The sequence below is a fragment of the Lolium rigidum genome, chromosome 7 (genome assembly GCF_022539505.1).
Source record: "Lolium rigidum isolate FL_2022 chromosome 7, APGP_CSIRO_Lrig_0.1, whole genome shotgun sequence".
NCBI lineage: Eukaryota > Viridiplantae > Streptophyta > Magnoliopsida > Poales > Poaceae > Lolium > Lolium rigidum.
Genome location: NC_061514.1, coordinates 286,412,919 through 286,485,007, shown reverse-complemented (window position 1 = coordinate 286,485,007; position 72,089 = coordinate 286,412,919). Strand labels below are relative to the sequence as shown.

Below are 72,089 nucleotides of genomic sequence, written 5' to 3'. Positions count from 1 at the left end.
AGTCTGTTCACAAAAAAAAAACTGAAAATAGCTTTATATCGCCACTCCAGCACTGGTGGACCCCCACGAAATTTCACGCCTCCCGCTCTCCATTTCGAAATACTCCCCGCTCTCCTTCCCCTTCCCAGCCCGAATCCAAACACTCCGCCTCCCTCTCCCTCGTCGGCGTCCGCGGCGCGATGGCTCCCCTTTCGTCTTCCCCGCGAGCCTGCGGGATCTCGAGCGCGACGCCGACGGAGACGACGACGGCGAGCCCTCGCTCCGGCCGGAGGCCCCCATCGCCGTCACGGCCCTCCGCGCCGCCGACCTCGAGGAGTTCGTCAAAGGTACGCGCCCGGGCCCGCTCCACCTTCCCCTCCCCCAACCCTCCTCAGAATCCAGAGCTTCCGTTGGAGCGTGCCGCCATCGAGCGCTCGATGGGGGCGATTGTTGCAGCTGCGCTGCCCGATTTCCCCCGAACTCGAGGCAGCAAACCCTAGATCCCGCGCATTCGGCGTCCAGCGCCCCACCACTTTCTGCCTTCGCGAACGGTCGCAACGGGATTTCGCGAATTTCGTTGGCTGCGCAGTTAGAATCTCGAAATCTAAATCCGCAGTTAAGTAAACGCCCTAGTTGTCATAAATAAGGGTGTTCCGGACTGTTGTGTGCCATTTTCCGGTGTACAATTTCACTCGAAACGATTTGGTTTGGTCGTCCCTAGGAGTTGGAACGTCTGTTTTGGATATAGCTTGCCTTAGTCGTTTTTAGCTAACTTGTGTTGCTTCTCCTGATTCCTGAGCATTTCGAGTTTGCTCGAAATTGTTTTCTGGAAGCTGATGGTCTTGCTGCTGTTAGAATATGGAAAGAAGTCCACATACCCCCCCTAAGTTTCAGGTTCCGGGCGCTAACCCCCCCTAACTTTGATCTGGGTCATTTAACCCCCCCAACTATCCAAAACCAGGCAAATTACCCCCTACTGCTAGTTGGCTGTTTTGGGAGGCGGATTTGTTCCACGTGACGGTGGTTTTGGTCCACGTGGGCACGGTCGAGTCGCACCTGTTCGGCAGCTGGGCGAGCCGCACCAGGTCGAGCTGCACAAGGTCGCTTCATCCTCCATTCGTTGACTGCCCAGACCACATTCCCCATCCTCGTTCCCGTCCTCCGGCCGAGCCAAATCCGGCGGCCTCCTCCTACCACCCCAACCTAATCCGGCAGCCTCCTCTTACCACACCACCCCACCGTTGGTTGACCCACCGCACCGACGGAGATTGAGCGGAGGTGGCACCTGCAGCCGGCGACGAAATAAAAGCAGGAGATTGAGGAAGCGGCGACGGCGTTGATGAATTTGGCGGGGGTGGGGCAGCAGGAGATGTATCCGCCTCGGTCAATGATCGATCTACACCGGCTGGGGGTGGAGTGCAGGCACGGAGGAAGCGAACTCGTTATTCAGTGTGACTTTGATTTCAGAGTGCAGGAGTTGCTGGAGTTGCAGAATTCCACCATGGCGTACTACAGGGCTCGCGCAGCAGCGGCCGGGTCCTCCTCAGAGCATATAGGTTAAGCTCTGCCGCCGTCCAGGATGTGGAGGCACCGCTCTGCCATGGAAAGCTCACAGCGTCGCGACGCGGCAAAGCTGGAGAACGGAGTGTTGAAGTAAAGCTGTTGATGTTGGAGTTTAGACTGACACGATTGTACAGATCCTATGTAACCAACCTACTGAGTCTTCAGTTTAGACTAGTTCTAGCACTAGAATAGCATCGTCGGCTTGCTCACTAATGGCATGATCTGTGTGCCTCACCTGTATATGTATGTAACCTGTTGAGATGAATGAAGTGTGTTGAGTGATAATATTCAGTTCGGAGACTAGGCTGCGATGGAGAGCTCGTCTCTTGGTCGTCGTCAGGAACGAGGAAGAGAGCAGCCGACGGCGCGGCGTGATGCCTCTCCTCACGCGCGGTAGGTGGCGATGCGTAATGAACAGGGCTGCCCAGGTTCGGCTCGACCAGCCAGTCCAAAACAAGAGTCTGACGTGGAACAAATCCGCCTCCAAAACAGCCAACTAGCAGCAGGGGTGTAATTTGCCCGGTTTTGGATAGTTGGGGGGGTTAAATGACCCAGATCAAAGTTAGGGGGGGTTAGCACCCGGAACCTGAAACTTAGGGGGGGTATGTGGACTTCTTTCTTAGAATATGCAACACAGCGACAATATTTGAGAGAGTTGTGCTAGTTCATGAACAGTAGTAGACCAAAGTACTATAGTTTTTGTTCTATCAAAAGGGATCTCTAGATTCTGATGGGTTGATGCATATTAGATTGACTTCTTTCTACTCCGTATCAAAATTATGCACTATAATGAAAGGTAGCGTTGGTTTCTGCAACTACAAATTCTGCAAATGTCAGACAGTGAACTAGTTTCATATACTCAAATTCCTGATACATTTTGGAAGTTCTGTCTACATCATTCTCCATGGTTTATTTTGGGCGTCCAGGTTGGGAAGCCCTGTGGGAGTTGATGCGTTTTCGTTGTTTTTTGAAGAATGTAATCACACATTTAAGTTCCCTATATCATCTTATGATTTATATTTGCTTACCTGGTGAAAACCGACTCTGCACTTGAAAATTCGAAGACTAGTGTCCTGGACATCGGAGAAAAGTCACTTCCGTACCTTTTTGTCCATCCAAGGACTTGAGCTAACATATATGTAATTTCACATATAGTCTGGTGTAAGCCACACTGGGTTTATTTTGCAAAATACTGGGTTCCTTGTGTGTTGAAAGTATCGTGCCTTCTTTTTGATGGAAATGTTTATGGGAGAGCTGTACTAGAAAATATATTTAAGAGGTGAAACTAGACAAGAAAAAGAAGATAAAAATGATAATGACCCAGCTTTCATGTTCTATGGCCTAAACTGCAACAAGAGTCTCTAATCTTGGAGTAAATTTACCCTATAAGCAAGATCATCTAGAGTTCTGGTACTGCCAGTTGGCTTTCTTTCCCTTCGACATGTTTTTAGATTGTGTCCATCATATTAAGTTATTAACAACCAGATGAGCCTGTCAACTAATTAACAAATGCTTGCACCAAACTTTTAGGCCCTTGAGACTATTTTTACTTGTTGAACATGAAAGTAGCAATTTATTCTGTCAACGTCTGTGTATCCTGTCAATATGACTAACTCTTTCTTTTGCTTTGATATAAATTAAAGGCACTTCATTTGATCTGTCTGACAAAGAACTCTTCTGCATCGAGGAGCAAGATGTGTTTAATAGCGTATACTCTCTCGTGCGTGACTTCACTTGCTTGCCCCCAGCCCTTAAGTTCAACCTTGTTGAGGCCTTGCGCTCCAACCTCAGTGTCCTTCTACCGAACATTGACTCCCTTTCACGAGCTTCCATGTCCCCTTCTGACGGGATCCCTATCACTGACCGCATTGCTTCTCACCGCAACACCCTCAAGATATACTCCTTTTTCCTCCTTTCCATTGTCCTCACTCAGGAATCTTCAGCTGATAGTGGCACTGGGGCAAAGGTAATATTTGTGCTCAGGATATGATTATTTTGCTTCTTATATGGTTATACCTTTGTATTAAAAGTGAGCCTGTTCTGCCATTTGGGTTTAGGTGACAACACATGGTCGGAAGAAGAATCCTGTTTATGCTTGGAATTGGGAAGCGCAAAGAGGGCGGATCATGAATCTTGTTGCCACTTCTCTTGAAGTTGACCTTACGCTACTTTTTGGTCCAGGCGGCGCTGATGAAAGATATCTCTCTTTTGTTTCAAAGTAAATTCTGGAAACTTGGTATAGTAAACTTTTCAGTTAACTTTTGTTTTACAGCGATCTTACTTTCTTGTTCATAGGTGTACTTTTGTTCTATTTGAGAATCAAAGTGTGTTGAAAGACGATGAAACAAGAAATGGCCTATGCCGGATAATTGGTGCAATAGCTACAAAGCATCAAAGGACTTCTCAAACCAGTGCATCTGTCTTGCATTTGATCCATAAATATGATTTCACTGTCGCCTATCTTGCGGAAGCAGCTGCTGCTGCAGAGAAAAAGTTTGGTGATGGAAGCTTGGCAATTTCCCTGATCAGGGAAATTGGTCGCACTGATCCAAAAGATTATGTGAGAGATGGTGCTGGTGCTGACAATGTTGGGCGATTCCTAGTAGAACTCGCAGATCGGTTGCCAAAACTTATGTCTACCAATCTTGGTGTTCTGATACCACATTTTGGTGGGGAATCATACAAGATTAGAAATTCTCTTGTTGGGGTCTTGGGCAAGTTGGCTGCAAAGGCATTTAAAGATGTTGATGGAAATAACAGTGCTCATTCCATGAGGCTCCGAAGTAAGCAGGCTATGCTTGAAATTTTGATTGAGCGTTGTAGGGATGTGTCAGCATACACAAGGAGTCGAGTGCTTCAGGTATGGGCAGAGTTGTGCGAAGAAAATGCTATTTCAATTGGCCTGTGGAATGAAGTGGCATCAGTTGCTTCAGGGAGATTGGAGGACAAAAGTGCAATTGTGAGGAAATCGGCATTACAGCTTCTCATCACAATGCTGCAACACAACCCTTTTGGGCCTCAACTAAGGACTGCAACCTTTGAGGCAACTTTAGAGAAGTACAAGGAGAAATTGCAAGGAATGGAGTCTCAGTCTCCTGAGGAAGATGAACCTGTGAATGATCATCAACTGGGAGAAATGATTGTGGGTCAGGATGAGAGTGTAAGTGATAGCTGCCTACCTTCTAGTCAAGACCAGAGGGATCAAGATCCAATGATTGCAGATATAACAAACTTGGAACAGATCCGAGCTTTGGTTGCATCCCTTGAGGCTGGTCTGCGATTCTCAACATGTATAACGTCATTAATGCCAATCCTTATCCAGTTGTTGGCATCATCTTCAGCTACAGATGTTGAGAACACTATTCTTCTATTAATGAGATGCAGACAGTTTCAGGTTGAAGGTTCAGAAGCAGCACTCAGGAAAATGCTGCCTCTGGTAATGTCCCAGAAAGTCTAGCTGGTATATGAGCTCATGTATCTGTTAAAACTCAACATTTTCCTGACTCTTTTAGCCTTTTGCAGGTATTTTCTCAGGACAAGTCAATATATGAAGCAGTGGAGAGCGCATTCATCGCCATATACACAAAGAGAATCCCAACAGAAACAGCTAAAAGCTTGATAAACCTCAACATTGACTGTAGCATTGGTGACCTTGCTGCACTGGAGAACTTAGTTAGTTCATTGGTATTGAAAGGAGAGATTTCGTCCAGCACGGTGCACTCTTCTTTCCTTTTAATGTTTGCTATGTGCAACCTTATTAATGGGAATATGTGCTTGTTTATACTCGTAGCTACAGTAATGCTAATTACTCTTTTATTCTTGCATATGGAGTTCCATGTTTAGGGATGTGAAGCTTCTTAGATTATTCTATCTTTTGCCTTGTAGTTTAGAAGTGCAAGATGAGGCAATTAACTAGATTGTATGTGACCGAGCTAATTTTGGAACACCCATCAATTAAGAATTTAAGATGCATGTTGAGAACTTTGCTCCTAGCTATTCGACATGTCAATGTGACAGTTTTTTCCGACTATTCTAACAATAGAAGTTCTATTGATTTGCTGTGTACATTGAAGTTGTGCTTTGAGCCTTTGACAACTGTATCATACAAATGACTTCTGAGGCCTAAGTATATCCATTTTGTTGAATGTTATTGTACCCTTGCAGTTATGCATGCTATCTTATGTTACTCGTGAGGAACACACTTGCTAATTCCCATGATTTCTTTCAGATATCAGCTTTGTGGGATTATTTTTGCTTTAACATCAACGGCGTGAGGCCAGTGCAATGCCGTGGAGCTTTATCAATTCTTTGCATGGCAGCAAAGTCATCTCCCAGCATTCTGGGTTCCCATTTACAAGATATTGTTGACATTGGGTTTGGACGCTGGGCTAAGGAAGAACCTCTGCTTGCTAGAACTGCATGCCTTGCCCTGCATAGATTATCAGAAGAAGACAAGGTCAAGTTACTAAGTACCAGTACCAGAGTATTTGCTGCATTGCAAAGCTTGATAACTAGCTTCTCGCTTCCTGAGAAAATATGGTATGCAGCAACAGAGAAAGCTATAAGTGCCATCTATACCTTACACCCTGCACCTGAAATTTTTGCTACCGAGATTGCAAAGAAATCCCTCAATTCTGTATTCAGTTCCTCAGCAATGGATGGCATGTCAAATGGAGTCGAACTCGAAACTCAGAATGGTCCATTTGTTTCAGCGGTATCAGCCACAAAGTTGGGTAGATTTCTTTTTGTTATTAGTCATATAGCACTTAATCATTTGGTTTACATTGAGACTTCCGTTAAGAAGATTCAGAAACAAAACCAAAGAATGACAAATCACATCACACTAATGAGGACAGTGAGGTAGATGCCTCCAAGAATTCAGAGGTAATTTTTACTTGGTTGCACATCTTTAACCATTTGAACATTTTGGATTTGACTTATTATTCTTTCATGTGACTTGAGCTTTTTATTGTCTATTTTGTGATGCTGGCAGGCACAAGGCATAAATGCTGAACTGGGACTTGGCGCAACAGTAGATATTGCAATAGAGTCTCTTGCTGAACAAGCTGAAAGGGAGATTGTTTCCTGTTCCTGTGAAAAGAACCTTATTGGACACTGCGGACCATTTATTTCAAAACTCTGTAGGAACCCGACTTTGCTGCAAAAGGTTTGGATTGTATTGCACTTCTGATATTTCCAAATATTTCGTTCCGTTGCCCCTTGTAATTTTCTCCTGACGAAATATTTTTGTTTGATGCAGTTCCCAGTGTTACATGCTTCTGCAAAGCTTGCTCTTTGTATACTAATGATTATTGATGCAGAATTCTGGTATGCAATTGTATTTGACATGACTGCATTTGTTTAATATTATTATGGATACCTTAGTTGTATACAATTAGTGACAACATTGGATCTCATGATATACTCAATTTTCAGCGAAGCAAATCTTCAAATCCTATTTACTGTTGCTGAAAGTGCAACCTCTGAAATCGTCCGATCTAACTGCACTATAGCCCTTGGCGATTTAGCAGTTCGCTTTCCAAACCTCTTAGAACCATGGACAGAACACATATATGCCCGATTGGGCGATCCATCAGCATCTGTGAGGAAGAATGCTGTGCTGGTCATTTCTCATCTTATATTGAATGATATGATGAAGGTCTCTCTCTCCCACGATTGAAACACATTTCACTCTCTCCCACTGTTGAGACACTTCTCACATTTGCAAATCCTATACAGGTTAAAGGTTATATCAATGAAATGGCTGTGAGGGTAGAAGATGAAGACGAGAGGATCTCAAGCCTTGCAAAACTCTTCTTTCATGAGCTATCAAAGAAAGGTACATGCATTAACTGTACAAATTAAATTGATATATATAAATACTGCTGTTTGACTATAGCTAATATTGCCTCTCTTTTGTTTGGCGACTATGAAGGAAGCAATCCAATTTATAATCTTCTTCCGGATATTCTGAGCAGACTGTGCAATCAGCACCTCAAGGAAGAAACATTTCGCAGCATCATGCAATTTTTAATTGGTTCTATTAAAAAGGTCTAACACGCTGCTTTCTTTGCCTGCCATTTGTGTACTTTTGCCTCTATCCGTCATTAACTATATTCATAACTGTAATCTCAGGACAAACAAATGGAAGCTCTTGTTGATAAGCTCTGCAATAGGTTTGCTGGTGGAAATGGTATATGGCTTTACTTCTAGGATCGAATTATACTGAACATTTATGTTGTCTCGTGTGTGTTTCCATGAATGGCTAATCAACTGTCCACCTTTATGTCTATGAAACCATGAGACAAGTGAACTTTGATGGCTGGAAAATAGAAATTTATGAAGAAATAACAAGCAGTAACCACTTAACCAGAGATGCAATCATGTGTGAATGAGCAGTTCATGTTATTTGTGACGAATTTGGTGGAATTCTCTAGAGCTACTCTATTCAGTAGATACAAGTATATGCATAGACACTGTTTTGGTCCTATGGCCATGGGCACAGACGCACATAAGAGAAAGGCTCAGCCCAAAAAATGTTGTCTTAACTTTTCCCTCCGTTTCTCAAAATAAGGTGTATAAATGTAGTCAAAAGTCAACGGATTTTAAGGTTGACCAATCATGTAGATAAAAATCTGAACATCTAGAATGCCGAATAGATATCAATATATCTACCGTAGAATATATTTTCATAATCTATTAATTAAATCTTGTAGATGTTCTTATTTTTGTTTATAAGATATGTCAAACCTACACTGCATTGGCTTTTGACTAAACATATATGCCTTGTTTTGAGAAAAGCAGGTAGTAAGTTCATTTATAGAGACAGCTGACTTTGACTCTTTCATTTCAATCCTTTCTCCTTGAAACAGCTCTTCTTTGCTGCATTTCTTGTTTTGACCCTTTTCATGAACTGCATAACTTTAGGCTTACCCCTTTCTCAGATGTTTGATTCTTTCTTTGCCTGAGTTTCAGATGTTAGGCAGTGGGAGTACATCTCTTACTGCCTCTCTCAGCTAACCTACACTGAGAAAGGCTTGAAAAAGCTCATTGATAATTTCAAGATGTTTGAGCATGCATTATCCGAAGATTCTGTGATGAACCACTTCAGAAGCGTGATAGCAAAGGTTGGTTGCATAGCATGGATGGCTGCACATGCTTCACATTTTTTGAATACATAATGCTGAATTTGTGAATTCTATGCTTTCACTGATCTATGGCAATTCATCAAAACAGTGTAAGAAGTTTGCAAAACCAGAGCTTAAAGTTTGCATTGAAGAATTCGAGGAAAAAGTTAGCAAGGTTCACGAGGAAAAGAAAGAACAGGAGGCCACGACAAGAAATGCTGAGGCACATAAACAGAGAATGAGTTCTATTGATAGAGTTACTAAAGAAGTTGGACAGAACGATGGAAAGTCTGCTGAAGGTAAGCTAGAGTTACTTTTTTTCTTTTCCAGAATCTCCTTATCTTCTTTGTTGTGTAAGATATATTCCGTGCGAGTATCTTATCTATCCACCATATGATGACTAAAACTGAAGTGGACCATTATTCTATGAACTACAACCCAAATGGGGTATTTATGACATGTGCACTAGAGAGTAGAGTTTTTACTAGAGAGCTCACTTATTTATGTGCTTTTCTTTGACAGAGGAAGCTAGTGGTGAGGTTATCGATCCATCAGTGGATAACAATGCTGAAGATAAAGAGACAGAGGAAGCTAGTGAGGTTGTTGATCCTTCAGTGGATGATGCAAATGCTGAAGATAAGGATACAGGGGAAACTAGCGAGGTTGCTGATCCTTCAGTGGTAGATAGAAATGCTGAAGACAAGGAAACAGAGGAAGGTAGCGAGGTTACTGGTCCTTCAGTGGATGATATCAATGCGGAAGATCAGGAGACAGGGGAATCTACCGAGGTTACTGGTCCTTCCGTGAATGATGGAAATGCTGAAGACGAGGAGACAGAGGAAGCTGCCGATCCTTCAGCGGATGATGGAAATGCTGAAGACAAGGAGAACATGCGAGAAGGCAGCGAGAACATTAGTTCGGAGAAAAGCCAGATGTCATCCACATGCACAGAACTAGAAGACGGCAGCGCAGAGGTTCAATCCGCGCGAAAACCTCGCAGAGGTGAGTCATATTTCTTTCTAGCCCCGATATCCATGTTACGCGTCCAGTTTCTGAATGCACTTGTGTTGTGTACTGTGCAGGTTCGTCCAGATCAACTGTAAAGAAAATCAGGGAACCTGTCTTGGAAGGCGCGGCAGACAGCGCTGCTCCAGTAGTCAGGCGTTCGACCCGCTCAAGCAGAAGGTGCTTCCACTCGCCAGTCTATTCATGCTAGTCTTTGAACTTGTGTCACACCGTGTGTTTAAAACCTATACATGTCATCATTGCTTTCATCTCCACTGAAAACCATGGTTTACTAATTCGTAATACATCGCTGACAAAACTGTGCAGGCTGTGAAGGGCGATGCTGGGATATTCTCTGACTTGGAACAGCAGCAGTGCTCCTAACGCCTGTCCAACGTAGTGTTTATTTGTCTAGTTTGTGCTGGGTAGATCCGTGCCAGCCCCAGAGTAGTTACTGTGTCGGCCGCTTGTATTCCTTGGAACAAGAACTAGCTGTATTTTGCTGTAACAGTCTATATTAGTACCTTCTAACTGAATAATTTACAATTTGTCTCACATGATTCTGCTGCTGCATGAACAATTGTCCACGGTTGATATGCATATCCTTTCTGCATTTCTGTGGATATGCCTGCTCACTGAATTATATTCTCCACCCCGCAAAGCGAAGAAAATGACCGTGCAACTTTCCCAGCCGAGGACTTATCCTGTTTGCAGATAGCCAGAACATGGGACCAGGTCTCGTCGCAGCGACACGTCTGCTGCCATCGTACGAGGCCAAGCCATCATGGTAGAAGTGATTGCAAGCAAGGTAGAAGATTAGCAGTAACAGCCACAGGCACTGGTATTAGCGGCAGTCCAATAATGCAGGAGGAAGCAGCGAGTCGCCACCTCGCCCCCGGTGATGGCAGCGACGGAGCGATCGTTGTCGCTTATCCGCTGCCTCCGATCCCGGGGCCGCTCCCAGCCACGGACGCCGTCGAGATATAAATTCATCCGCGACGTCGACCACTCGATCGGGCCGCCGGACTCGCGCTCCTCCTCACGTTCCATGGACCTGCTCCAGCCACCGGATTGCGTGGCTGCTGGTTCCTGTGAAGCTCCACGAATGTCGCGGCAAGGTGTTGAACTGGTGATGGAGCGGTCCGTCGACGCAGGTTTCGCTTGAAGTCCGGAACATGTGTTCTCTGTCAGCGATGTACTACTTCACACGACCGCCACTATTCAGGAGTCGCACTTTTTTGTTTGTTCATCTTCTTCACTGAGAGACGTGCAGCCGAACAGGTTTACGCAGTAGACACAGGAGTGACATGTTTTTAGTCTGCGGCACGTTTTTTTTTTCTTTAAATAAAGCAAAAGATTTACCTTTTGTTATTGATGAGTAAGGATAACTTTTTAGAGTTCTTACAAACCAACAATTTGTTTGCAACAAAAGCCTACTCTCGCGGTATTATGTTACAAAACTCTTTCACACACCTCCTCTTTCATCTTCATGACAAGTATGTTGACGGTGGTCGATAGATTCCTAAAGAATTAAGCGTTCCGCTCCTTCCAAATCTCTCGTGAAACAAGCATCACTAGCTAGGGAGGGGAGCTCCTTCCTTTGTTCTCCTCTTTTTTCGAACCACATCCCACCACCATTCCTTCACGGGGTGAAAAGTGGTTCGATCTTGAGGTTAAATGTCGACAGGCCCAAGCCAAGACTTCAAGCTATCCTAACTGCTTTGTGTGAACCGGCAATGAAGGAGGGGATTCACGGACAATTATTGCGCTTGGTTGCAAAGCTTACAATTGCCACAATTTGCCGCACACTTCGTTGTCGAACAAATCGAAAACAAGTGATTCACCTTTGTCTAAGTACTCGACGTACGTACACATTGAAATACAACGGTATCTAAACAAACCGACTCACTTATTCCAGAACGAAGGTTGTATATGTGTGCGCCTTCGTCACGACTAATCCTTGGCGTGTCCGTATGCTGGTTAGATACTAGACAAGGTAAGGCCCTGGCTACAAACTCTTGCGTTTTTCCCGTCCACGCTACCGTGTTGATGTCAATGCACGAGGCCCACGCACGCACGCACACACCGAGTATCTCTGCCGTCTCGCACAAGCAGGGCGGCCGGTCGATTGCTTGCTTTGCCGGTCCGCTGGCGCGCCATGGCCACATGATTTTTCCCTGGTCCGCATCCAACGTCCACGGGCGCGATTCGTGGAGCGCAGGAGCCCGCGGCGTCGCGGCCACACGATAGGCGGGCGGGTCGTCGTCTCCAAATCAGTGATCAACGTCCCGGTCCGTATGAAACGGAGGAGCACTTGCACACGCCTCTTGGCCCTGGACCTCCGGAGCTCTGCGTGTGGTGCGCAGTCCCCGGCCGGAGCGCGCGAGCCGGCCGGCCCTATCCGACGACGACTCGCCACGCGGCAACGCCGATGGATCGAGCCGCCGCACCGCGCGCGCCACCGGTTCGCCGCCACGCGCTGTCGGGCGCGTGAAGCCCGCCAATCCTATCAATAGCCTTTTTTTTGCGAATAATCCTATCAATAGCCTGGAACTTGCGCCCGCCTGGCCATAGATGATATGAGACGATGGAAGCATCTCATCTTATGGACATATTTTTCTCTCGGAGCACCCACGGATTTTACGGATAGAAAATCAAGTTATTATTCAAATAATATTAGGAAAAGTTGTCCTAAAAACTTTTCACATATAACCCTAAGAACAAACAAAATGTGAAACCATCCATATAGTTGCATGCACTCGTCAAAGCCCGCAACCGCCACTAGACTCCAACGCCGTCTAGACACACGTTGGAGAGAAATAGTTCCTCCACAACTGCTAGATCCAAAGCATAATCATCGACGAGGCTTTGCCGAGTCAATAAATAGGTCTGCTGCAGGCAACGAGGCATATTGTCGTGCTGGCACATCGACTAGAGAACATCCCTTTACTGTTTTGGACCAAGATCCAGGGAATCCCATCGACGAAGTCGGGGAATTACGACACATGCACCACCTCCGGACCGAACATCCTTGCTCCAGAGCATCCACCTCGCCCATGCCCCAACATAGAACGCTAGCGACACACCGAGAAACCGATCTCGCCATATCTGAAAACGGCGAGAAAATCAAGCCGTTGATCTAAAGGACTGACAAGCACACATTGATATCAACTCCGAGGAGCTACAGTAAAGGTAGCCACTAGTATCATTTATACTTGTTTCTTCTATTCGAAAACTGAATTAGCCGTTAAGTTCTATAATTTAAGTTTTTTTTGAAAGATTTAAATTATAGAATGAAGGTAATAATATATATTCTCTTTATTCCTAAGAAATTATAATGAAAAAAATTCACCGAGCAAGCATCGTCTGGTGTCGTTTACGTGCCGCGTTGTTTTGCTGGTGCCTCGCCCTCACGCGTGTAACGCCGACGGCATGCTGCACGAAGGTTGGGTGCGTATGAATCAACGAAGCAGCCAATGAGAGACCAACGGACAGACTAGTACTGTAAAATGTAAAAGGAAAAGGATTGACCAAAAATTAAGGTGCGCAATTTCGTCGTTTACGAAGAAGCGCTATAGCCCATACACGTGCTTACAGAACACGGAGAAAACCACCGGCGCTATGTTTCCTGGCGACGGAAAACCATCTGCTCTGTGGTGGCGACTGATTTAGGCGTTTGCTTGATGGAAAACTAAAAATAGGTTTGTGTCTACGTCTGCATTTTATTGGAACCTACGTAACGTAAAATAATAATGGCCTGTTAAAAATAACATGGGTTGTTCAGCTAGTCACTCGGCTCCAACCTTACTCCCACTTCACTTTCGCAAGCAGAAGCAAACAAACAAACGAACGAACGCAGGCACTCGTCAAAAGCCAGTGCGATTGAGTAAGCATATCACCGTGGAATCCACTACTGATGCCGCGAGTTTCCTCTTTCCAACGACCTCTCTCCTGCACTGCACCGAGTCGCCGATTCTTCGTCCTGTTAATCTAGTTAGTATATATTAAATCATGACTGACCCCAACGGCCCAACCGTAATGGAAGCCTCGTCGGCGAGCGCCACTGTGCCACCAGCAGCCCGGAACCGATGCTCGGCATGTGATGTGCGATAGCTGATCAGGTAGCGGTTCGACGGGAAGGGCAAGAAATCGCAGCCGAAATGACGGCTGATCTGTCTGCCGAGCCTGAAACGTGTCTCCTGGTGGCAATGTTCGGATTCGCTGTCAGGAGTTTCATGTTCCCAAGTCTTGTCCAGAGATATATGCGCCGGCACCCTATACATTGTTATTGTTTTTTAGCCAACATGTGCGGAAAGTATCTTTGACACATGAGCACCAATGCTCTTTTCAGTTTTTAATTTTTGAAAATTTTAAAATCTCACGTTTTTAAGTCTCAAAAAATTATGACGTTAAATATATAGATAGATATATACGGGAAGAGGTGTATGCAAAAAAATCCCGTTAAAAAATACTTTGTATTTTGAATAATATGAAAAATACAATTTTTTGATAGTGGATTGTAGTAAAATAGTATTACAATAGTGTATCCTTTTGTCAGAAATTTATCATTTTTGTATTTCCCAAAATTTAAAGTATTTTTTACCAGGATTTTTTTTGCACACAATTTTCATGTACATATCTATCTACATATTTAATACCATAATTTTTTAACATATAAAAGCGCGAGGTTTTAGAATGTTCAAAAGACAGAAAGTGAAGGGAGCACTGGTGCTCATGTGCATAAATCCCTATCCCAAACAGTAGCGCTATTGATTACTCCCTCTCTCTGTCTTAGGTTATTTGTCGCTTCGACAATTAATATGAAACAGAAGAAGTAACAATAAGCAGAGCATATTGCATCTTAACAAATGGATGTAATTTTTGTTTGTTAACAAATTGATGCTTAGCTACTATGCACAACAAATTGCATATTAACTAATATGGAACCGAAGAAGGAACAGAGATACGGTGCACATGGGTATCAGTGATCTCGTTTTTCTTTAAAAATAAAAAATCATAGTTTTGAGTTTAAAAAAATTCTGAAAATAAATCCGCATATAGTCAATGATGTATATTCCACAAATGTGTAAAATATTAATTTCAAATATTTATATTTTAATCTACACAAAAATGAAAAAGTATAGATCTCAGTAGTTAATTTCAAATCTCCAAAACATATCAGATTTTGTCATTTTTTCTAGCACAAAATAAAAAGAATTTCGTATTGAGATTTTGCATGATTGTGAGATGTATATCTGACAATCTCCAAAATTATTTTTCATATTTTTTGATCACTTGTAAAAATATCTTTTATTTTTTTAAATAGGGAGAGCACTAGAGCTCGGGTGCCAAAAACACTTTCCGCCGAAGAAGTAGCTACTAAGCATAACATATTGCATCCAAAAAATTATGAACAACAAGAGAACACATAGATCCAAAAATTGAAGTGAGGCTATTGGACGCTGGGAGTTGCCATTTTTGTTTCTTTGCAGAAATTGAAATGGGAAAAATCCAAATAATACCTAAAACTTATTTATATTCATTGTATGCCAATTCAACACGGCAGGATACAAAGTGGAACAAGTGGAAGTTGCCACATGGCAACTTCAAATGCTCGCAGTTGACATCCACCGTCGCTTGGAAGATCCGGCGTCAGGCAATTCGTTCGCTCCCTATGACTGGAGTTCTCACATCCGATCAATGCAAACTTTTCCTATTTACTAGAACCATCACAAATGTGTAAACTATCAATTTCAAATACTTTATATTTTAAGCTACACAAAAATGACAAACGTGTACATCTGTGTAGATCTGAGTAGTCATGTTCAAAAATCGAAAACATATTAGATTGTGTCGTTTTTGTCTAGCACAAAATAAAAAGAATTTCGGATTGAGATTTTGCATGACTGAGAATCTTGAAACCTATTTTCAGTTTTTTTGATCACTTGTAAAAATATCTTTTTTAAATGGCGAGAGCACTAGAGCTCGGGTGCCAAAAACACTTTCCGCAGAAGAAGTAGCTACTAAGCATAACACACTGCATCTAACAAATTATGAACAACAAGAGAATGCATAGATCCATAAGTCGGAGCGAGGAGCTGGAAGTTACCATTTTTGTTTGTTTGCGGAAATTGAAAGGGAAAAATCCAAATAATACCTAATTCTACTTATATATATTTACTGTATGCGAATACAACACGGTAGGATAAAAAGCGGACAAAGTGTAAGTGACCACATGGCAACTTGAAATGCTCACAATTGACATCCACCGTCGCTTGGAAGATCCGGCGTCCTATGACTGGGTTTCTCACATCCGATCAATGCAAACTTTTCCTATTTTTTCGTTGGCTTAATGCATTCACCTTTATTTCGTAAAATTATTGTTCGCTCTCTTCATCTAGATGGTACATACACCGAAATTTATTATAAACACAATGCACGAGGTAAGAAGTAAAGGAAAAACTGAAAGGATCGTATGCCACACGTAGAGGGGGAGGGGTGAATAGGTGCTACCTAATTTTTAGTTCTTTTTTAATTTAGGCTTGACACAAAGGTAAATTCTCTAGATATGCAACTATGTGAATTTACCTAGATGACAAGGTATAAAACTAAGCAAGATATAGCTAGACAAGATATAAAGACGCAATCAAGGATAGAGGTAACCGAGAGTGGAGCACGCGGAGACACCGAGATGATTCCCGTAGTTCCTTTTTTTAAGGGGAAGTACGTCTACGTTTGGAGGGGTGTGGTCGCCATAAAGGCCTAACTAACGCCACGAAGACCTCACCCAGGTCTCCTGTGAGCAACGCCACAAAGGCCTAGCCCACTTCCACTAAGAGATTTCCTCAATGCGGAAATCAGACTTTTACAAGGTTCTTGGGGCACACATTCACAGCTGAATCGGAGGCTCCCAATAGCTGTAACAACACAACAACAACAAGAAAAAATCAATCACAAACAACTAGAGATTCCAAATGGAACACTAGCAAAGGGGCCCTCAAGGAAATGAGGGGGAAATGCAAATCGCTTTCGTGAAGATGTAGATCGGGGTCTTCTCCTTCGATTCTCCAAAACTCAAGAGATTTGGGTGGTTGAGGGAGGAGATATGATGATTTTCGTGTTCTTGGTGGCTCAGCAATGGTGGAAGAAGTATTGAGGGTTTGAGCAACCTCTTCCATTGGGGAAGAAGGCTATTTATATGAGTAGATGCTTCAGATCTGACCGTTATGGATTTTTTTGTTATGAATTTTTGTGTGTGTAAAACCGAAAGTACTGGCCGCAAGAGCCGCAACCGTTTTGCCCCTGCTCTCTCTCCCAGGCGGCGGGCAGCCAGATCCCAACTCCACCGGCGTGAGATCTGGGCCCCTCTCCCTCTGCTTGCCGCTCCGGCGGCAGGAGGGGGAGGGGACCTCGTTCCTCCTCTGTTTTGTAGTTAGGGCTTGTCTGCTGTGGTGCGTCGTTGGGTGGTGGGAGCGGCGCCCGGGCAAATAAATCTGCCACAACTCCACTCCCACACCGGCGGCGACCTTCACGGCGGCGTCTCGGAGTTGTTGGCAAAGTGTGCTTGTCGATCTTTCAGGTCGGCAGCTTGGTCTTCTCGCCGTTCTTCAGATCTGGCGAGATCTGTTTCTCGACGTGTCACTGGCGTTTGTCTTTGTCCACGACGACGCTGGGGGCCGGGGCGACGTGGTTCTTCTGGAGCGAAGATGTTGGTCCGGAGGTGGTGGATATGCCGTTCTTCTCCGACTTCGTCGATGGGAGGCGACGTATCTTGGTCCAAGACAGCACGGGGACGTCCCCCGGTCGACGTGCCACAACGACATGTGCCTCGCTGCTTGCGGCGAGGCCCGTTCATCGACTCACAAAGCCTCTTTGGCGATGGTGCTTTTTTGGATCTTGCAATTGTGGAGGCTCGGCGTCTCTTCTTGCGTTCGTCTTGGCGGCGGTGGATTTAGACGGCGGCCGCTAGCTATGGTGGTTGCAGGAAACTCTAAGGATCGTTTTGTATTTCTCGATCTTTTAGAATTTTATCTGCAAATTCAGGATAATCATTTTATCCCGGTTTGTCTTTTAGTTTCCACATATGTTGTTTTATGTAACTTGGTTTTCGATTAATGAAATATGTGGTTGCTCTCAAAAAAAAAAAAAAAAAAAAAAGTTCCGACTGGATTCCTTTTCCTGCTGTCCTGATGTTGTTGCTGACGCAGGCGGAACAAGGGCGGTAGTACCGGCGGACGATACTACCGGCCAAGTTCCAGCCTACTTCCGGAATCACGTAAAACTTCCCTGCTGCATCTAAATGAAGCACCTCCAGAAAGGGATTGCCGCTAGAGGGATACAATCACGAGATCTAACCATTCAAGCTCGGATCAAGGGTTTTCAGTCTCGAGAAGAAAATCCAAGCAAACTCCAAGCAATTGCTTTAAGAAGAGAACGACATAGGTTTTTTTTCTACCAAATCATGGCCAGACATAGGGGTTTTCACTTTTCACCCAGCTGTTTGGGACCTAGTACTCCAATAGCATCATCAAACTCAAAGAAGCCTATGTGGACTAGTGTAAGAACAAGCCAAGTTGACTAGTCTCTGTTGGATGGATGGAAGTCGAGCCGAAATCAAGTTAACTATAATTTTCTTGTTTAATTTCGTGTGATACTTCTTATTTAAAAACTAGCTGGGAACAATTGCATACCAGTTGATACCAAGCACATTGCATGCAAAGGCGACCATTAATAAAATTTAATGTTTATAAATGTAATAGTATTTAGGTATTTTTTTATTCACCAATGTTTATTATTCACTACAAGTGAATTCATTGTAACAAGACATATTTTACCACAAAAATATTTTATATAATCATGCCAATGGGTTAGTTTACACTACAAAGTTGTATAAATATGCTTACCTAATAGTAGTAGTGCACTAGAAACCACTGTTAAGGTATTTGTTAAATCATATGCCTTAGAGATATATTCATAAATACATATGCACTAAAATATAAAATTGGAAAATATGATTAAATAAGGAAACTTTGTTATTAAATGCATTTTAAACTTAGGACAACCCAACAATATTTTTCAATGTTGCATTGCAAATGGTATACCAATAACACTACAATTACTATTTAGTAAAATTTTAAGTTCTTCCGTGAAGTACCCCAAATAGGTAGCAGATAACTATACTCCTTAAGATTGTACAATGATATGTTTTACTAATATAAAAGTACAAAAGTTCAGTATAAATTTTGAGTCCAATTTTTGACTGGGCCTGAATTGTTAGAAAAACATGAATATAATATAATTGTTCAATGACAATGTTTTTTCAATGAAAATTAACCTGAATTACAAGGGAACGGTGAATTTTGAATGTGGGTAGTTCCTAGATCTCGATAAGTACCGGACGCTCATGTCTCTAGCTGTTCCTACATTTTCTGGCCCTACAAGCCGAACAGACCCTTACTTTAGTGATCTGCATGTGTATGTTAAAGTTTTTCGCAACACGATAGCTAGAGTATCTAGGTATTTCTTTTCATTTATCTTATTTAGGATTGTGGACGAAAGAAGTATGAATAGAATTAAACCTTTTATTCATAAGTGACTGAACAATAAAATTCTCGCCGTCCAGTTTCTTGACACCAAATGTTTCAGTTAAGGTCAGAGATCTGTGCGTTGTGCTTTTCTTACATCTGCATTCATTTTCTTGAAATAAACCACTGAAATAAACTTGATTATCTTGTCATTATTATTAATACTTTTGTTCTGATGACTAAGATGTATAAATTCAGAGTTTGATCAGATATATACCTAGTACAGAGTGAAGTTAAGGACACCTCGCATCGAAAACGGATACAACCCATGGTTAAACATAATTCCATGTCGCCAACTAGACCTTCTATAAATGGGCCGCCGTTGTTGAGACAACATCGGCCATGATGATTTTTTATTTGTCTGTGATCGAAAAATTCAAACGGGCATTTCCAAATCTCCATTTGCCAATAGGTGTCTCTATAGAAACGGTGCTCTATAGTTCTTTATATACTACCCCTTAACTGTCCCATAAATCCTACCCCTAACTCTCTCATCACTCTGTCCTCACATGGACGTGGCATGGCGGCGGCACTTGAGGTCACCTATTTGTTTGTGATGTCCTATCCTAGCATGAGATAGTGCATCCGCCATATCAAGGCATGTCGGCTCCTTGTCCTCCTCTCTTCTTCGTCCAAATCTGGTCTTACCATGTAGGAGGTGGCCTAGAAGTAGAGATCGAAGAGGAAGCCCACCAAATGCGGCCAGATAGGGCCTGTGTCGGTGCATCGAAAATCTTGTCCATCATGTTTACCTGGTGGGCGACGGTCGATGCTAATGATGTCACGACTTCATCTTCTGCACCGAGTCGCCGATCTTCGTCTTTTTTACTTAGTTATGTTATAAATGTGTAACTAGGGCTCACCCTACTAAGAACTAATTAGTTCTCAGTAAGGTTGATGTCACCTTGTTCCTCGTCTCCGGTGTGCCCCCACCACCACCGTCGTTCGAACAGCCGTCCTGCCCGCCCGCGGCCGGCACGCTGCCGCGACGCCTCGCCGCTCTGCCCCATCATAATCCTCCTCCGCCAGTCCACCGCCGCCCCGACCATCGCCCAAAGTATCGCCCCTTTCTTCTCCAACGCCGACACCCTGCACCTACACCTTAAACCCTAAGATCCATCCTCGCCGTCACTGTCTCCACTGGCGCCAGCCACGCCGTCACCAACGACTAGCATGAATCTTGGCACGATCCATCGGAATGTGCGATAACATATTCTACTGAGCCCTAGCTTAATTCCTAATATAGTGGGAATTAGCAAAACTGTTTGACGGCCTCCTGACCCGACCGTGATGGGAGTCTATCTGGCGAGCGGCAGTGCGCCACCAGCACCCGGGATGTGCGATAGCTGATCAGGTAGAATTTCAACGAGATGGGCAGGAAATCACAGCTGAAGTGACGGCTGATCTGTGTGCCGAGCCTGAAACGTGTCTCGCGGTGGCCATGTTCGGAGACGGAGATGCTTCTCTGCCCAGATTTGCTGGAGTTTGGGGTACGTTTGGTTTTGTGCCAAAGCTGGCCTGACCAAAATATTGGCAAGCCCATAGCCCACGGGTTGTTTGGTTGGCTTCCGATTTTTTTGGTTAGCCCACTCCGGACGGTGCGCGGTAGTGTACATTTTAGCCAAATCTCGGGCGTTTTTTGGGCGGGCGATTCCTCCGCCAAAAAATTGGTTGTGCCAACGAATTGGCTGGGCGCGATGGGGCATGAACCAAACGTGTCCTTGATGTCCCCAAGTCCTGTCCAACGATGCACTGGTACGGCACACCTTCCTTTTTAGCGGACATGTGCGCTATTGATTGCTTAGCTAAAGGAAACGCATTGGATCTTAACAAAAGGAAAATTATGAACAACAAGAACATGCTTAGATCCGAAAATCACACGGACGATCTTGGAAGTTGGAGGTTGTCATTCTTTTTCCCTAGTAGTAGAAGTTAAAAGGGCAAACTCCCAATAATACTCTCTGCGGCTCATATTACTTATCAATATTAGCGACAACTAATATGGGTCAGAGAAAATACCTGATTTTGCCTATTTATTGGACACGTATACAATGCCGCAGTACACATAGCAGACCAAGTGGAAGTCCATGCACGTGGCAACCTTACATCTAACGGTTGCCAACCACCGTCGCTTGGAATATCCCAAGTCAGGCAATTCTTTTGCTCCATGTGACTTGATTCCTCGCTACATATTATTCCTTTTTTTGTTGGCTTGATGCATTCTTAAAAAAAAAAAATCTCTCAGGCTCTGGTCTCTACATCCAGATGGTCCATACACCGAAATTTATTATAAGCATGAGGTGACAAGCAATGACAAATCAACCACAACAAAAGAAATTATGATACCTAAAACTAGGTTGTCATTCTTTCGAATCAACACACACAAATCTATGTTGCAACATCCAGTTGGTGAAACAAAAATTAGGAACAAATGATCAGCAAGAATACATGTGTTCATCGAGAAAAATACACACGTGCATTGTTGTTCCATTTGACCAAGGAAGGCTGAATTACGAGTATCGCCTAGATAGATCTTTGGTGAGTTACGTCACCATTGCTTTGCCCTGAGCCACCGTGGTATCCTCCATAGGTAGTAGCAGGTGGACACCACCATAATTGTTTCTAAGGTACCCATAGACCCACCCAAGATAATACTGCTTCCGTCTCACAAAAGTTATTCTAGATTCGTTAATTTTTTTTTATGTATCTAGACACTATCTAATATGTAGATATATTTGAATTTGGATAAATCATAAACAAATTTTATCTAATGGAGGGAGTATGTAGTACTGCAAGCAAGTCGTACCAAATCGTTGGGTCACCTCATGTGAGATGGCACCACTCAGTGAGAAAGGGAGAGAAGGGAGACACCATGAGCCGTTGCTGCATCACCACTAGGCCGGCCTTGCAGAGGGTAGAGAGACACCAACCTGATTGTCTCTAACAAAGTATTGAACTTTTATGTTTTTTCTAGATAAAGGGAATGCATTAAATCAAGCCAATATATACGAAGAACATATGTCCTCTGAATGGCGCAATGTCAAGAGTACACGAAACATTAATATGTACATGACCAATTCATTTAAAAAATCAAGAAGAAATGAAAAAATGTATGAATTCCATGAGAAACAAGGCAACACCATCAACACTTACCTTAAGAGCACCCGAATTGTGAGCAAGATTCTTCAATACAATCACCAGATCTATGTGTCTAATCACTGAACATTAGATCAAGGGTTTTCACCTGGAGAAGAATGTCCAAGCAATCAAGCAATTCTTTCAAGAAGGGAATTATGTAGGCGTTTTCGCGCAATCATGGTAATACATAGGATATTTAAACCCGGAGCAGGAGACCTGGTACTAGAAGAGCACCACCAAATTGAAGGATACCCTTTTGCTGCCGCCTCCAACTCGTCGAGCCGACCATACATGTTTGGAAACATCCACTCAGGTGGATGGTCATGATAACACCTCCAAGAGACAGGTCCGACCACCATGGGTGAGTCTCCCTCCCTAGCACATGTGCTGCAAACCAACTAGAGGGGAAGTCTCCTGAAGTCCACAAAATGATGCTCCCGCTGCAACAATTCTTGGTTGGCACTGCTACGTACCACTAGATCCAAAGGAACAAACCCTCATGACCTCTGGTGGCGACTACAACGGTAGCCCCATACTAGTGGCCGGTCAACACCTCCTTAGTCGGATATACATGAGAATCCCCTCCCTATTCGAGACCAAATTGTGGTTCTTGCCAAAGACCCCACCACACCGTCGCCTGCCGAGCATCACAGATCATCGATGACTCGTCGCTGGTGGAAGACAATTGCTAACCTGTAAGTACTTTGCATGGCGACGTCATCCATCGACGGTGAGTGGAGTGGAGGTCACCAACCTTGGGAAATAAGGTGGGGGCGCCCATCCAACGGCGAAGTGAAGAGGGGGTCACGAGCCTTCGGAAAAGAGCTTGGGGTGCCCGTCCAGGAAGGACACAAGAGCGAGGTGTGTTTAACTCGCGAGGACAATGACCCAGGGTTATTTAATTTAAAATTATTTTGAATAAATTTGTATTATTGTTAGGCTGGAAAGTGTTCAAAAGCTTAAAATGTAACCGTTATGTTGCAAAATAAGTACCACAGATTTGCGCGTCTTAATATATACGAATCTAGATAAATCCGTGACAATTATTTTAGAAAACAATACTCTATCCATCCATCCGAAAACAAGTGAGCCAAATTTAAGAAGTTGCTGGGAGCACTTGCATACACCCGTTGATACCAAGCACATTGCATGCAAATACAACCATTAATGCAATTTTATGTATATTAATTTAATAGTATTTAAGTACTTTTTTGTATTCATCAATGGTTATTATGTGCTATGGGTGAATTCATTCTAACAAGACATATTTTACCACACAATATCGTATGTAATCATGCCAATGGCTCAGTTTACACTATAAAGTTATATAAATATGCTTACCTAATAGGACACGAGAAACCACTGTTAAGGTATTTGTTAAATCAAATGCCTTAGAGAAATATTCATAAATGCATATACACTAAACATAATGCAATTGGCGAAAAATGCTTAAAGAAGAAACTTTGTTATGAAATGCTGTTTAAACTTAGCACACCACGAGAGTATTTTTCAATGCTACATTGTAAATGGTATACCAAATAACACTACAACTAATATTTAATAAAATTTCAAGTTCTTTCGTTAAGTACCCCAAATAGGTAGGAGGGAATTATATATGCTCCTTAAAATTGTACCATAACAGGTTTAAGTTATATAAAAGTAAAAAAGTTCAGTATAAATTTTGAGTCCAAAATTTGACTGGGTTTGAAATTATATGAATATAATATAATTGTTCGACGGCAAGTTTTTTTCAATGGAAAATAACCCAAATTACAACGGAGTGGCGAATCTCTAATGTGGGTAGTTCATTGATCTCTCTAAGTATCAATGGTATCGTTGATATGGACGAACTTTCTCTTCATACACTTCTCACTGATTTTTGCATTCTTACTTCGAGATTAACTTCGGTAGTTTCTTGCTCATGTATGTGTGGTAACTATGTAGATCATGTACCACCAGATCGTGTATGTTAAAGTTTTTTTATAACAAAATGAAAGTTAGAGTATCTACGTTTTCTTTTTCTTTCAAGTGTCTTATTTAGGATTGCACACCAAAGAACCTATGAATACGATTGAACCTTTTATTCATGAGTGTCCGAATAACAAAATACTCCCCCTCCAGTTCCTTAACACCAAATGTTTCAGTCCAAAGATCAGTGCGTTGTTATTTCCTTACATCTGCATCCAATTTATTGAGAGAAACCACCAAAATAAACTTGATTATCTTGTTTTTTTAAAAAAACCAAATTATATTAAGCAAACAGGCTGCCTCATTAAAAACCTTCCAGTCCCTTAGGTACGCTGGTAAGAAAAAGAGTGCGAAAGAAACCTGTTGCAAGAGTCACACAACGGTTACATCATCTTTGAGTTTAGCTAGAATAATACTAGGGGGTTCATCGACCCAATTACAACCCACTTTAGACATAAAACAATCCCTAGCTAACACATGCGCAACCTCATTAGCTTCTCTTGGACAATGCTGAAACTTCACATGATCAATAGTAGTAGAGATGTCTACACAATCAGCAAAGACCGCATCAGCCTCATTCCACCAAATAGTTTCTCCCGTACACGCTTCAATAGTCTCCATAGAATCACCTTCACAAATAATATTGTTGCACCCCAAAGAACTAGCAAGTTGCAGCCCTATCTTCATTGCCATAGCCTCGGCCATTGCAGCAGAGGAAATGTTAGGCAAATAAATAGATGATGCCGCGACAAATCTTGTTATTATTAGTACCACTTCCGTTTTGATGAATATGTCCTATAAATTCAGAGTTTGACTAGATATATACACTAGTTTAGAGTGACACTAAGAACATCTCACATCTAAAATGGATACGCTCCACGGTTAAACGTATTTTCACGTTGTTAACTAGGCCTTCCAAAAATGGGCCGGCGCTGTGGAGAGAACATGGGCTACAAATGATTTTTATTTGTGTGTCACCGAAATACTGCAAAAGGGCATATGTGTCTCTATAGAAATGCTGGTACACAATTCTGTGTTTTCGATAAGTTCATGCTCTTTATATACCACCCCTTATCTATCACAGAAATCCTACCCCTAACTCTCTCACCACTCTCTCCTCACATGGACGCGACACTGTGGCGACGCTCGAGGTCACCTATTTGTCTATGACGTCCTATCCTGACATGAGAGAGCGCATCCACCATATCAAGACACGCCGGTTTCTCCTCCTCCTCTCTTCTTCGTCCAAATCTGGTCACACCATGTAGGAGGTAGCCCAGAAGCAGAGATCGAAAAGGAAACCCACCAGATGTGGGTGGATCTGGCGTCCGTCGAGGGCATCCGAAATCCTCTCAGCCCGTTTATCCGGTGCCGTGAGTTTCCTTTCCCCCCTCCCAACGACTTTATCTCCTGCGCCGAGTCACTGATTCTTCGTCTTTTTTACTTAGTTAATATATTATTATAACGGTGTAACTAGGGCCTAGCCTACTGAGAACGACGTCACCTTCTTCCTCGTCTTCTCCCCCCCCCCCCTACGCCAGCCGAACCACTAACTTGCTTCTGTGTGCCGTGACGCCTCGCCGCTCCGTGAAAGCTCCTCCTCCATCGGTCCACCACCACCCCAACAATCTCTCTAAGCCCCGTCCCTTTTTCTCCAACGATGGCACCCCACACCTGCACCCTGAACCCCTATGATCCATACTCACTATCGTCGTGTCCGCCGCGCCGTCACCAACTTTGGCTCGGCGGCGCTCCTCCGCCTCATCCCTCCTCCCGCTCGGTGTGCATGGTAGAAGACGACTAGCATGAATCTTGACGCGATCTAATGGCTACCGATTCTACTAAGCTCTAGCTTAGTTCTCAAGAATTAGCAAAACCGTTACTATTATAAATCACGACTGGCACTTGACGGCCTGATCCGACCGTGATCGAAGTCTCACTGGTGAGCGGCAGTGCGCCACCAGCAACGGAAATTGTTTCTGGGCATGTGCGATAGCTGATCAGGTACTGGTTCGACGAGATGGGCAAGAAATCGCCGCTGAAATGACGGCTGATCTGTGTGCCGAGCCTGAAACGTATCTTGTGGTGTCCATGTTCGGAGAAGGAAAATGCTTCTCTGTCCAGCTGATTCGCTGTCAGGAGTTTGGTGGCCCCAAGTTTTGTCCAACGATGCACTGGTACGGCAGACATTGCTTTTTGAGCCAACAATGTGGGAGGTGGCAATTTGGCTCATAGGAGCAAATGCTCTCATTATATAAAATAATTAAAAAACAATTTTAAAAATGTTAAAAAATTCTGATATAAATTTTTTGGTGTACATCGTGACATTCTATGTTAGTGCACAAATTTTCGCGGAGAAACAACATTTTATATGGCGTGTACAAAAAAGACAAAAAAAATCCTGTACGTAGTCGTGTTATAGCACCAAAACTTGTCTTTTTTACAGGAGCCACAATTGTTTTTAGTTTTTTTTTGAAAACTTGTGTACCAACATAAAATGTCTAGATGTACATGTAAAAATTTAGTTTAGAATTTTTTGACACTTTGAAATGTGCATTCACATAATGAGAGCATATGCTCCTATGAGCCAAAGTGCATTTCCCAACAATGTGGCGCTATTGATTGTTTAGCTAAAGGAAATGCATTGCATCTTAACAAATGGAAAATTCAAGAACATGCTTAGATCCGACAATCACACTGACGCTTTTGGAAGTTGGAGGATGCCATTTGTTTGTTTTGTTTCCGGAGGCTAAAAGGGCAAAATCCGAATAATACCTGATTTTCCATATTTATTGGACGCCAAAATACTACGCCGCCATACACATAGCAGACCAACTGGATGCCACCATGTGGCAACCTTACATTTTTTTGTTGTTGCTCCATGACACTCAATTCTTCAGGTTCATACAATATATTAATACTATTTTTTTTTGTTGTTGCCCTGATACATTTGTCTTTTTAAAATTATTGTTATCGCGCATACACCGAAATTTATTACAAGCATGATGTGATAAGCAACAAAAATCCAACCACAATAAAAAAATGATACCCAAAACTAGTTGTCATTCTTTCGAATCAACACACACAAATCTATGTTGCAACATGCAGTTGGTGAAACAAAAATTAGAAACAAATGATCGGCAAGAATACACGCCATCATCGTGAAAAATACACACGTGCATTGTCGTTGCATTTGACCAAGGAAGGCCGAATTAAGTGTATCACCCCGATATGGAATGTTGTTCATGTAACAATCTCCAAGATAGATCTTTGATGAGTTGTGCCGCCATTTCTTTTGCCCTAAACCACCATTGTATCCTCCGGAAGTAGCAGCACCTGGGTACCGCCATAGTTGCTTGTGGAGCGTCCATCAACCCACCCAAGATAATACTTAGCACTGCAAATAGGTCCTATCGAATCGTTGGTTCACCTCATGCGAGAAGGCACCGCTCCTCGAGATTGGGAGATACCATGAGCCAATGCTGCATCACCCTTAGGCCTTGCTAAGGGTAGAGAGACACCGAAAATAGGGAAGAGAAGAAAAACGTACGAATGTTGTACTCAAGAAGGAAACAACATCAACAATTACCCTAAGAACCACACGAATTGTGAGAAAGGTTTTCCAAAAAAGTGTGCCTTCAGGAAGGGAACGGTGCTCGAGCGTTGTAATACACTAGATCAAACGATTGAAGATGAGATCAAGGGTTTTCACCCCAAGAAGAACGCACAAGCAATCAAGCAATTCTTTTAAGAAAGAAATTGTTTAGTCGTTTTCACCCAATCAGCCAGAGAGGAAGTCGCCTAAAGTCTACAAAACGATGCTCCCGCTACCGCGCAATGACTTCTCTGGCCAACAATGGTGCAAGATTGGCATTATTGCCACAATGCGAAGGAACAAACCCTCGTGACCTATGGTGGCCACCGCAACCGCATCCACATACCGGTGGACGATTAGCACCTCCATAGTCGGATACATGAGAATCCCCTCCCTATTCGAGACCCGATAGTGGTTCCTGCCAAGATCCCACCGCATCATCGCCCGCCAAGCATCACAGACTACCCGATGAACCATCGCTAGCGGAATACGATTGCTAACATGCAAGTACTTTGCACGACGATGTGTTCCACCAATGGCGAGTGGAGTGGAGGTCACCAACCTTTGGAAATAAGGTGGGGGTGCCCATCTAGCGGCGAGCGAAGAGGGTGCCCATCCACGAAAGGACACAAGAGCGAGTTGTGTTTTACTCGTGAGGACAATGGTCAATGATTATTTAACTTAAAATTACTTTGAACAAATTCATATCGTTGTTAGGCTGGAAAATGTTCAAAGTCTTAAAATGTACCCCTTATACTTCAAAATAAGTGTCGCAGATTTGCACGTCTAGATATGTCCAAATCTAGATAAATCCGTGATAATTATTTTAGAAAATAGTACTCTATCCATTCGGAAATAAATGAGGTGGTGTAGATAAATATGAACCTAGACAAAATTTTGGACGGAGGACTAGTACATAATTGAAAACGTACAGTCCCTCTATCCGGGGAAAGATGTGGTAGATTCGTGCATCTGGACGTGTAAGTAGGTAAATTCAAACTAGTCGTGAACATATATTCATTTCCTCTGTAATTCATACCGCGATTACACATACATACCCAGTGGAAACTGTCTCTGAAACCTGACGAAAGCAGGAACTGAAAACAGCCACACGAGCCAACAGGCATCGCCATCGCGTCCCCGGCCGGCCGCCGCTCGTCTCCGCCCGCCCGCCTATAAACCGCACACGGCCACACCGCATCACACCCACACAGCCACGCTGGGGACGGCACGCCGGAGCCACAACCGCCACCTGAGACCCACCACCACCTGACCCGCTCTCCGCCTCGTTGACAATGGCGGTGGCGCGGCTGCGCTCGGCCTCCTCGGCGGCGGCGCGGCTCCAGCCGGCGCTCGCGGGCCGGCGGCGGCACCTAGGCACCGCGGCCGCGGCGGCGGAGCCGGAGGTCGCTGTCGCCGTCGGCGCGAGGTGGGAGCCGATGGGGGCGCGGGAGTACTACGACTACCGGAGGGCCATCTACGGCGACATCACGCACAAGGCCATCCTCGTCGACGCCGCCGGCACCCTCCTCGCCCCCACCGAGCCCATGGCCCAGGTCCGCCCCGTACCCCATCTCCATTTGTGCATGTTCTCTGCACCGTCATGCAATGCGTAATTTGGGCCGATCTGATCCGTACCTGCCCCGTTTCGATCGAGCGTATTCGGTTTGTGTCGACATGGGCGATTTAGTGGCGCTGTTCAATTTCTGGTGGGATGTCACGGGTCACGAATAAAATCTCCCCTCCCTTTCTTTCTTCCCTGCGATGATGGGATGTTCATTCGTTCTGATGTGCCTTGTTCTGAATGTTGATTTAGGTGTACAGAACACTCGGCGAGAAGTACGGGGTGAAGTACTCGGAGGATGAGATCTTGATGAGGTACAGGCAGGCGTATGCCCAACCATGGGGTAGATCACGGCTTAGGTATGGCGTTCAACTTTTGACTGCCCTCTTGTCCTTAAATGTCATCTTGCTTGCAAATTTTGCTATATGTTATATGGCTTTGTATGATGTTTTTGTTCTTGAACTTCTTAAGGGAGACTCGAATTGAATTTTTTTGAAGGGAGCTTTGTGTTCTGTTTCTGAAGGAACTTGCACTGAGTTGAAAAATTGGTATTTACGGCCAGGATATTTATGCCATCAATGCTCTTGTGCACTTTAAGCAAGGCTATTGCACAAAAAGAGGGAACTAAATATTTGTGATTCACTTCATGGAACTTGGTTTTCAATAAACCACCATAAAAATCTCCTCATGAACACGGGGAGTATGAACATGCAGACATAGAATTTCAGACAGAGTTATCTCTCAATCTGAGAAAACTGCGAGCTAAGAATATTTCCACCTAAAGTTAAATTCAATGGAAATAAATTTGCAAGACCAATTGGGCTTCTGAGAAACCAAATCTTTGATACCGAATGAGGAACTGGTCCCAGATTTTGTATGGTACTGGATCCTTGAAAATTAATTTCTCAGACAGGGATGGGTTAGTTTTGCTTGTTTTGGTGATGCTAAATACAGTAAGAAGCGGGTATGACGATCATTAATCCAAGTTTCTTCTGAAAATATAGTTTAGCTAGTGTACAGTCAGGAGAAACATCATAGTGGAAAAAATGATATGGAACTATGTTTTCCTCAACATTTTCGGAGGATGGTGATGGGCAGTACTGGTGCATTCATTTCATTCTTTTGTAGCTTGTCATGCTTTTGCATTGACGTTCCTCCTCGGAACTTGTACTTGTTATGTCATAAAAAAATAGAAATATGGGCTTGACTGTCTGTCAGCCAGCCCTCTGGATATGTGGATTTGTTATTGACATTCTAGACTCTTCTTTTCATCAAACATTTCATATTAATATTTGAAACTCCTCTTAAAATATGCTGCTTCATGGACTAATGTTTCTGAATATCTCTAGGTATGTTGACGATGGAAGACCCTTTTGGCAACATATAGTTAGTTCTTCTACAGGCTGCTCAAATTTAGAATACTTTGAGGAGCTTTATCATTACTATACAACTGAAAAGGTGAGACAAAGTGTATAATAAAAAATATATTTGAAACCATCTTATTGTATGTTAGACCTCACAAAGTTTGTTATGTTTGTTTGCTAGGCCTGGCAGCTCATCGACCCTGATGCTAAGTACGTTTTTGAAGCACTGAGAAGGGCTGGTGTAAGAACGGCTGTTGTATCCAACTTTGACACCCGTCTCCGGCCACTTTTACAGGCCCTGAATTGCGATCACTGGTTTGATGCAGTTGCTGTATCTGCTGAGGTGAGTTTCCATATTCAGACGAGCTGGTTTAAATTTGTCCACTCTTTGAACCTGACTGCATCTGTGGCTACCATCCTTAGTATCCAAGTTTAGCCTTCACTTTTCCTTCTGATCTTTGCCGTTAAACTCTGTTCTCTTGTTCCCTGCTAACAGGTTGCAGCAGAAAAGCCAAACCCAACCATATTCTTGAAGGCCTGTGAGTTGTTGGACGTGAAACCTGAAGAGGCAGTGCATATTGGTGATGACCGTAGGAACGATTTATGGGGAGCTAGGGACGCAGGCTGTGATGCCTGGCTTTGGGGCAGCGATGTTCACTCCTTCAAGGAGGTAAGCTCTTTAACACAAACTCGCTAAGCTGCAAATCCATTATTGTCCTTGTAGCAAACATGACATCTAGGAGTAGCATTTTGGTGTCACTGTAGTTGGGATTAGACACAGCAAGTAAAAATCTGGTAGCTCTATGCTGTCATTAGGACCAATTTTGTTGTATCACAGATTTACTCGGTTAGATCCACCTTTGTAACTGTTTATTTCAGAAGAATTTCCTTGGCTTTTTTTTCTTAGGAAAGTTAGCAAAAGTCTTTTATATCAGCTCCAGTTTTCAGAAAGTTATGTTTGCTCACATCAGCTCATCCTATTGCAGGTCGCAGAAAGAATCGGAGTTAGCGTGGGTATGGGCAACTCTATGTGATTCCCTATGCTTGCTCGCACTCTACACCATAAGCCGACTCAACTGTGTGTGGCGGTCAGTGACACTTCCTTGGTTGCGCGAACCGCTACCCTTCTTTTCTTCCTGACGAGTATGCTCGCCGAGCCCCTGAGCTTCAATAAAAGGCTGGGAGGAAGAGGTGTTTTACCTCCTTCTCCTGTTGTACATAGTGCCGACCCTTCGTGCTCTCGGGTGCCTGGCTGTCTGCTGTACATATTTTTCCAGAGAACTGAGGGCAGCGTCTCTTTTGTCAGGCCTTATTTTTACAGTATATATTGTAGCAACAAGTGTCAGGAGTAGTTATAAGCCTTAAGCACTCGGTTTACTCCTTGGATTGTTCGTTGCGTATGTTCTGAATCTGTGTTCAAAGAGAACCGAACCCAGCGTGTCCCTTGCATTCTGCACGTTCCAGTTGAGCTGACTGCCGCTCGCACCGTGCGCCGGTGGCGAGTAGCCGCGCCAGCGCGGGCCGGTCGCTCGCAACAGTTAGATGCAGCTGTCAGCTGTGGCTCCGGCCTCGGTATTCTGCAGCCGGAGAACAGCTGTTTACTTGGATGCAATAATCGGCTGATTGGATCCTTTCACGAGGTTTGAATCGGCTGATTCCGTTCTACTTTTGCACCGGTTTTGTCGCCCTCGTCTCACTAGCAGCTTGTCTTCTACGTCTCCTGCAGGGATCCGCACTATTCTCCTACTCCGATACGGGCTCATTCCCTTCTTCTTCCACCCCGATTCCTCTCGCTCGTCCCCATTGGCGTACCGTCACATCCCTTACTCTCTCTCCCCACAGTTAGTGCATAATCTATAAGGTTGACTTACAAGCACATGCAAGATTGATTTCATTTGGTTGACCCGATGCATCTTATCCATCATGTAGCACCACTCCTACCTGTGATTGAGGATTGCATCCTACTACGTCAAGAGAGGACTTAGATGCAATGCATTTCCTAACTCACATATGGTCCTATGATGGCTCCATATTAGGAGAGGATTGCAAATCCTAACTACACATCTATAACTGGAACGTTGCAGAGGTTGTCCAAATATTTCAGATGAGAAGAGCCTTTTTTTTTTAAAACTTGTCAAAAGGCCCACTGAGGGAGAATTGTTGCAAGATAGCATACATACCTGTGTGGAAGAGCATGCTGCTATGTACTTCATGTTGTAAGTCATAACCAGAGGTTCCTTTGAGATCCATAGAGACAATGCCCACTATTTAAAACAAGTCTTGTTTGCAGTTGGAAAGCTTAGAGAAGAGACCATCAAGATACCAACTGGTCAAACACCGAAGCATCTACGGATGGTACCCACGTCGCTGATGTTGCTACTAGTGCTCCCGATCGCCTGTGTGAGTCAGCTCCTCTAAGAATAGATGATAAGAGAAGTCGGGAGAAATCTCAGAGCTAGGGCCGCATGGTGTGCGTTAGGCGTGCATAATTCAAGTTACTATGGGCAGGGGGCGACTCAAGGCGTAACTATTGATGCATGTCTGCAGCTCAAATATCTCTTGCATGGAGGAAGGTGAAGATAACTATGGGTTTACACCTATGAGAAAAAAACAACGCTAAGATAATTATTTTTATTTTGGTGGTTCCTTTTTATGAAAATGAATGCAAGATGCAATGAAAGAACAACTCACCGATTTCCGGACTTAATTAATTGAAACATTTTGGTGTTGTAGAATTGGACGAGGAGCACTCTTCCTTCATGTTACTTGTAAATAAAAGGTTTTATTGTAGTAAAGTCATACACACACTCTAACCATTATTTTTTTGTAGTAAAGTCTACAACATGTATACTCGATCCAGTGGAGGAGGACGGACATTTTTTTTTGGTGTGGTGAAAACGATGGTGCGAAAGCAATACATACGATTCAAGGTTGACTCTTAGCAGACCCATGACAATTAATAGGGGCAGTGGGTAAAAAAATAGAAATGATTGAATATGCGCACAATCAGAATCAACTCTTAGCAGAATCAATATAGATGTAAGATATGAAAATAAATATCTCACTAAATAATAAATCAAGAGGGCACACACCAAACGATCAGCTATGTTTTCTATCAAATCATTGACTCAGCGAGCCGCCAGCAGCCACCCTCGCTAGCTGAGAACTCATCGCCTCACTTTCTATATTTCGTTGGAACTGCTCACTCATGGCCGATCGACCAGGAGAGATTCAAGGGCTGAGATGTTGTATATATGGCTATAGCATAGGCTACGTATAAGTGAAACTAAATCTTAATAATCCACCAAGGCTCATACTTGGTAGGTTGATTGATTTTCTTCTCAACCTCACATCCGAAACAATAGTATAACAATAAAAAATTTGCACACACCACTGGTTTTGGGTAAAGATACAAGGCATAGATGTACTAGCAGCAAAACTTAGTTGCCGGAATGGAAGCTCCGCCCCTGACTCAATCATCCATTTCCGTTGTGTTTCAAGAGAAAGTTCTTCCACATTATTGATACCTATAACAATTATCGAGATTCTCGTTTAAGCAACTACCCCGCTCTAATCATCCTTTGGACAATTTTGTTATACTGAACTTTTGTACGTTTATGCAACTTAAATTTATTAAGGTACATTCTTATCAAGCATAATTCTCTGTTACGTTATTTGGGGTACATAAGTTAAGAGCTTCCAATGTTATTAAATACTAGTTGGTACATTGGTATACCGTTGCAATGCATTATTGAAAAATATAATTTCTTGTTGTGCTTAATTTAAACCGCATCTCGTAAAAAGGTTTTGTATATGTAAATATGGCAAATATCTGTAAGTCATAGGAGGTAACAAATATCATAATATTGGTTTCTAGTGTATGATTTGGTGATCATCTATATAACATTTGGAGTGTAAAATAAGCCATTGGAATGATTATATACAATCCTTTTGTGGTCACATGTGCCTTGTTACAATGATTTTTTTCTCCATAAATTAAACCATTGGCATGATTATATTCAAACCTTTAACAATTGTATTCAAAGTTTAGGATACTTTAAACGAATTTTGAACGAAATGCAACTGAAATTTAAACTACCATAATCCTAATCTCAAGCAAAACGACGACAAAAAAAGCCTGGTGTGTCTGCTGGGTCACCGCGATGGAGTGGCAGCAGAGGCGGTGTCGCCGACGTGTTCGCTCACTAGCGGTTGGATGCCTTTACTGGCCGGCGCACAAGTCGCTGATTTGCTAGGCCCACCTGTCAGATTCCAACATGGTCGCCGTGTTTGGGCGTGTCCGGTAGCCCCTAGCCAGGCTAACAATGGGGTGCCAGACACTTTTTTGTGTTCTCCGGACCGATAGGGAGTGCCGTTGCAGATTTCGTGTTTGGATCCCTATTGGGCCGATGGTGGTGGTGTGGGGAGGGGGGAGCCTACCCGGAACACCGGTGGAGATGCCCTAATACAATTTATATTCTTCGGCCATTTGCTAGGGCCATGGTACTTGTTTCCCATCTTCTGGGCCAGGCGGTCTCTTCAAGTCTCCAACAAGCCATCGCGTAGAGTGCCCTCAAAGAAAAAAAGCCATCGCGTAGAGACTGAAGCTTCGACACATGGCAGATGAAAGGGGAGGTTGCGAGAATCGACGCATCGAGTAGCGCTGGTGGTGAGAAACTATTTTTCTTATAGATATACTAGGATGCTGTTAAATATGAACATGTGGAAACTATATCTCCAACATTATGTGAGAGGTTCATGTAATGTGCTTACTATATACTTCCTCCGTTAGTACAAATTTAACAAAAAACACAACAAGTATTATGAAACCAAGGGAGTAGTTAAATGTAATGTAGGGAGGCTAACTTCTGTGGTGTGGCCTGTCGCGGTGGTACAGATCGTTGCCACTGCCTATATATACATCTTGTAAGCCGCCGGCTAGGGTTTATCAGATTATAAGATAACCGCCGGTGTTTGTAAACAATCCCCGATATAGCAAAATTTTGCCGGCTGGCGCCCGTGGTTTTTTCCCATTCGGTGTTGGAAGGGATTTTCCACGTTAAATCCCGTGTTTCCCCCGCGTTTTCTTTTATCGTTCTTCGTTATTTGCTTGTCGCGTTTATAACAAGTAAATACCTCAATCAAAGTACTACCTCCATCTTATGAAGATTGTCGAAAATTTGTTAAAATTTAGATGTACCTAGAGATCTAATTTTTTACAAAGTTAAGACAACTTTCGTGGAAGGGAGAGAGTACATTCACCTGCACAAAATTTCTGAGGAAATTAAGAAAAATGTACACATCGCAGGCATGCATATTCAAGTATCAATAGCTTGAGCAGACATCAGTAACAAATACCCAATGTTATTGTTGGCCTCTTTCATAATGTAGGAGTTTGCATGATTGCATCCATGCACTTGTACACCAGATCGGCGTCCTACCTAGCCCGCTCACTTGATCCCTTGACCAAGCCCAGCAGCCTGGCCGGCGACATCGTCTGTGGGCTGATCACGTCCACCATCCTCCGCGCCTTCGGCTCCTCGATCGTCTCCAGCCGCGGCGACCAAGGCCTGTCCCTCGCCGCCCCCACCAGCTGCTCGTAGTGCTTCCTCAGCTCCGGCGTGCTACAGATCAGCGCCCCGCTCTCCTCGTCGTCACCACGGCCACCACCAGCCCGGCTACCCGTGACAGCCTTGACAATGAACTCCTGCGTGACGCTGATCACGGTCCGGCCGTCGCCGTCCTTGACGTACTCGAACGGGCTCCTCCCACCAGCGGCCAGCGACGGCACCGAGGACGAGGACGAGACACCGCCGCCGCGGGCGCCCTCGTGGTGCTTGTCGTACGAGAGCACCGCGAGCGACCCCGCAGTGACCGCACCCTGCCCCTGCGAGGGAAGCCGGTCGACGGGGATGGCGACGTACGTGACGCCGGCCTCGATGCTCGATCCGGTCCTCGACGGCGAACACCGGCGCGGGTCTCCCGACGCGGAACCCGTCCGCCCGGCACACCAGGCGTCCGCCGGCTCCGTGCTCGACCATGACCTCCCCGGCCGTCATCCCGGGCTCCGCCGCCCGCGCCTCCCCGCCCCACAGCACCAGCCTCGCCGTGCGCGGCCGCCGCCGGCGTTGCCTCCGGGCTGGCACGACGCAGAACCACCGCAGCACGCCATTTCCCATGGCACGCACCTGCAGCGAGATCGAGCTTGCAGATTGCGATCACGAGCTCACGACGAGCTAGCTAGTTGCGCATTATGAATTCGTTGACACTCGCGGTTGCTATATAATACCCACGGTCGGCGAGCTGGCTGTGGATGCAAGTAGTGCTGCGGGGTTGACATGAACGTGCGGGCGGTGTACAGAGGAACGGATGGGCGCGGACTGCGCGCGGTCGGCATGGAAGTCCGCGGCATTGGCAATGGCATGCGGGGAGGAATGAGAGGATGCAAGTGGGGGTCGGCGTTCGTGGTACGAGGTGGAAAGGGCGGCGCGCGCGGTCGTGGCTGCATCTGCAACCGAAATTGGGCGGCGCGGCTGGTCGTCGGTAGGGTGTTTGTAGTTGCCGTGGCGGCGAGGGTTCGTACGCGCATCTCTAGTGCCCTGCTGGATCCGTGGACGAGTGGTCACGCGCAATGTGACAATGGCCACTGGTTATGTGTGGAATTGAGAACGTTCTATGACCGGAGGCAGATGGATCCAAAACGACACTTTTTTCGATTTTCAACTTGCTTCGCGTGCAGGCCACACCGGCCGCAAGGACCTGACGTGCCATGATGCAAGCAAGTTGGCACGATTGGGTCACCGCATCTATACCTGTTCATGTTGACGATCGATCCTGTTCAGTGTTCAGGATGGATCGGGAGCTAGCCAGCATGCATAACGGGCGCGTTTGGTAGCCTGCACGGGAATTTTGCACTAGTGTGTCAGCGAGATGGGCCTCTCTGCCCGTGTTGCGAACGGGCATGGCCATGAAACGCAGGTCGTTTGGTATCCTGGGTGGACTTTTCTGCGCCGGAGAAGGAATGCAAGCCCTATCGTTTGCTTGCCCGTTTCTAGCCCAACTTGCACGCAGGAAACAAGAATCAGTTGTTTGGTTGCTCAAATCACAGTCCCAAATCCTTACCACAATTTAAATAGGGTGAGATTACCATGCCATAACATGTTACAAACGATCAGGCACCATTCAGAAGTACAAGATCCTCACGATCACCACGATGAGAAAGGCGATGATGTAATCTTTGACCCGACTGGGAAGAACCATCGGTGGAGCTCCTTGTAGAACATGTACTTCCTCCTGTGCTAATGGCACTGCATCATCGATGGCCTGATCTTCCAGGAAGGTGAGGTACTCTTGTTGTGCCTCCTCTAATGTTTCATACCCTCGGTAGTTGTTGTTGGAGTAGGCATTGACCTGTCTTGACAGACCCTCCATGAGTTGTAGATTTCTCGAACCCGTCCGCAGAATACCACATACCACTAGCACGACATAAGAAGAACATGTAATCGATCACAACCATGAACCAATTCATAACAGAGCAATAGAACCACACAAGTGTTGACATCAAATGATAAACTAACAGGGGCATGCATGATCATTCCAAAAGTGGATCACAAGTTCATCCTACACTACCATGGTGTCATCCTACCACCACAACAAAAGTGGGTGTCATCCTTACACCACAAGTTCACCATCACCTGAGGGGTTAGTATATACCACCTCATCATAGTTACAAAAGGGGGCCATCAAATATATTTCGACCCTAGCTACTGCCAAAATGTACATCATCAGCATCATCATCATCAAGTTCATTGAGACGTCTCCGACGTATCGATAATTTCTTATGTTCTATGCCATATTATTGATGATACCTACATGTTTTATGCGCACTTTATGTCATATTCGTGCATTTTCTGGAACTAACCTATTAACAAGATGCCGAAGTGCCGATTCTTTGTTTTCTGCTGTTTTTGGTTTCGTAAATCCTAGTAACGAAATATTCTCGGAATCGGACGAAATCAAGACCCAAGTTCCTATTTTCACCGGAAGCATCCAGAACACCCGAGAGCCGCCAGAGGGGGGCCCTGTGGGCCCCAGATGATAGGGTGGCGCGGCCTGGGCCCTGGCCGCGCCAGCCTATGGTGCCACCGCCTCTTCGACCCTCTGACGCTGCCCTTCCGCCTATTTAAAGCCTCCGTCGAGAAAACCCTGATACGAAGGACGAAACCCACAGAAACCTTCCGCGAGCCGCCGCCATCGCGAAGCCAAGATCCGGGGGACAGGAGTCTCCGTTCCGGCACCCTGCCGGAGCGGGAAAGTGCCCCGGAAGGCTTCTCCATCGACACCGCTGCCATCTCCACCGCCATCTTCATCACCGCTGCTGCTCCCATGAGGAGGGAGTAGTTCTCCATCGAGGCTCGGGGCTGTACCGGTAGCTATGTGGTTCATCTCTCTCCTATGTGCTTCAATACAATAATCTCATGAGCTGCCTTACATGATTGAGATTCATATGATGATGCTTGTAATCTAGATGTCACTATGCTAGTCAAGAGAGTTTTACTTATGTGATCTCCGGAGACTCCTTGTCCCACGTGTGTAAAGGTGACAGTGTGTGCACCGTGTGGGTCTCTTAGGCTATATTTCACGGAATACTTACTCACCGTTATGAATGGCGTAGTGAAGTGCTTATTTATATCTCTTTATGATTGCAATGTGTTTTGTATCACAACTTATCTATGTGCTACTCTAGTGATGTTATTAAAGTAGTTTATTCCTCCCGCACGGTGTAATGGTGACAAGTAGTGTGCATCCGTGTTAGTACTTGGCATATGCTATGATCATGATCTCTTGTAGATTGTGGAGTTAATTATCATTATGATTGTATTGATATGATCTATTCCTCCTACGTGGCGTGAAGGTGACAATGTGCATGCTATGTTAGTACTTGGTTTAGTCGTGTTGATCTTTCTTGCACTCTAAGGTTATTTAAATATGAACATTGAATTGTGGAGCTTGTTAACTCCGGTATTGAGGGTTCGTGTAATCCTACGCAATGTGTTCATCATCCAACAAGAGTGTAGAGTATGCATTTATCTATTCTGTTATGTGATCAATGTTGAGAGTGTCCACTAGTGAAAGTCTAATCCCTAGGCCTTGTTCCTAAATATCGCTATCGCTGCTTGTTTACTCGTTTTATCGTTGCTACTACTCGCGTTACTACGTCTAGCATTACTCGCTTGTTTACTCGTCCCGGGCAAAGCACTTTTCTCGGTGCCGTTGCTACTACTTATTCATACCACCTGTATTTCACTATCTCTTCGCCGAACTAGTGCACCTATTAGGTGTGTTGGGGACACAAGAGACTTCTTGCTTTGTGGTTGCAGGGTTGCATGAGAGGGATATCTTTGACCTCTTCCTCCCCGAGTTCGATAAACCTTGGGTGATCCACTTAAGGGAAACTTGCTGCTCGTTCTACAAACCTCTGCTCTTGGAGGCCCAACACTGTCTACAAGAATAGAAGCTCCCGTAGACATCAAGCACTTTTATGGCGCTGTTGTCGGGAGGAAAGGTAAAAAGGCACTCATACTCCGGTCTCAGGTAACAGTACTTTTCTGGCGCCATTGTGTTTGTGCTCGAAGCTATTTCCTTTAGATCCTGCAATTGCATCTTTTTGTTTCTTGTTTACACTAGTTTGGCATAATGGACAACAATGAGCTTCTTATTCTATTTCCTGATTTAAAACATGGATTGTTTGATGCGAAAATTAAAAAACCTATGGAATCTTATTTGCATGCTGGTAGTAATATTAGTATGAACGCTTTGAACACCATTGTTGATAATAATGTAGAAAGTTCTAAGCTTGGGGAAGCTGGTTTTCATGATCTTTTTAGTCCCCCAAGCATTGAGGAGAAAATTTTCTTTGATGATACTTTGCCTCCTATTTATGATGATTATAATAGTGGTATTTTGGTACAACCTACTATGGAGAGTAAATTTTATTGTGATTATACTATGCCTCCTACACTTGATGAGAATAATAATGATAGCTACTTTGTTGAATTTGCTCCCGCTATTACTAATAAAATTGATTATGCTTATGTGGAGAGTAATAATTGTATGCATGAGGCTCATGATAAGAATGCTTTATGTGATAGTTATATTGTTGAGTTTGCTCATGATGCTACTGAAAGTTATTATGAGAGAGGAAAATATGGTTGTAGAAATTTTCATGTTACTAAAATGCCTCTCTATATGCTGAAATTTTCGAAGTTACACTTGTTTTATCTTTCTATGCTTGTTGCATCATGCTTCTTGAACTTGTTTATTTACAAGATTCCTATGCATAGGAAGCATGTTAGACTTAAATGTGTTTTGAATTTGCCTTTTGATGCTCTCTTTTGCTTCAAATACTATTTCTTGCGAGTGCATCATTAAAACTCGCTGAGCCCATCTTAACTGGCTATAAAGAAAGAACTTCTTGGGAGATAACCCATGTGTTATTTTGCTACAGTACTTTGTTTTATATTTGTGTCTTGGAAGTTGTTTACTACTGTAGCAACCTCTCCTTATCTTAGTTTTGAGTTTTGTTGTGCCAAGTAAAGTCTTTGATAGTAAAGTAAGTACTAGATTTGGATTATCTGCGCAGTTCCGCATTTCTTTGCTGTCACGAATCTGGGTCTACCTCCCTGTAGGTAGCTCAGAAAATTAAGCCAATTTAAGTGCATGATCCTCAGATATGTACGCAACTTTCATTCAATTTGGACATTTTCATTTGAGCAAGTCTGGTGGCCTAATAAAATCCATCTTTACGGACTGTTCTGTTTTGACAGATTCTGTCTTTTATTTCGCATTGCCTCTTTTGCTATGTTGGATGAATTTCTTTGATCCATTAATGTCCAGTAGCTTTATGCAATGTCCAGAAGTGTTAAGAATGATTGTGTCACCTCTGAACATGTGAATTTTTATTATGCACTAACCCTCTAATGAGTTGTTTCGAGTTTGGTGTGGAGGAAGTTTTCAAGGATCAAGAGAGGAGTATGATATACTATGATCAAGAAGAGTGAAAGCTCTAAGCTTGGGGATGCCCCGTGGTTCACCCCTGCATATTTCAAGAAGACTCAAGCATCTAAGCTTGGGGATGCCCAAGGCATCCCCTTCTTCATCGACAACATTATCGAGTTCCTCCCCGAAACTATATTTTTATTCCGTCACATCTTATGCACTTTGCTTGGAGCGTCGGTTTGTTTTTGTTTTTGTTTTGTTTGAATAAAATGGATCCTAGCATTCACTTTGTGGGAGAGAGACACGCTCCGCTGTAGCATATGGACAAGTATGTCCTTAGGCTCTACTCATAGTATTCATGGCGAAGTTTCTTCTTCGTTAAATTGTTATATGGTTGAAATTGGAAAATGCTACATGTAGTAACTCTAAAATATCTTGGATAATTTGATACTTGGCAATTGTTGTGCTCATGTTTAAGCTCTTGCATCATATACTTTGCACCCATTAATGAAGAAACACTTAGAGCTTGCTAATTTGGTTTGCATATTTGGTTTCTCTAGAGTCTAGATAACATCTAGTATTGAGTTTTGAACAACAAGGAAGACGGTATGGAGTCTTATAATGTTTACCATATGTCTTTTATGTGAGTTTTGCTGTACCGTTCATCCTTGTGTTTGTTTCAAATAACCTTGCTAGCCTAAACCTTGTATCGAGAGGGAATACTTCTCATGCATCCAAAATCCTTGAGCCAACCACTATGCCATTTGTGTCCACCATACCTACCTACTACATGGTATTTATCCGCCATTCCAAAGTAAATTGCTTGAGTGCTACCTTTAAAATTCCATCATTCACCTTTGCAATATATAGCTCATGGGACAAATAGCTTAAAAACTATTGTGGTATTGAATATGTACTTATGCACTTTATCTCTTATTAAGTTGCTTGTTGTGCGATAACCATGCTTCTGGGGACGCCATCAACTATTCTTTGTTGAATATCATGTGAGTTGCTATGCATGTCCGTCTTGTCTTAAGTAAGAGAGATTTACCACCTTTATGGTTGGAGCATGCATATTGTTAGAGAAGAACATTGGGCCGCTAACTAAAGCCACGATTCATGGTGGAAGTTTCAGTTTTGGACATATATCCTCAATCTCATATGAGAATAATAATTGTTGCCACATGCTTATGCATTAAAGAGGAGTCCATTATCTGTTGTCCATGTTGTCCCGGTATGGATGTCTAAGTTGAGAATAATCAAAAGCGAGAAATCCAAAATGCGAGCTTTCTCCTTAGACCTTTGTACAGGCGGCATGGAGGTACCCCATTGTGACACTTGGTTAAAACATGTGCATTGCAAAGATCCGGTAGTCCAAGCTAATTAGGATAAGGTGTGGGCACTATTAGTATACTATGCATGAGACTTGCAACTTGTAAGATATAACTTTCATAACTCATATGCTTTATTACTACCGTTGACAAAATTGTTTCATGTTTTCAAAATAAAAGCTCTAGCACAAATATAGCAATCGATGCTTTCCTCTTTGAAGGACCATTCTTTTTACTTTTATGTTGAGTCAGTTCACCTATCTCTCTCCACCTCAAGAAGCAAACACTTGTGTGAACTATGCATTGATTCTTACATACTTGCATATTGCACTTGTTATATTACTCTATGTTGACAATATCCATGAGATATACATGTTATAAGTTGAAAGCAACCGCTGAAACTTCATCTTCCTTTGTGTTGCTTCAATACCTTTACTTTGATTTATTGCTTTATGAGTTAACTCTTATGCAAGACTTATTGATGCTTGTCTTTAAGTACTATTCATGAAAAGTCTTTGCTTTATGATTCAGTTGTTTACTCATGCCATTACCATTGTTTTGATCGCTGCATTCATTACATATGTTTACAAATAGTATGATCAAGGTTATGATGGCATGTCACTTCAGAAATTATCTTTGTTATCGTTTTACTCGCTCGGGACGAGCAGAACTAAGCTTGGGGATGCTTGATACGTCTCCGACGTATCGATAATTTCTTATGTTCTATGCCATATTATTGATGATACCTACATGTTTTATGCACACTTTATGTCATATTCGTGCATTTTCCGGAACTAACCTATTAACAAGATGCCGAAGTGCCGCTGTCGTTTTCTGCTGTTTTTGGTTTCGTAAATCCTAGTAACGAAATATTCTCGAATCGGACGAAATCAAGACCCAGGTTCCTATTTTCACCGGAAGCATCCGAACACCCGAGAGCCGCCGTGGGGGGCCCTGTGGGCCCCAGATGATAGGGTGGCGCGGCCTGGGCCCTGGCCGCGCCAGCCTATGGTGCCACCGCCTCTTCGACCCTCTGACGCTGCCCTTCCGCCTATTTAAAGCCTCCGTCGAGAAAACCCTGATACGAAGGACGAAACCCACAGAAACCTTCCAGAGCCGCCGCCATCGCGAAGCCAAGATCTGGGGGACAGGAGTCTCTCGTTCCGGCACCCTGCCGGAGCGGGAAGTGCCCCCGGAAGGCTTCTCCATCGACACCGCTGCCATCTCCACCGCCATCTTCATCACCGCTGCTGCTCCCATGAGGAGGGAGTAGTTCTCCATCGAGGCTCTGGGCTGTACCGGTAGCTATGTGGTTCATCTCTCTCCTATGTGCTTCAATACAATAATCTCATGAGCTGCCTTACATGATTGAGATTCATATGATGATGCTTGATGTCTACGGGAGCTTCTATTCTTGTAGACAGTGTTGGGCCTCCAAGAGCAGAGGTTTGTAGAACAGCAGCAAGTTTCCCTTAAGTGGATCACCCAAGGTTTATCGAACTCAGGGAGGAAGAGGTCAAAGATATCCCTCTCATGCAACCCTGCAACCACAAAGCAAGAAGTCTCTTGTGTCCCCAACACACCTAATAGGTGCACTAGTTCGGCGAAGAGATAGTGAAATACGAGGTGGTATGAATAAGTAGTAGCAACGGCACCAGAAAAGTGCTTTGCCCAGGACAAGTAAACAAGCGGTAGTAACGCAAGACAGTAGTAACGCAATAGAAACAGATAAACAAGCAACGATAGCGGTATTTAGGAACAAGGCCTAGGGATTAGACTTTCACTAGTGGACACTCTCAACATTGATCACATAACAGTAATAGATAAATGCATACTCTACACTCTTGTTGGATGATGAACACATTGTGTAGGATTACACGAACCCTCAATGCCGGATTTAACAAGCTCCACAATTCAATGTTCATATTTAAATAACCTTAGAGTGCAAGAAAGATCAACACGACTAAACCAAGTACTAACACAACATGCACACTGTCACCTTCACACTATGTAGGAGGAATAGATCACATCAATACTATCATAGCAATAGTTAACTTCACAATCTACAAGAGATCATGATCATAGCATACGCCAAGTACTAACACGGATGCACACCCTGTCACCATTACACCGTGCAGGAGGAATAAAACTACTTTAATAACATTGCTAGAGTAGCACATAGATAAATTGTGATACAAAACACATTGCAATCATAAAGAGATATAAATAAGCACTTCACTACGCCATTCATAACGGTGAGTAAGTATTCGTGAAATATAGCCTAAGAGACCCACACGGTGCACACACCTGTCACCTTTACACACGTGGGACAAGGAGTCTCCGGAGATCACATAAGTAAAACTCACTTGACTAGCATAGTGACATCTAGATTACAAGCATCATCATATGAATCTCAATCATGTAAGGCGGCTCATGAGATTATTGTATTGAAGTACATAGGAGAGAGATGAACCACATAGCTACCGGTACAGCCCCGAGCCTCGATGGAGAACTACTCCCTCCTCATGGGAGCAGCAGCGGTGATGAAGATGGCGGTGGAGATGGCAGCGGTGTCGATGGAGAAGCCTTCCGGGGCACTTCCCCGCTCCGGCAGGGTGCCGGAACAGAGACTCCTGTCCCCCGGATCTTGGCTTCGCGATGGCGGCGGCTCTGGAAGGTTTATGTGGGTTTCGTCCTTCGTAATAGGGTTTTCGCGACGGAGGCTTTAAATAGGCGGAAGGGCAGCCTCGGAGGGGGCCTGGGGCCACCACACCATAGGGCGGCGCGCGCCCCCTCTGGCCGCGCCAGGGTGTGGTGTGGGCCCCCGGGGCTTCCTCGGCGGCTCTCGGGTGTTCTGGATGGTTCCGGGAAAAATAGGAACCCGGGTCTTGATTTCGTCCGATTCGAGAATATTTCGTTACTAGGATTTCGAAACCAAAAACAGCGAGAAACGAGAGCTGGCACTTCGGCATCTTGTCAATAGGTTAGTTCCGGAAAACGCATAAATATGACATATAATGTGCATAAAACATGTAGATATCATCAATAATGTGGCATGGAACATAAGAAATTATCGATACGTCGGAGACGTATCAGCATCCCCAAGCTTAGTTCTGCTCGTCCCGAGCGGGTAAAACGATAACAAAGATAATTTCTGAAGTGACATGCCATCATAAACTTGATCATATTGTAAACATATGTAATGAATGCAGCGATCAAAACAATGGTAATGACATGAGTAAACAACTGAATCATAAAGCAAAGACTTTTCATGAATAGTACTTAAAGACAAGCATCAATAAGTCTTGCATAAGAGTTAACTCATAAAGCAATAAATCAAAGTAAAGGTATTGAATCAACACAAAGGAAGATTAAGTTTCAGCGGTTGCTTTCAACTTATAACATGTATATCTCATGGATAATTGTCAACATAGAGTAATATAACAAGTGCAATATGCAAGTATGTAGGAATCAATGCATAGTTCACACAAGTGTTTGCTTCTTGAGGTGGAGAGAGATAGGTGAACTGACTCAACATAAAAGTAAAGAGAATGGTCCTTCAAAGAGGAAAGCATCGATTGCTATATTTGTGCTACGAGCTTTTATTTTGAAAACATGAAACAATTTTGTCAACGGTAGTAATAAAGCATATGAGTTATGAAAATTATATCTTACAAGTTGCAAGCCTCATGCATAGTATACTAATAGTGCCCGCACCTTGTCCTAATTAGCTTGGACTACCGGATCTTTGCAATGCACATGTTTTAACCAAGTGTCACAATGGGGTACCTCCATGCCGCCTGTACAAAGGTCTAAGGAGAAAGCTCGCATTTTGGATTTCTCGCTTTTGATTATTCTCAACTTAGACATCCATACCGGGACAACATGGACAACGAGATAATGGACTCCTCTTTAATGCATAAGCATGTGGCAACAATTATTATTCTCATATGAGATTGAGGATATATGTCCAAAACTGAAACTTCCACCATGAATCATGGCTTTAGTTAGCGGCCCAATGTTCTTCTCTAACAATATGCATGCTCCAACCATTAAGGTGGTAGATCTCTCTTACTTCGGACAAGACGGACATGCATAGCAACTCACATGATATTCAACAAAGAGTAGTTGATGGCGTCCCCGTAAGCATGGTTATCGCACAACAAGCAACTTAATAAGAGATAAAGTGCATAAGTACATATTCAATACTACAATAGTTTTTAAGCTATTTGTCCCATGAGCTATATATTGCAAAGGTGAATGATGGAATTTTAAAGGTAGCACTCAAGCAATTTACTTTGGAATGGCGGAGAAATACCATGTAGTAGGTAGGTATGGTGGACACAAATGGCATAGTGGTTGGCTCAAGGATTTTGGATGCATGAGAAGTATTCCCTCTCGATACAAGGTTTAGGCTAGCAAGGTTATTTGAAACAAACACAAGGATGAACGGTGCAGCAAAACTCACATAAAAGACATATTGTAAACATTATAAGACTCTACACCGTCTTCATTGTTGTTCAAAACTCAATACTAGAAATTATCTAGACTCTAGAGAAACCAAATATGCAAACCAAATTAGCAAGCTCTAAGTATTTCTTCATTAATGGGTGCAAAGTATATGATGCAAGAGCTTAAACATGAGCACAACAATTGCCAAGTATCACATTATCCAAGACATTTTAGCAATTTACTACATGTATCATTTTCCAATTCCAACCATATAACAATTTAACGAAGAAGAAACTTCGCCATGAATACTATGATTAGAGCCTAAGGACATACTTGTCCATATGCTACAGCGGAGCGTGTCTCTCTCCCATAAAGTGAATGCTAGGATCCATTTTATTCAAACAAAACAAAAAACAAAAACAAACCGACGCTCCAAGCAAAGTGCATAAGATGTGACGGAATAAAAATATAGTTTCGAGGGAGGAACCTGATAATGTTGTCGATGAAGAAGGGAATGCCTTGGGCATCCCCAAGCTTAGACGCTTGAGTCTTCTTAGAATATGCAGGGGTGAACCACCGGGGCATCCCCAAGCTTAGAGCTTTCACTCTCCTTGATCATATTGCATCATACTCCTCTCTTGATCCTTGAAAACTTCCTCCACACCAAACTCGAAACAACTCATTAGAGGGTTAGTGCACAATAAAAATTAACATGTTCAGAGGTGACACAATCATTCTTAACACTTCTGGACATTGCATAAAGCTACTGGACATTAATGGATCAAAGAAATTCATCCAACATAGCAAAAGAGGCAATGCGAAATAAAAAGGCAGAATCTGTCAAAACAGAACAGTCCGTAAAGATGGATTTTATTAGGCCACCAGACTTGCTCAAATGAAAATGCTCAAATTGAATGAAAGTTGCGTACATATCTGAGGATCATGCACGTAAATTGGCTTAATTTTCTGAGCTACCTACAGGGAGGTAGACCCAGATTCGTGACAGCAAAGAAATCTGTAACTGCGCAGTAATCCAAATCTAGTACTTACTTTACTATCAAAGACTTTACTTGGCACAACTCAACTCAAAACTAAGATAAGGATAGGTTGCTACAGTAGTAAACAACTTCCAAGACTCAAATATAAAACAAAGTACTGTAGCAAAATAACACATGGGTTATCTCCCAAGAAGTTCTTTCTTTATAGCCATTAAGATGGGCTCAGCAGTTTTAATGATGCACTCGCAAGAAATAGTAGTTGAAGCAAAAGAGAGCATCAAGAGGCAAATTCAAAACAAATTTAAGTCTAACATGCTTCCTATGCATAGGAGTCTTGTAAATAAACAAGTTCATGAAGAGCAAAGTAACAAGCATAGGAAGATAAAACAAGTGTAGCTTCAAAAATTTCAGCACATAGAGAGGCATTTTAGTAACATGAAAATTTCCACAACCATATTTTCCTCTCTCATAATAACTTTCAGTAGCATCATGAGCAAACTCAACAATATAACTATCACATAAAGCATTCTTATCATGAGCCTCATGCATAAAATTATTACTCTCCACATAGGCATAATCAATTTTATTAGTTGTAGTGGGAGCAAATTCAACAAAGTAGCTATCATTATTATTCTCATCAAGTGTAGGAGGCATAGTATAATCACAATAAAATTCACTCTCCATAGTAGGTTGTACCAAAAGACCACTATTATAATCATCATAAATAGGAGGCAAAGTATCATCAAAGAAATTTTTCTCCTCAATGCTTGGGGGACTAAAAAGATCATGAAAACCAGCTTCCCCAAGCTTAGAACTTTCTACATTATTATCAACAATGGTGTTAAAAGCGTTCATACTAATATTACTACCAGCATGCAAATAAGATTCCATAGGTTTTTTAATTTTCGCATCAAACAATCCATGTTTTAAGTCAGGAAATAGAATAAGAAGCTCATTGTTGTCCATTATGCCAAACTAGTGTAAACAAGAAACAAAAAGATGCAATTGCAGGAGTCTAAAGGAAATAGCTTCGAGCACAAACACAATGGCGCCGAGAAAAGTACGTACACTGGAACCGGAGTATGAGTGCCTTTTTACCTTTCCTCCCCGGCAACGGCGCCAAAAAAGTGCTTGATGTCTACGGGAGCTTCTATTCTTGTAGACAGTGTTGGGCCTCCAAGAGCAGAGGTTTGTAGAACAGCAGCAAGTTTCCCTTAAGTGGATCACCCAAGGTTTATCGAACTCAGGGAGGAAGAGGTCAAAGATATCCCTCTCATGCAACCCCGCAACCACAAAGCAAGAAGTCTCTTGTGTCCCCAACACACCTAATAGGTGCACTAGTTCGGCGAAGAGATAGTGAAATACGGGTGGTATGAATAAGTAGTAGCAACGGCACCGTAAAAGTGCTTTGCCCGAGACGATAAACAAGCGGTAGTAACGCAGTGATAGTAACGCAGCAGTAGTAACGCGATAAAACGAGTAAACAAGCAGCGATAGCGTATTTAGGAACAAGGCCTAGGGATTAGACTTTCACTAGTGGACACTCTCAACATTGATCACATAACAGAATAGATAAATGCATACTCTACACTCTTGTTGGATGATGAACACATTGCGTAGGATTACACGAACCCTCAATGCCGGAGTTAACAAGCTCCACAATTCAATGTTCATATTTAAATAACCTTAGAGTGCAAGAAAGATCAACACGACTAAACCAAGTACTAACACAACATGCACACTCGTCACCTTCACACTATGTAGGAGGAATAGATCACATCAATACTATCATAGCAATAGTTAACTTCACAATCTACAAGAGATCATGATCATAGCATACGCCAAGTACTAACACGGATGCACACACTGTCACCATTACACCGTGCGGGAGGAATAAAACTACTTTAATAACATTGCTAGAGTAGCACATAGATAAATTGTGATACAAAACACATTGCAATCATAAAGAGATATAAATAAGCACTTCACTACGCCATTCATAACAGTGAGTAAGTATTCTGTGAAATATAGCCTAAGAGACCCACACGGTGCACACACTGTCACCTTTACACACGTGGGACAAGGAGTCTCCGGAGATCACATAAGTAAAACTCACTTGACTAGCATAGTGACATCTAGATTACAAGCATCATCATATGAATCTCAATCATGTAAGGCAGCTCATGAGATTATTGTATTGAAGTACATAGGAGAGAGATGAACCATATAGCTACCGGTACAGCCCCGAGCCTCGATGGAGAACTACTCCCTCCTCATGGGAGCAGCAGCGGTGATGAAGATGGCGGTGGAGATGGCAGCGGTGTCGATGGAGAAGCCTTCCGGGGGCACTTCCCCGCTCCGGCAGGGTGCCGGAACGAGACTCCTGTCCCCCAGATCTTGGCTTCGCGATGGCGGCGGCTCTGGAAGGTTTCTGTGGGTTTCGTCCTTCGTAATAGGGTTTTCGCGACGAAGGCTTTAAATAGGCGGAAGGGCAGCCTCGGAGGGGGCCTGGGGCCACCACACCATAGGGCGGCGCGGCCCCCCCTCTGGCCGCGCCAGGGTGTGGTGTGGGCCCCCCAGGGCTTCCCTCTGGCGGCTCTCGGGTGTTCTGGATGGTTCCGGGAAAAATAGGAACCTGGGTCTTGATTTCGTCCGATTCCGAGAATATTTCGTTACTAGGATTTCTGAAACAAAAAACAGCAGAAAACAGGAACTGGCACTTCGGCATCTTGTCAATAGGTTAGTTCCGGAAAACGCATAAATATGACATATAATGTGCATAAAACATGTAGATATCATCAATAATGTGGCATGGAACATAAGAAATTATCGATACGTCGGAGACGTATCAATGCTTGTAATCTAGATGTCACTATGCTAGTCAAGAGAGTTTTACTTATGTGATCTCCGGAGACTCCTTGTCCCACGTGTGTAAAGGTGACAGTGTGTGCACCGTGTGGGTCTCTTAGGCTATATTTCACAGAATACTTACTCACTGTTATGAATGGCGTAGTGAAGTGCTTATTTATATCTCTTTATGATTGCAATGTGTTTTGTATCACAACTTATCTATGTGCTACTCTAGTGATGTTATTAAAGTAGTTTATTCCTCCTGCACGGTGTAATGGTGACAGATGTGTGCATCCGTGTTAGTACTTGGCATATGCTATGATCATGATCTCTTGTAGATTGTGGAGTTAATTATCATTATGATTGTATTGATATGATCTATTCCTCCTACGTGGCGTGAAGGTGACAGTGTGCATGCTATGTTAGTACTTGGTTTAGTCGTGTTGATCTTTCTTGCACTCTAAGGTTATTTAAATATGAACATTGAATTGTGGAGCTTGTTAACTCCGGCATTGAGGGTTCGTGTAATCCTACGCAATGTGTTCATCATCCAACAAGAGTGTAGAGTATGCATTTATCTATTATGTTATGTGATCAATGTTGAGAGTGTCCACTAGTGAAAGTCTAATCCCTAGGCCTTGTTCCTAAATATCGCTATCGCTGCTTGTTTACTCGTTTCTATCGCGTTACTACTGCTGCGTTACTATCGCTGCGTTACTACCGCTTGTTTACTCGTCCCGGGCAAAGCACTTTTCTGGTGCCGTTGCTACTACTTATTCATACCACCTGTATTTCACTATCTCTTCGCCGAACTAGTGCACCTATTAGGTGTGTTGGGGACACAAGAGACTTCTTGCTTTGTGGTTGCAGTGGTTGCATGAGAGGGATATCTTTGACCTCTTCCTCCCTGAGTTCGATAAACCTTGGGTGATCCACTTAAGGGAAACTTGCTGCTGTTCTACAAACCTCTGCTCTTGGAGGCCCAACACTGTCTACAAGAATAGAAGCTCCCGTAGATATCATTCATCACCTCCATGCATGCATCCCCTAAACCACCCCCTCAAGGACACCACTACACGTTGCAGTGATACTTGGCAAGGTAGTTTCTTAGCCAGAGGGCGTGGTGTGGCTCGATCATGCCCACAAAGCTGCAACCCTATGCCTTGTGGTCGACGAGGTGGCTCAGGGCGGCCATGAGATCATCCTCGGCAAAGCCAAGCATGTCCATGACCGCATTGTACTGGTCATGGTGCATGTCTGTGGGCTTGTTGTCCCTGATGGCATGTGCGACGTCCTTCATAGCAACATTCATGTTGGTGAAGGCCACCAGCTCGTCGTCGGCGAAGGCGCCTCTCTTCCTCTTGCCGGCGATCACCTTCTCAGGTAGCCCATCGAGGTTGATCGTGTCGGACTCCTGGGTTTGAGCATCCTCATGTGAAGGATTTGCTGCAGCCGAGCCCAGGGGCTCACTGGATCCCATGGCGTACTTGCCGGTGGCGAGGCCGAAAGAGAAGATAGTATGCATCTCGTCGTAGTTGGCAATGGGAACATTCAGGAACTCCGCGTCCTTTGGGTGATCCTACGATACGAAGGGACAATGATGTTAGTTCTGGTAGTGGATGGTCAAAAGAGTTAGTGACGTGGACTGAGCGTGCTCGCCGCGATGTGCCCGCAGTAGTGCGCACCCTTAAGGATGATGCATTTTGTATCCTCGCACCATTGAGCCCCGCTTAGATCGCGGAGCCTGCTAATGGTGAGCCACCTCTGCCTCCACTTCCTCAGGTGGTTGTACACCTAAGTGGAGCACGCGGAGATGCCATAGTGTTCAAACAGGCCCTTCGCCACAACAGTCAGATGGATTTTCTTGAATCCTTTGTCAGTTCTCACTCCGGTCTTGATCAAGCTGCACATCTTCTCCAAGACGAAGCTGGACATGAATGGAAGCCATTTCATGGTGCTAGTCCCTTTCTGCACGGCCTTTAAGGCCCTGTCCGCTTCCCTACGGTTCTTGTTCTTCTTTGTGGTGGCCAACCTAGCCGCGACCTCTGCCGCTACCTGAGCCACCAGGTCAGCCACATGCCCATTGACGGATGGCAGAGGGGTGACCGCCACCTTGGAGTCATAGGCGGGCTGTGAATCGGGAAGTTGCGAAGGGATCCGAGAGTCCCCAACGCAGACAAGCGCCTGGCTAAAGTCATCACAGAAGGAGTCCTATACACATCGTAGTACATATAACATGAATCTACTTGGAAGCAAAGACAAGCAGTTCATTTGATCTGTGAATAGCACAAAGCAAGATCATGGTAGGTGAGCACATTTGGGAAAAGCAACTGGAAATGTCGAACCCTAACAAGATCATGATAGCTCAGCACAATCCGGACTAACCCCTACTACAAGACCAAATCCTAGACAAGATCTGACAACTCCTAACCTAGATCTAAATATTACCGCCATACCGGGATAATGGATTCCTTACAGTCATCGCCGGAGGTGGAGATGTGCTGCACCAAGAAGTAGATGAAGCAGCCCAGATGTGCTCGCTGCCGCCGCTGCAAACGTCGCCGACCGGAGATGCGTGTGCCTCTTACCTGCTTGCCGACAGGAGGAGGAGCTCAAAATTTGGGGGGAGGGTGGAGGAGAGGGTAGAAATAGGCCATGGGGCACGGTGGGAGGTGACGGAATCATTCCCGCCTCCCTTTTCGCTTTTCGCCAACGCGCGCCGCAGCTCCCACCATCTCCATCCTCGTCGCCGCGCATGCGCCGAAGATTCCCTTTTGCATTAGCCACGTTCGAGATTTTCCTGCACCGCTAGGAACTGCCGAACCGGTTGTTCCTCTAGGGCCTGGCCCGAGGGTGCTTTGAGAACCAATTCATTCAAAAACATCACTCAGCCCAGGCAACCAAACAGACCGATTTTTGCTAGGCCGATGCGAACCAAGGGCCTCACAGCCTACCAAAAGTGCCCAACATAATTGTGACGTGGGGCTCTTTGCATTATAGGATTTATGTTATGTTATTAGGCAATTTTCAAGTGAGTTTAATTGACGAAAACAATATTACATATGCACTAACATGTTTAACCGTAAACATCAGACGCGTCATATCATATGAATCCGGTTGTTTCATGTATCCATGAATCCGAATCGTTTGTGGCGTCCGATCTAAATCGTGCGTGGCTGCTCAATATTACGCAATTTTGCAATAAAGTGCCCGCGTCTAGCATGTCTTCATGCAAATTAACCCTGTAACATCAAAACCTCACAGCCTCAATCACTTCATAACCCCTCGTCTTATCCCTTAACAGCGTGTTTGGTTGGAGGGAATTGGACGTGGGGAATGGGAGTTGAGGAGGTGTGGGACTAGAAATCCACTGTTTGATTAGGGGGCATGGGAATTTAGGCGGGAGGTGGATTGGGAGTTTAGACTGCAAACTCCCTCCGATCTCGGAACGAGATCCTCTGACGTACGTGGAAAAACTGCAGAGGGACATAGTTGATTCTTGATCGTTCATTCCCGATCCGATGGCATCTGGGACAACACCATTAAACATTAGCAGCAGCCCACAGCCAGCCCAGTTAACGGGAGATGAACAAACGGATGACGGAAAACGGCCCGATGTCGTGCATGAACTGTTTGGCATGTCCAGCGGCCCGACGTAAACGGACGCTGAGCGACCGTTTGTGTCCGCCATGACAAGAAATGCGTCTGGGGTCTGCTCCAGCGGGGCGACGCAAAGTGACCGGACCGTCCGCGAAGACGCAAACCTGGCCCAAATATGCGTCAGGTTTGCGTCTCCGCAGACGCTCGACGGTCGCGCGGAGTGTCCGCCGAAAAAGATGTAGGACCCGCGCGTCAGTGGCAGGGAGACCGATATTATTCCCGCCACTGGTCATTCCCGCGCGAAATTGCAAACTAGACCAGCGCGAGCAGTCCAGAAGCGATGTACATCCTCGCCGCCGTAGCCAACACAGCCTGACATTGCTACGAAGAAGAAGGGGAAGAGCCTGAAGACACAAGGCTTCGTCGACGACGAGGATAAGTGTTTGTGTGAAGCGTGGCTGGCAACGAGGCCTCATACTCGGCCTCGGCGACATCTCCCCCCTCCTCCCCCTCCCCCGCAGCCGGAGGGGCCGGAGTGGAAGGCGCCGCCGGAGCTGTAGGCTGCTGCGCTAATATTTTATAGTGGTGGACCAGCTGCCATCAGATGGGTAGCGGACGGACCAGAATCAATTACGTCTCTCTGCAGTTTTTCTCACTTACGTCAGAGGATCTCGTTCCCCGATCTCTTCCCTGGGTAGACCCAGGTAATTCGTCGTGGGATAGGGAATTGGAAGAGGAAAAAAGAAACTGAAAAAATTCGTCATTGTCTCACCGGCCATGCATCCATCAGCGGGCTCTTCTCAGATGCCGTTCAGGAAGAATGTACCTCGTCAAGTGCGAGCACCCCGTTGACGTCCAGGCTATCAACTCTGGCCAGTACAAGAGAGCATCGACGCGTACGCCGGCGGCCGCGTGCATGTATATATTGAGCTAGCCATAAAGATCAATCTAGTTGCATTCCCGTATGCCCACAGAAAGTTTGCTAGTCTATCAAGTTGAGCTAGCTTCGTGCATGTATCTCGATCTCAGCCAAAAGCATTGGCCAGGAAGTAAGAGCATCTCCACTCGTCCCCACGACGAGGCCCCCGGCGAGCCTTTTTTCCATCCGGACGGCGTAATTCGGCCCAGTCGCGCCCCCGGTTCCTCGTTTTCGTCCGGATTTGGGCCTAAATTATCCGGCGATCCCACGCCATTCCCAGCCCCCCGGGGAGCGCTCGGGGACTCCGGACGAAACGAAAGCGCGGGAAATACCGAGGAAACTTCCCGCGCGTCTGGTGGCCCCAACTTGTCGGCGAGAGAAACCGATCGTCGTCCTCATCGCATCGTCTTCCGCGCGCTGTAAAGCCTGCCGCCGGTCCGCATTCGCCGGCCACGCGGCGAGTTAATGTCGTCGTCTTCCGCGCACGCATCGTCTTCCGCGCGCACTAAAGGCTGCCGCCGGCCAGCTCGCCGCGGACGCGTCGCATTCCACGCGGCATTTAATCCCCCGCGCCGCCCGCGCCTATATACGCCGCTCCGCTCGCCGCGAGGCGTACCCCGTGCTCCACTCTCCCTCCACTCTCCCTCTACTCTCCCGATGGCGTTCTACGACGACGACGGCGCAGCCAACAACGGCTTCCCCCGCCGGTCGCTCCACGCGTGGGAGGGGCACCTCCTCCACCAGGCGGGGTACCCCTGCCCGCTGGACACGAGGCCTCCCGGAGGCGGGTGGCGGCTAAGTGCTGGCGGCGTACCAATCCCGCCGCCGCCGCGGGGCCACGCCCTCGACGTCGCCATCGAGGAGGCTCGGATGATGATGACGGACGAAGAGCGCGCCGACCCGCGCCACCACCTCGACAACTACACGAGGTGGAACTCGTTCTTCCTCCAGCGGTGGGAGCGGGAGCTGGCGTCCTACGACGGCCCGCCGCCTCCGCCTCCGCGCAACAACGCCGCGGGCCGCCGACGTTGGTGGAGCGCGCCGGGCCGGACACTCGAGGCCGTCCTCGAGCACATCGAGGGCGGCAACTTCCCGGTGCTCACGATGCCCCCTCCATCGAGGGCATCGGCGAGCCGCCGTCGGGAAACGTCCGGCAGCCACGGCGCATGGCTGCCGGCTCGTCGTCTTCCGGATCGGCGCCGAGGTCATCCTTGGCGCCGGTGAAGAGGGAGGAGGCGACGTCGCCTTCGACGCCGGTGCGCGTCAAGAAGGAGCCGGCGTCTCCGCCGCCGACCGTAGCGCGCAGCAGCCGGCGCCCTCGTCATCCGCGACCAGCCTTCCGCGCCGCGAGCGGCCGGAAGAAGACGAAGAAAGAGGCCGCCGCAAACCAGCTCGCCGAGGAGGAGGCGAAGCGCGCGGAGGACGCCGCGATGGCGGAGGCGATCGCCGGGTCGCCGAAGGACATGGAGGAGGAGAAGCGCGCGGACGACACCGCACCGGACCGGGCCGGGCGCGACCGGGAGCGCCGGAGGCGGAGCAGCAGCGGCGGCCGCCGGACTCGGCCGCCGCACGCCAACTCGCCGCCCGCGCCGCTCCAACCGCCAACGACGATGTCGCGCGCTACCGCCGTCCTGCGACACCTCCATCCGGCGTCGCTGTCCCCGTCGTCGACCTCGAGTCCTCCGACGACGAATGGTACAAGCCATCCCCGGGGTGGGGAGACGCCGGCCAGGGCAGCAGCAGCCAGGCCGCGCAGCCGAAGGTCAACGACGACGGCTCCGACGACGACGGCGGCGACTACACGGTGTTCTACCGCCATTTCGGCATGTAGAGCGCCGTGTTTTAAATTTAGCATTTGAATTCCCTAGCCGAATTCGAAATATAGTCGAATTCGGCCTCTATGTATGAACTCCGCCCGTTATATAATAAATATCATTAAATTTAGTCTATATTCACCCGTTTTTAGCCGTAGTTTGTCAAGTTTCCGTTTTTTAAATTCGCATCGTCGACTTCGCCTGGGCACGCGGCTGGGAAACTACTACTCCCCACGCCAAATCTTCCTCCAATCCGGATGAAAATTTCGCCGGATTTGGGCGTGGGGAGCGCCAACGAGTGGGGATGCTCTAAGTTCAGTCAGCTTGACAAGAGTTAGGCCTATCAAAAATTACTCGACGGAGCTAGAACTATGTCACCTGCAGCTGTCGTTACACGACGACTTTGCAAGGACATGTTCGCGGTGCAGACTGTTGGAGGTGGCGAAGGACACGAAGTCGTGAGTGAAGGCGGCGCCGAAGAAATTACGGATGGAAGCGACAGAGGACATCACGACAGTATCCAAAAATAGTTTCCTGTCAAATTCCATTTCGTAATTCCTCCAACACACCATACATGGGATTGGGACTAAGGGCGTGTTGGGGAATCGTCCAGATTCTGAGAAATCCGTGGATCCAGCTTCAGCAGGCGACTCCGGCGTCTCCCGCGGAGCAGAAAACGTTCGGTCCCAGCTGCTCCTTATATTTCACATGGCTCCACTGGTCATTATCTTCTTCTCCAGTTCTCTGCCAAATCCAGCGACGCAAATCCTGAAATCCCTATCGACTCCCGCAGCCCGGAGGCCTAATCGCCGGCGGCGATGTATCCTGCGGATTCCTCCCGCCCCACTGCCCCTTTTGCCGCTGGATTCGGCAACCTCCCGTGCGCTGGATTTGTATGTCATGCGAGATTTGGGGGCCGGAGCTGGTAGCCTACAGAGGTGGTTGGGGCAGCGGTGTACTGCAGCTGGAGGAGGTCAGGGATGCGGCGGCCGGAGGCGAGGAAGGAGGCGGCCGGACGGCTGCTGGATTCGATCGGGGTTGTGGGTTTGCTCGGTCAACTCGAGCAAGACACGCAAGGAATTGATCCGATCGAAACGTTTTCTCACTCAGCGGTGGCATTCTTTCGTAATTTCTGGCTGCTCCACCATTTTGCTGATCCACGAAGCGGCCAAAGTGGTGCTCCGCGGTTTGTGTGTAAATTGTGGCTAGCTTCTCGGATCTGGCTCCGTGGAGTTTAAACGTTCGGTGCTGCTCCACCGCGGATTTCTGGGAAGCTGAGAGCCGGAGAGTTGCCGAACACGCCCTAACTATCAAATTCCCTATGCCAATCCTCTTCACAACTCCCCGCTCCAAACTCCCATTCCCAATCCCCAGAGCTGCCAAACACGCTGTAAGAACGCGTGCGGCGGCAACGGCGGCAACGGCCGACGAGCTCGGCACCGAGTCTGCGGCATGCGCCCCTAAAATCCATCGGCTCCCGCCGTCGCCGGAACAGAGATCCCCTTCGATGGCCCCGACAAGATCTCCCGTGATGTATCTAGGCCTGTGGCCGCCTCCATGCTGATCCTCCTCGATCTCGCCCGTCATTGACGGTGAGGCCGCCGGCTTTCGCAGCCTACACAGCATCGGCACACTCTTTCTGTGGGTGCCCCTGCTGATCTACTCTTGAAGACACCCGCGTGGTGTAGACTGGCTGCAGACATGGCAGGGGACGCCCTTACAACAAGCTCTACTACGACAAGCTTTGCCTGACTCCGGTGATGGAGGGGCGAGGACAGCGGCGCGCCTTCGGCTCGTGCTAGTGTCTGTAGTCGTCGCTAGGTGGTCCGAGTACCAATTTGTAATTTCTTTTACTTTTTGGGCTATTTGTACTACTGTTGATGATTATTAATAGATCGGTGGATTTCTCGCAAAAAAAAAAAGGATTGCTCGGGAAATTGGCCGCTAGACTTAATTTTTCCTTGTTATTGTTTATAGCAACTGTACTTGCAGATTGTCCGCATTAAAAGAATTATTCCAATTTCTATTTATCGGTTGTGTTTATCGCTTGGAGCTTCGAGTTTAGAATATAAATGTACATAGTTGGTGAACATTTTATTTTCAGAAAGAAGTGAGTGTAAATTGTTGTGAATGGAAATTTGAGAAATAAATAGTTTCTTATTGCCTTGCTCATATTTGCAATTTGAGGTGTTCTTGGGTAACTTAATAACTGAATCAGGACATATATGGTGTTCTTGGGTAACTCAGTAACTGAATCAGGCCATATATGTTCTGATGTGTTAATTGATGTACATGCAGTATATGCTTCCTGACACATGCAGCTGCAATCAAAATTCGTACATGATGACATGCTTTCACAGCACTGACACAAGTAGTTACATAAATTGTTCAGAAATTTTTTGCACGACATGCTTGTGTGACTTTGTGTCCAGACCAGCAAGGCAGCAACTTCTTAATAGGCAAAGTCCACCCACTCAACATTGAACTAAACATGCCAACCATCAAGAGATTTAAAGTTGTTTTATATTTTGATAAACTCTTATGCTTGATACTAACTTGATCATGATATCATAAAGCTCAAAACTAAAATGAGCTCAATCAAAAGTTACAAAAAGTTCAGAAATCATGTTTGACGGAGGAACCACTATATGTAGAAATGACTGTTATTTATCGTACACTGTGGTGAATTCTAAGACTAAGTAAGGCCCTGTTCGTCTAGCATGAAATTATTTCAGTTTAGTTACGAATGGAAAGTTAAACTGCAGGATTTTGTGTCGAGATGTGTCGGCATGATGATGCCTCGCTTCACCATTTTCTTAGTAGATGCTCTATATTTTGTTCACATGTTAACCGCTTGTCGTATCATACATTCATACATTGTCCATTCGGTTCCCTATTTCATAACCATAAACTGAATCTGCCGTATATGCCTGACATATAAGGTACATAGATGAGTCATTGTTTAGCCTGATACTATTGCCTGAGTCTTTTATAGTAAGATCACGCCAGAAAACCTCAGATTGCAAGTACAGGATAAGCAATTGTTTCTTTCTGAAATTTCCATTCATAACAACCAGAACTTACACTCGGTACATTCAGATTGTAAACTTTTTTTTTGCGGGGCAGATTGTAAACTTCAGCTACACCCAACACCCAACAAAGAGCAAATGAAATCGATTAGCTTCTCAGGAGGCTAATCTACAAGTATACATACAGTAAAAATCAACTAAAAATTCAGTCTGTAGGAGGCGACCAAGTTCCCGAGCTAGCCTCGTTGCTCTGCAAGGATGTTGCAGCCCACGCCAGTCTGTAACAGCCTACGTCGACAGAAGTAGTCAGGAGGGGCACCCACAGGACAAGCATGTAGGGGACGCCGGCGGCGCGGAGGCTGCAAACAGGGCGGCCTTGGCGTCAGGGACCAGCGAGGAGGAAGTGCACGGAGGTGGCCAGAGGAAGAACACGCAGATCGCGCAGAGGCGCCTATTGACAACTCGCTTCCAGCGACGGCGAGCACGATGGATTTTATTGGGGATTGCAGAGCTCATCGCCGCCACCGTTAGGAGAGCTACCCCGCGTGTTGTTTAGGGATAAGACAAAGGAAGGGGGTGACCGGGCGTGATGTGATTCAGGTTGAAACGTTTTGGTGTTTAGGGGTTACTTTGCGAAATATACTGGCGGGACGCGGGCGGTTGTGTAAAACTGCATGGGATTGAGACTACGCGCATGATTTAGATCGGACAGTAGAGAATCGTCGGATGCAGGAGTGCAGGAAGGAGGCGGATTCATAGGATACGACGCCCTAACACATCTAGCAGATCTGAAAATAAAACAAGTAGTAGTAGTGAGAGGAGAAGCATGTAGACAACGAAGGTTACTCCAACAGTAGCATCACCATGCTGGTTTTTTTAAGGTCGCACATGTTGTTGTTGGAGTCGCCGGATCTCTCGGAAAGGCAACGAACCGGCGAGGAAAAACTTGAACAACAGAGAGTAGTCGCACCCAAGATGCTTCCCAAAAATCTTATCGCCCGTCAAAACCGGTGCAGGATCTCAGCGAACGGGGTTTCGAATGCCTGCTTTTCCGGACGGCCGTGTATGCAGTCACCGGAATGGAGAAGACTAGAGAGCATCGCAACAAAAGGAACTGGTCGAGAGAGAGAGAGAGAGAGGGAGTGGAGCACTCTAGATATGTTTCATCTCTCTTCCACAAAATGGGTTTCTAATTCAAACTCGATTCATGAAACGCGACATGCCTGCAAGGCGGGCGGCGGGGGAGGAGTGCACGTGAACTCCTTCTCTTCTCACCCATTTAGTGGAGCTAAACAACTGTCCTTATAAGCTGCTCTAACTCTCGCACAACTAGTAATATGGTACTAAACTTTGTCTTCCACAACCCCCAAGCTGTCATAATAGATGGGTCTTCAAATCTCAGGATTTGTAGGCTACATGTGTTGCCTTGTTGGGTTGCAGCCCATATATCCAACAATCCTCCACCATTTCTCAGAGTCACATCAGATGACATATTAGTTTTATTCACTGCTTAATATATCTGCACTTTAGTTAAGACTATTAGATTGAACTTCCACCTAGACAAGGAGCTACGCTTGACAACAAATAAACAATGGACTAGGCCCTTAATTGCCACCCTTGTACAAAAAGTTTCACTCAACGTTGGCACGGTACTATGCTACCATCGGCTTACCCTAGGGTAGAGCTTATAAGTCATACTCCTCGGGTGGAGCTTCCTAGAGATTCACCCTAATCTCACGTGCTCTGACCAGCAGTGTCGCTCATATAGGTGTGTTCTTTAAAAAGCATCTTGTAGGACAATGTTTTCGCTCATATAGAGCCACACAAAACACATTAAAAACTAGTCAACCTACCTTAGAATAGCTATGAGAGAATTGCATCTGCAACGAAGTAGGAGTATAATTTTTTTCTTAACTCAATTGCTTCGGTTAGTTTTCCTAGGTCCTAATTCACGGGATCTCCGATCACATATGTCATTGATATGACCACGACAGGTACTACGGGGTGCAACACTTCATTGATGCGGTGCAAGGGAGACGTAGCAATCTACGGATCGAGCTGCACAGGGACACCAGTTTTACCCAGGTTCAGCCCCTCCGGAGGAGTAAAAGGCCTACGTCCTGCTAGATTGTATTGCTTGAGATTGATTACAATGGGGGGTCTCAGTTGGCGTGGCGATTGAATGCGATGGAGGTGAGGGAGAGTGAGACCGGATCCCTTCTAGGATTTAGGCTAGGGGTTCATATAGGCACCCATGGTCTAGGGTTACATGGAGATAAGATCGAGCGTATCTGAATGCTATAAGGCCCGGATTCTTTTCCCCGTGACCAAGTCTTCAACCGCCGCAAGTCGCATGGGCTTGTGGGCCCGTTGCCTGCTCTTTAGGGTTTTAGGCCCAGTCGCCCAGGGTTTTAGCCCAGTTGCCCGACCGATTCTCGACCCTTCTGGTCCTTCTCTCCTTTGGCGAGTGAGCCCAATGGTGGACCCCTTGGGCATATCCCCATTAGTAGTCCCCGAGCGCGTCGTGCAGCCTTGAGTGTTTTTTTTTTTGCTTTTGGGGCAGCCTCGAGGGTGGCTGCACGAAAATAGCCGAATGTGTAGTGCCAACACCCAATCATCCGATTGTTTGAGCACCAGGGGCAACATGATACAATTTTGATTTCCTCCCAATGCCCCAAAACACACTATCGTGATATAATCACTCAAGGGAAAGACACACGTTAGAATCCCCGAGCGAGAGATCGGTATGCAATCGGTAGAATTCCTCGTGAGAGCGAGAGAGTAGTAGCTAGGTAGAATCCCGGTGCGGGGGAGACTTCACACTACCAGAATCACACGAGAAAGTCTAATCACATAAGAAGGGTCTTGATACAACTCATAGATTCATGTCTAAGAGAGGTTCTTGATTCCCGATGGGAAGAAGACATAAGCCTTAGTTCATCTCCATGATACCCTATCTCTCACGGAGCAGCCAAGGTGCTATTTATATTGTCAGATGCAGGGGTAGATTTGGTACAAAACAAAACATATTGCAGACATCAAATCCAAACGCAAACTCATAGTCCACCGTTGATTGCGTTTGGGCCGGTAGTTGTACCATCAGAGCTTGGGCAGGCCCTATGTGACCTACCAATCACACCCAGAAGGGTCCGATGGAGCTGGGTTGTAAGAGTGGGAACCAGCTCGTCTAACTTTGCTATTACAAAGTCAGGAACCTGACTTAGGCCATCTCCACCGCACAACACACATCAAAGGGTTCTCCTCCTTTACCCCACCATTGTCATTCCGTATTGCTGGTCCACCTTTACCCCACCTCCTGTTAGCTTGAACCATTTGCACCGGAACAAAGGGACCCTAAAGGAGGGTCCATAGTCAAGTTCCCATATCTCCTCTATGTAACCATAATATGTGACCTTTTGCCCATTCTCGGTTGCCGCATCAAAGCGGACACCACTGTTTTGGTTGGTGCTCTTTTTATCTTGGGCGATCGTGTAAAATGTATTCCCATTTATCTCGTACCCTTGGAAAGTCGTTATAGTCGAAGATGGTGTCTTGGCCAACATGTACGAGCTGATCTACAACCTTATTGTCACTCATTAAATGTTTTCTCAACCAACCGCCGAAAGTCTCCATGTGGGCCTTCCTAATCCAGGATTCGAGGCTTCCTGGGGTTGTCCGAGCGTAAAATATTCTTGTGTTTCTCAAAGTACGGAGCCACCAAGCTGGAATTGGTCGGAACTCGTGTGGTGTGCTTCGGTCGAGAATGGCCGTCCATACATATCATTGATTTCCTTCCGATCGTGCCTTTTCCACTTAGTCTCCCCTCGTGCCGCGATTGAGGAAGACCAATCGGCTTAAGGTCGGGAACAAAGTCAACACAAAACTCAATTACCTCCTCATTTCCATAGCCCTTGGCGATGCTTCCTTCCGGCCTAGCACGGTTACGAACATATTTCTTTAATACTCCCATGAACCTCTCGAAGGGGAACATATTGTGTAGAAATACGGGACCGAGAATGGAAATCTCATCGACTAGGTGAACCAGGAGGTGCGTCATAATATTGAAGAAGGATGGCGGGAACACCAACTCGAAACCGACAAGACATTGGATCACATCGTTCATGTAACCGTGGTAGAACTTCCGGATTGATTACCTTCGAGAGATTGCATTGAGGAATGCACATAGCTTCACAATGGCTACTCGAACATTTTCCGGCAGAGCCCCTCAAAGCAATCGGAAGCAATTGCGTCATAATCACGTGGCGGTCGTGAGACTTCAGGTTTTGGAACTTTTTCTCCGCCATGTTTATTATTCCCTTTATATTGGACGAGAATCCTGACGGGACCTTCATACTCGCTCAGGCATTCAAAAAAGATGACCTTCTCTTCTTTGGTCAGAGCGTAGCTGGCACGACCTTGAAACCGTTCCGGATGCAGGTCATCAGGGTCTTTCAAACTTTGCTGGTCCTGCCGTGCTTCCTTTGTATCATTTGACTTCCCGTACACGCCCAAGAAGCTTAGGATGTTCACGCAAATATTCTTCGTAACGTGCATCACGTCGATTGCGGAGCGGACTTCTAGGACTTTCCAATATTCTAGCTCCCGAATATAGATTTCTTCTTCCACATGGCTACGTGCCCGTCGGCTCCCTTCGGAACCGATTGTCCGCCAGGACCCTTTCCAAAGATGACTTTCAAACCCTTGACCATATCAAATACCTCAGCACCGAGTGTGTTCCGCAGGCTTCGGCCGGTGATCCGCCTTGCCGTTGTAATGCTTGCCTTTCTTTCTTCTCGGATGACCTTTCGGAAGAAATCGACGATGCCCAAGGTACACGTTCTTCTTACAATTTGGCAAATGTACACTTTCGGTCTCATGTAAGCAGTGCGTGCATGCATTGTATCCCTTATTTGACGAGTCCCGAAAGGTTACTAAGAGCGAGGCCAATCGTTGATGGTTACGAAAAGCAACGCTCGTAGGTCAAATTCCTCTTCTTTGTGCTCATCCCACACACGGACACCAGGTCTGCCCCACAGCTGTAAAAGCTCATCAACTAATGGCCTTAGGTACACATCGATGTCGTTGCCGGGTTGCTTCGGACCTTGGATGAGCACCGGCATCATAATGAACTTCCGCTTCATGCACAACCAAGGAGGAAGGTTGTAGATGCATAGAGTCACGGGCCAGTACTATGGCTGGAGCTCTGCTCGCCAAAAGGATTCATGCCATCCGTACTTAGACCAAATCTTATGTTCCTTGCGTCGGCTGCAAAATCTTTGAACTCTCTATCGATCTTTCTCCATTGCGTTCCATCTGCGGGGTGTCTCAACTCCCCGTCCGACTTACGGTCCTCTTTGTGCCATCGCAACAACTTGGCATGCTCTTTGTTCCTGAACCGACGTTTCAACCGTGGTATTATAGGAGCATACCACATCACCTTGGCGGGAACCCTCTTCCCGGGTTTCCGGCCCTCAACATCGTCACCGGGGTCATCGCCTCGATCTTATAACGCAATGCGGTGCATACCGGGCATTCATTCAAATTCTCGTATTCACCGCGGTAGAGGATGCGATCGTTGATGCATGCATGTATCTTCGGAACCTCTAAACCTAGAGGGCGAGACAACCTTCTTTGCTTCGTACGTAGTGGCGGGCAACTCGTTATTCTTTGGAAACATATTCTTCAACATTTTCAGCAAGTTTTCAAATGCCGAGTCAGCTTACACCTGCTCGTGCCTTCCATCTCGGCAAATCCAAGTGTGCAGCCCGGCTTTTTCGGACCATCATCGCATCCGGGTACGGCGCCTTCCCGTGATCCTCTAACATGCGATCCAAATTCTCCCTCTCTTTTTCAGTTTCGCGGCGTCTCCGTGCATCGGCAATGGTCCGACCAAGATCATCAACGGGATCATCACGTGCCTCTTCTTCACCTTCCCCTTCACCTTCGACATCCTCCATGAAAGTATCACCGAAATGAGAAAGATAGCTTTCATCATTGAAATCATCCCCTTCTTCATCTTCTTCCATTATAACCCCTCTTTCTCCATGCTTGGTCCAACAATTATAGCTTGGCATGAAACCGTGCCGAAGCAGGTGCATGTGAACATCTCTTGAGGAAGAGTAACCCTTCGATTCTTACACTTAACACATGGACGAGATAACAAAACCCCACGCTTGTTCGCATTAGCCACTACGAGGAAATCTTTCAAACCCGTACTCGAACTCGCCGGAGAGTCGGTTACCGTACATCCATTGCCGATTCATCTGCATTATTATAATATAAAATATATAATTAACCATCATGCATTTGTTAAACTAACTAGCTACAAACAATATAAATTAAACAATGAACTACACACACATGCATATTTTATCAATGACACATCAAAGGTTCAAGTTGCTAACCGCGATCGAGGAGGAAAAAATAAATGAGAAAGCTCAAGTGTGACTCCAACACTTCATATCATGTTTGTTTCATGCTCTTGGGGCATTTCATCAAACACCTTATGTGCATAAGAGGAACCAAAAGCAAACCTAACACTCACTTGTGAAGTTTGTGAAGAGAATGGCTCCAAATGGCTAAGTGTTGGCTGCTGGATGGGTATATATAGGGGAGGGGCTTTAGTCCCGGTTGGGCTGGCCAACCGCGACTAAAGGCCTTCGAGCACCTTTAGTCGCGGTTGGGCTGGCCAACCGCGACTAAAGCCCCCACGTGCACCGGCTGGCCACCGTGCGCCCGGGCCCAGGCCTTTGGTCGCGGTTCGCCACACGAACCGCGACTAAAGACCCCATTAGTCGCGGTTCCTTTACCTTCGCGACTTATGGGGCTTCCCGGAAGCCTGTTTTTCCACCAGTGGAAATGGTGTAAATTTGTGAAGCGGACCAGAAGAACGGCCACTTGCTTGCCCTGGATGGAGCGGAGGAGAGGCTCACCCTGTGCCGCGCCGACGTCCTAGACTACGGCAGCCTCAGCGCCGCTTTCAGCGGTTGCCGCGGAGTATTCCATGTCGCCTCCTCAACCAACAACGACAATGTAAGTTGACGACTTTCTGAGCTTGAAGACGTATATACATGGAGATGGAGTGCTTACCTATAGGCCGCATGCACACAGGATTCCATGGTGGTTGCTTGTGGAGGGGACGAAGAACGCGATCAACGCTGCGGCGGACATGGGCGTGCGGCGCATGGTGTTCACCTCCTCCTACGGCGCCGTGCACATGGACCCCAACCGGAGCCCCGACACGGTCGTCGACGAGACGTCGCTGGAGCGACTACGACTTCGCAAACGAACGGCGTGCGTAACGAGCGAGCTCGATCATCCCCCTCTCTCCATCCGGCGCGCGATGTTAGTTTCTCCCAATTCAGCTGTAAACCTAGCTAATAATACCTGTCCCGGTGCTGAGAATCTGTATTGTTGTGGGAAGATGATGGCGGAGATCGCGGCGACGGAGGAGGCAGCCAAGAGGGGCCTGGAGCTGGTTGTGGTGGTGCCGGCCATCACGGTTGGCCCCATGCTCCACCGGACGCTCAACTACGGCAGCGACCACGTCGCCCGCTTCCTCACCGGCAAAAGCGGGAGTACCGGAACGCCGTCACCGCCTACATCGACGTCCGCGATGTCGCCCGCGCGCACGCCCTCGTCTATGAGCTCCACGACGCGCGTGGCGGCGGCGGCAGCGGCCACCGCTACCTCTGCCTCAGCGCCGTGCTGCACCGCGCCCAGTTCGTGCAGCTGCTCCGGGACCTCTTCCCGTACTACCCCGTCACCGCCAAGTACCAGGACGAAGGCGACGGCAAGCCGATGGTGAAGCCGTACAAGTTCTCCAACCGAATGCTCAAGGACCTGGGCATGGAGTTCACTCCGATGAGAGAAAGCTTGTACGACACGGTGATGATGCTGCAGCAAAAGGGTCACGTAACTGTGCCTGCACTTCGGATGCCCAAGCGTGCCCGTCTGTAAACCAAGACAAACACTACCGGATTGGCATGCCGGATCACAGAAACAACGCTGTTTTCTTATGATTGGCTACTATATGTATATATATATTTATATATATATATATACTCCGGCCTAGCAAAGTCAGAGAAGTTCACATTGATGTTTTACATAATCACCCATTTGATATATAATAAAACAGTAACAGTAACTTGTATATATATATATATATATATATATATATATATATATAGAGCCCAACTATTCTCGAACCCCCCTTAAGAGTGGTTCTAGAATAGTTATTCTCGAACCCCCTAAACCAACCGAGGCAGAAAACCCACCTCACCTACACCCGCCCCGAACCAACCGACCCCACTTGGGAAGCGAACTTCCCATCGTGCAGTCCACCTCCCGCGCGCTGCCGCGGCCCACCTCCCGCCCGCGCGCCGACGACGCCCATCTCCTGCCCGGAGCGCCGCCGCCTACCTTCTGCGCCGCAACCGTGACCAGCACCAGCCCCGCGCGCTTCCGCCGTCCACCTCCCGCCCGCGCGCTGCCGACGCCCATCTCCCGCCCGGATCGCGCCGCCCACCTTCTGCCCCGCGCGCCGCAACCGTGACCACCACCAGTCCCGCGCGCTGCCGCCGCCTACCTCCCGACCGCGCGCCGCCGGCGCCCATCTCTCGCCCGGAGCGCGTCGCAACCGCAACCCACCACCAACCCTGCTCGACGTCGCCCTCCAACCTCCCGCCCCGCGCGCCGCCACCACCACCACCCGCGACCTGATCTGCACTCCGCCGCTGCCCGTGACCCGTCCTACGCGCTGCCACCGCCGACCTCCGAGCCGGCGCGCGCCGCTGGCCGCGTACTGTCCTGTTGACCGGGCGCCGGAGTTCACCGGGCGCTCACCACATGGAGTCGAACGATGCATGTTCCCAGAGCTCAGTTCAGTCCCTGTGAGAAAAATTAAAAAAAAATCTCTAGAGTACAAAAAATAGGAAGTTCACATCTACAAGACTCGGTAGTTCACATCTGCAAAATTTGGATGTTCACATACATAAAATTTGTAAGTTTAGAAAATTCTCCAGATTTCAAAAAATCAGGAAGTTCACATCTGCAAAACTTGGAAGTTCACACTCGCCAAAAATTCAGAGTTTAGAAATTTTATCTAGAGTTTAAAAAATGGAAAGTTCACATCCGCCAGAATTTAGAAGTTCACTTTCGCAGATTGGTGAAGTTCACTTTCGCAGATTGGTGAAGTTCACTTTCCCCGAATTCAGAAGTTCAGAAGGTTGCTGCATAACTAAACATGAAAAATCGGAAGTTCACTTAGAACGCAATAGAAGTTCACATTATTTTTGGAAGTTCACTTTGAACAAAAGACAAACACAACTCGGAAGTTCAATTCGAACATGTGGAAGTTCGTAAAATATTTTCAGAAGTTCACTTGCCACCATTAGGAAGTTCACTTACATCCGTATGAAATTTTACTCGCCGTATAGAAGTTCATATATGAAATGGAAGTTCACTCCTTACAATGTTGAGGTCCGTTTGGAAGTTCAGATGCAGATAAGGGGAAGTTCAGATCTGTATCCAGAAAAGTGCAAATGCGACGGAAGTTCGCTATATTTTCTGAAGTTCACTTCAAAACTAGACTAAAGTTTCGGAAGTTCGCCCTGTACAATATTGAAGTCCGCCAGGAAGTTCAGATTCAGGGGAGAAGAAGTTCACATCCACAGAAGTTCGCTATAATTTTATTACATGCCTGAAACTTTTATACCGCGATCGGAAGTTCACTAACATATATAAAGGAAGTTCACTTCTATATTCGAGCACCTCATACACTCTGTTTTTCTGGACGGAAATCATACGCATAGAAATCGTCCGTACAACCACAGATTGCGCAAATCGACCAACTCAACGTACAATTAGCACTAATATGACTCTACTAATACTCCAACACATCGCAATGCCACACCTAATGAATCTAGATGAGCCAATTTCGAAATGTTCTTGTGTCGGCGTTATCTTCACTTTTATGTATTTCTGAAATTAAACTAAAACCATTTAGAATTTGGAAAAACATTCAACATGAAAAATATTCGCCTAATCAATATCTTTACAACGCAATATCATTTGGAACATTCCGATAAGTGGTTCGGAAATAAGCCCCAAAAACAGTTTGAAAAACCGAGAAGTTCGAAAAACGTAATCACGTATTTTCAAATCTGCTCTTAAACTATAAAGAATTTAGAAAAGTGTTCTTCATGAAAAAGGTGCGCCTAGTCAGCACCTTTCCAACGGCGTATCATACGCATCATTCCGATAAACGGTTTGAAAACTGGAACCCCAAAACTGTACATAAATAGAGAAATCCGTGAAAACGTCGTTTTGTATATTTCAAATTAGTTTTAATCAATACAGAATTTGGGAAAACAATGAACACGAAAAAGTTGCGAAATTTCCATACGAATCCAACGGTATATCACACGCGTCATTCCGATAAGTGGTTTGAAAATAAACATGAAAATACTGTCCGCACAAACATACAATTTTGAAGTTCCGCCACGAAGTTCACTAGGAAAGCGCCCGGAAGTTCAGAAAGGGTTCGCGAATAGTTATTCTCGAACCGGTTCGAGAATAAGCGAGACCTATATATATATATATATATATATATATATATATATATATATATATATATATATAGAGCCCAACTATTCTCGAACCCCCCTTAAGAGGGGTTCTAGAATAGCTATTCTCGAACCCTGGCTCGTTACCGAACCACTTGCCACAACGAAACCCACCGACCCGCACACCCAGCGAATCCCATCCTTGTGAACTCCCCCACCTTCTTCCCTAAAAAAAAAAACTCCCACACCTTCATCCTTATCGGCGGGAAGCCGGGAACACAGCCGCCCATCCCAACTCCCGCCGGACCTTCTTCCCTGCGGCCGCGCCGAATCCCCGCCCGACCTTCTTCCCGGCGGCGGCGCCAAATCCCGCCCGACCTTCTTCCCGGCGGCAGGCTGCACGGCCCCAATCCACCGCCGGAGCGCGATTGACTTCAGCGCACGGGAGCAGAGCCAGCCACGCCGCCGCACGACTGCAGCTGCCGAACATGGCGAGGGCTCCGCCGCTGCTCCGGCGGCTCCTCCTGGCCGATCCTGCTACTACTTCCTCCTCGTCCTCCAGGCGCAGGCCTCCGTGCCGCCGCGCTACGACGGCTTCGCCTATGGCGCCCCACCTCCTCCCACCCAGGCGGCGCCCCAATCCCGG

The 72,089-nt window shown here is 45.7% G+C and overlaps 1 protein-coding gene and 3 pseudogenes across 1 annotated transcript; 3 read left to right on the top strand and 1 right to left on the bottom strand.

Moving 5' to 3' along the window:
* The window catches only part of LOC124672907, a 12,180-nt pseudogene extending 2,222 nt beyond the window's left edge, over window positions 1-9,958 (top strand).
* Window positions 9,959-29,211: 19,253 nt separating this feature from the next.
* LOC124674852 (haloacid dehalogenase-like hydrolase domain-containing protein 3) lies at window positions 29,212-32,225 on the top strand. The gene is made up of 6 exons (XM_047210906.1): window positions 29,212-29,515; window positions 29,776-29,882; window positions 30,873-30,981; window positions 31,069-31,230; window positions 31,384-31,557; window positions 31,874-32,225. Exons 1-6 carry the CDS (start codon window positions 29,255-29,257, stop codon window positions 31,919-31,921), a joined length of 861 nt encoding a protein of 286 aa, XP_047066862.1. The 5' UTR covers window positions 29,212-29,254; the 3' UTR covers window positions 31,922-32,225.
* Window positions 32,226-36,324: 4,099 nt separating this feature from the next.
* LOC124672906 lies at window positions 36,325-37,066 on the bottom strand (annotated as a pseudogene).
* A 159-nt stretch (window positions 37,067-37,225) lies between these two features.
* LOC124672905 lies at window positions 37,226-68,837 on the top strand (annotated as a pseudogene).
* Window positions 68,838-72,089: the final 3,252 nt, after the last annotated feature.

Excerpts from the sequence above, each read along its gene's own strand:
- LOC124674852 (XM_047210906.1), top strand. The coding sequence starts at position 29,255 with ATGGCGGTGGCGCGGCTGCGCTCGGCCTCCTCGGCGGCGGCGCGGCTC. Across the intron at positions 31,231-31,383 it reads CAGTTGCTGTATCTGCTGAG|GTTGCAGCAGAAAAGCCAAA; the intron begins GTGAGTTTCCAT and ends CCCTGCTAACAG. Across the intron at positions 31,558-31,873 it reads ATGTTCACTCCTTCAAGGAG|GTCGCAGAAAGAATCGGAGT; the intron begins GTAAGCTCTTTA and ends ATCCTATTGCAG.